We start from the raw sequence: 72089 nt of genomic DNA, 5'->3' as shown, positions 1-72089 counted from the left end.
ACAGGCAGTATATGCCTTACTACCAGCAGTTAAGTTACAGATCAAATGGGCGCTAGAGTGAACAGAGGGCAATATAGACTTGGATTCTGGGAAAGACTTTGTGGAGGAAAAGGAATGTGAACTATGTCCTAAACAATGGGCGGGATTGGGATAGGCTAAGAAAGGCATTCCTAGAGGTATGACAGGAACTGAAACAAAATCTTAGAGGTAGATATGAGCTTAGGACAGGAGTTTCTTTTAGCAAATCATGGAGAAAAGTGTTCTAAAGAAAAAAAAGAAGAAGAAGAAGGCTCGTTGCACCCCCTCGGACCTGGGATAGAATGGAGATAATAACTATAAGCCACCGGGATTCCCTGAAAACCCGATGAATTCTATAGGAGGTATGTTGGTGATGCCAGGAAGGAAGTCAGCAATAAGTTGAAGCTTCAGAGGATGAGTATCAGTATGGCCTAAACACTGACTTTCCTCTCGGTGCTAGAACAGGTGATGTTGGTAGGATATTAAAAAATATAAATCTTGGGGCGCCTGGGTGGCGCAGTCGGTTAAGCGTCCGACTTCAGCCAGGTCACGATCTCGCGGTCCGTGAGTTCGAGCCCCGTGTCAGGCTCTGGGCTGATGGCTCAGAGCCTGGAGCCTGTTTCCGATTCTGTGTCTCCCTCTCTCTCTGCCCCTCCCCCGTTCATGCTCTGTCTCTCTCTGTCCCAAAAATAAATAAAAAACGTTGAAAAAAAAATTTAAAAAAAAAAATAAAAAAAAAATATAAATCTTGACTTAAGCTTTAAGGAAAATGTAAGCCAATCATCAGGATAAAATTTGTGTTCAAACATATTTGGAAACACATACAAATAACTTATGAGTAATATAGAACGTGATGAATGGCTAAGATAAATCAGAGGGTAAAAAATAAGAAACCAAAATTTGCAGAACTTAAGCTTTCTGTAAATTCATCCCTTTTTTAAAGGAAGTACATTATTATGATGGTTGATTTTATGTGTCACCTTGTGCAGGCCACGGTTCTCAGATACTTGATCAAACGCGCTTAGATGTTGCTATGAAACTATTTTTTAGATGAGATTAATATTGGAGTCAATAGACTTTGGGTAAGGCAGATTACTCTCTGTAATATGGTGAGCCTCATCCAATCAGTTGAAGGCCCCCCAAAAAAGACTGATCTCCGTCAAGGAAGAGGGTAGTTGGCCTACAGACCGTCTTTGGACTTTAACTACAAGATGAGCTTTTCCTTAGGTCTCCAGCCCGCTGGCCTACCCTGCAGATTTTGGACTTGCCAGCCTCCACAATCACATGAACCACTTCCTTAAAATAAGTTGTTGTCTCTGTCTCTCTTTACACACACACACACACACACACATAGATGGAAGCAGCAAAGAAATCTCTGCACATAAAGAACTTTATCAGATGTTCAAATGTGTTTTATAGGGCCGTTACCTGTATTGTCTTTTCCTCGGAATGGGAAATTCATTTCAAAGCATGATCGGAAATGAAGTTAATTAAGAGTAGAAAGCGGTGAGAAAATGCTCTTCTATTATAACACGGGTAGTGGTGAACTGGTCTAGAGTCATATGATTCATGTTAAGTATTAACATAACATGAATGAAATGTGGCCATTAGGAAAAATTATAATTATATATAATATATATGTAAATATATAATTAAAATAATATATAATATATGTAATATATATGTAAATATATAATATATGCAAATATATAATATATGTAAATATTTATTATATATACTCATATAATTTCTTATATCACCAAATAATATATTTACTGGGAGGATACTCCCCCTTCAAAGTACCCCTTTTCCAGTATGGCAGTTCCTCATAAAGAGCTAAACACAGAACTGTTATGTGATCCACCAATTCTACTTCTGAGCATACACCCAAAAGAAGTGAAAGCAGGGACTCACGCAGATCTTTGTACACAAATATTCACAACGTTGCTTGCGGTAGCCAAAAAGTAGAAATAACCCAAATGTCCATCAGTGAATGAGTGAATGAACAAATGGCGTATATACATATGAGAGAATATTACTCAGCCACAAAAAGGAATGAAATTCTGATATATGCTACAATACGAGTGAACTTTGAAAACATGCTAAGAGAAATAAACCAGAGACTAATGGTCAAATATGAAGGATTCCACTTACAGGTACTTAGGATACTCAAATGCATACAGATAGAAAGTTGAATGCTAGTTACTAAGGGCTGAGGGAAGGAGGGATTGGAAGCTCGTGCTTAGCGAGGACAGAGTTTGTGTTTGAGATGATGAAATGTTCTGGAGCTGGATGGTGGTGATGGTTGTACAACAATGTCAATGCCCCTGCCCTGTGTACAGTAAAACCTTGCTTTGGGAGCATAATTCATTCCAGAAACATGCTTGTAATCCAAAACACTTGTATATCAAAGAGAATTTCAAGAGCCTTCGGCTCAGTTGTGATCATGTGACATTCGGAATCACGTACTACTCACATTGCAAGACCTCTCTTGTTTATCAAATTAAAATTAATTAGAAATGTTTGCTCATCTTGCGGGACATTCACAGAATAAATTATTCGCAATCCAAGGTTTTACCGTACTAAAAAATGGCTACAACGGTCAATTCTGTGCTGTATATTTTACTACAATAAATAAGTGTCTCTTTTCTAGGCAGGCGAGTAAGCCTGCCAAGGGGGCTGAAAAAAATTAGTAGCTATCAGAGTTTGGCAGAGACACCCTGAGTTTAGGAAGAGAAAGATAATTAGGTTGGGGCCGACGCTGGAAAGAGACAAAGAAATCTGCTGAATGTGAACTTGAGGGTCTCAAGACAATGATGGTGTCTGTATCTTGAGCCAGTACAAATTGAATGAGCCAAAGTACACATAGTAGTGAGTAGCACGAGCCCCTCAGAGGATACACTCCCACACAAAAACACACGCAAGAACTTTCCATCTAAATATTTATTCATGAATAATAGGGGTGATGCAAACAATCCTGAATTTGTTCTTGAAACATTCATATAATTAAAGTTCAAAAAAACCAAAAAACATTTATTGAGCTTCAACTGAACCCAGTAAGAACATGTGCTATATGGGTTTCCCATTTGTCACCATTTCTCATTTCATGTGGATAAATTTAATATATTATAATCATGTCCTACTTCTTTACTAGAGGAGTCTTAATTTCATTAAAAATACTCAAAATGTCATCCATGACCCGGAAGTTGATGCTCACTGACAGCAAGGAGTTCATCTGAGCCTGTGGGTTGATTCCTTCCATGTGCCTCTTCATATGGCTCCAATCCCAAATTGCTTGGGCTTCCTCACAAGGTGGTAGTCAGATTCCGAGAGCAGTGGTCCCAAGAGAATGGCTTTTTAGAATGTAGCCTTGGAAGTCACACAGCATCACCTGTAATATAAATTGGCTCTAGTCTTAGGTTTACCTACATCAGATTCAAAGAGGGAGGAAGGGACATAACTTTCCCCTCCCCTCTCAATGGGATAAGTGTCAATACCATAGTGTAAGCACAGCGTATGAAATAGATATTATTGCAGTCATTTTGGGAAAATACAGTCTACCACATTGGAAATGACAAAGGAGAACCACAGCCAAATACTAATTTAAAAATTTTAGTTTAGTTAAATCTAAGATGAATACCATACTTACATACCTGGGATCTCCTAAAAGCGGTATTAGGAAGTTGTTTACTTTTGGCACCTTATCAGTTTACCAGTCCCTCCTTCTACTCCCCTACTCTCCTTGAGGCCTTGATTCTTCTAAATGTCAATTCTAGAAGCTTCGTTATCTCTGCCACTGAAGGTGGCCTTTCTGATAATCATGACTGATAGTATTTTGTTATTCTTCCCTTATCATTATTTCCCTGATACTTATTTTGAACCTCATCTTAAACCTATCAAATAATTGTCATAGTAAATGAGTCATCCAATATAGAAAACTCACAGAGAGCTTGAGATATATATATGTATCTAAATGCTATGTATATATATATATATATATATATACATATATATGTGTGTGTGTGTATGTATATATATATATATATATATATATACATATATATGTGTGTGTGTGTATATATATATATGTATATATATCTGTTGATGGACAAATTTTAAAAGAAGATAAAATTATGCTTCCTATACAAATATATAATGGATATTTTATTAAATGTTTCCTTTAACTTAACTAACGAGTGAACAAATGAGATGTTATAACAGGTTTGAAGAACTCAAAGGACTGCATATTTATGGTAGAAATGCTGAAATGAATTTATAAATGCATGCAAAACCGGCCAAACTGCTCAATATCCACAGGGTGATGATCATCTGTTATGATCTCCAAGGGACACAATTCACAATTTCACAGACAGGAACTATTTCCATTTCTATCCATTTCTACAAGTTAGCTTCTGTCCCTAGAGAGTTGTAAAAGAACCTCATCCAAGATAAAGGCACACCTCCTCCCCACCCCCCCACCCCAGAGGATAACTTGATCTCCAAAGCCTCTTGCATTTCACTGAAAGGATATTCAATAATCTCTTCTACCCATGTCAAAATCTAACATGGATCTTCCCTAAGTCTTAAAGAATCATCATTATTGACCTAACCAGTCAGGCCCCTGTTCGTTTTCTAAAATTTTAGTGGTAGAAATCATAAGAGCATAAAATCAGGCAGAGGGAACAGAAGGAGCAGGCAACAAGGTGTTCATTTCTAGATTGTTCATTTCCAGATCCTTTCATCTCGACCTCCTCATTCATATGCACACTGGCTTTCCTGACATACACATTCTTTTCCGTCAAGACAGCAGTCTGGAAAATGAATGCCTACTATAGTGCAGTTCAATGTATGCAGTGAGAAGAAGAGAATTCCAACCGATGAACTTCCAGATGGCTGTTGGGCCTTATAGAGGACCATATTTCCACCCGTGCCCAGAGACGAACAGGAGACCATTGTGGAACTCCCAACTCGGCTGTTTGGGACTTAAGATGAACTCCTCTGCAGAAGCCAAGTCCTACATAAACAGGATTTCTGGGTGGTCATCCTGGCAGTGTGTTGTATGATTCACTGAAGAAGGGAGTATTAAAGATGACAGAGGCACAGATGACCCCTACGAGGTTCAAATTAGAGAGAATCCAGGAGCAATAACGAATCCAAAGAGAAATTGAAGCTGAATATTATTTTGTCCAAATTCAAACTACTCTCTCAGCGGGGAACACAGCCCATCAACAAACATCTCTTCATTTTATTGGGCTTAACACCAAACCAGATTTCCTCATTCAGCTCTCTGTTATGCTCAGGCTTCATGCCGGAATTAACATGCAGTGTTTGTCTTATTTATTCCTGACTCTCTCACTGGGAATTCAATATTTGGATTACATTACCCATGACAATGAGAGTTCTGGTGGTAAAAACGTGGTCACAATCAGCGGCCAAGCTCATCAGTTACAACGTTGCATGCCAGGCACACACATTTGCTTCATGCGTTGGTGTTCGTGTTTTAAGTTTTCTCCACAGGTTTCCTTTAAATTTTTTTTTTTATTTTACCCTCATAATAAGTTCTAAGATAAGTAAAGCAGATACTATCATCATATATAATAGCACAAGTGGGGGAGGGGCAGAGAGAGAGAGAGAGACAGAGAGAGAGAAAGAGAGAGAGGGAATCCCAAGCAAGCTCCGGGTTGTCAGCACTGAGCCCAGGTTCCATTTCCCAAACCCTGAGATCATGACCCGAGCTGAAATCAAGACTTGGACGCTTAACCAACTGAGCCACCCAGGCGCCCCTAAATTTGTTTTTTATATCATACAAGATAGCAGTGATGAATCCTTGGGCAAAAATCACATGTGCACATGACAGGGGCTAGAAGTAAACATTGAGACATGACACTTTGCCCACAATTTATATGAATAACAAATGACAAGTTCAGAGCACAGCTGGGGAGAAGGGACAGTGTCAGCCAGATGCTTTCAACACAAATTTCAAGCTCTCGAAATGGTTTATTTAGGTTGGTTTAGGTTTTTTGGCCATTGGTTTTGGAGTTTCAAAGTGGATTTGCCCTTGGACATACAGGTAAGTGGAGCTGAAAGGCAATTTCTGCAGCATACAATAACACTGATTCATCTGCTGTCTTCCCACCATATTTTGCCTTTTAAAGAACTTATAAATGGAAGAGTAGTCTGAGACTATCTGAAGAATACATATGAAGAGTGAAGGAAATACTTTGATGTTGAATGTCTGTCACAGAAAATTCCTTACGACCTTCTAAGCAAAGCACTATTATTAGAGGTTATCAACTTAGATATAAAAACAACTGCTACATCTAATAAATATTTCTTGCTGACCTATCTCATATTGTGCCAGCATAAGATGCATGTACAGAAATTAAATCATGTGTCTTTATTACTCACCCACTTTATTTCATGGTATGAGCAAGTGACTTTCAGTACCGTGGATGATTAAGCGGGTCAAAGAAATATTGCTACTTCGACGTGCATTTAATTCAATTTAATTTAATTTTTAATATGAAATTAATTGTCAAATTGGCTTCCATACAACACCCAGTGTCCATCCCAACAGGTGCCTTACTCAATGCCCATCACCCACTTTCCCCTCTCCCCCACCCCCATCCACAGTTTGTTCTCTGTATTTAAGAGTCTCTTGTGGTTTACCTCCCTCCCTCTCTGTTTGTAACTATTTTTTCCCCTTCCCCTCCCCCATGGTCTTCTGTTAAGTTTCTCAGGATCCACATAAGAATGAAAACATACAGTATCTTTCTCTGTATGACTTATTTCACTTAGCATAACACTCTCCAGTTCCATCCACGTTGCTACAAAAGGCCATATTTCATTTTTTCTCATTGCCACGTAGTATTCCATTGTGTATATAAACCACAATTTCTTTATCCATTCATCAGTTGATGGACATTTAGGCTCTTTCCACAATTTGGCTATTGTTGAAAGTGCTGCTATAAACATTGGGGAACAAGTGCCCCTATGCATCAGCCCTCCTGTATCCCTTGGGTAAATTCCTAGCAGTGCTATTGCTGAGTCATAGGGTAGACCTATTCTTAATTTTCTGAGGAACCTCCACACTGCTTTCCAGAGCGGCTGCACCAATTTGCATTCCCACCAACAGTGCAAGAGGGTTCCCGTTTCTCCACATCCTCGCCAGCATCTATAGTCTCCTGATTCGTTCATTCTAGCCACTCTGACCAGCGTGAGGTGGTATCTCAGTGTGGTTTTGATTTGTAGTTCCCTGATGAGGAGTGACGTTGAGCATCTTTTCATGTGCCTGTTGGCCATCTGGATGTCTTCTTTAGAGAAGCGTCTGTTCATGTTTTCTACTCATTTCTTCACTGGATTATTTGTTTTTCGGGTGTGGAGTTTGGTGAGTTCTTTATAGATTTTGGATACTAGCTCTACGTGCATTTTAAACTTCAGTTTAGAAAGTGGGAGGTTTACAAGTAAGTTTGTTTACCCAATTAAAATCCAATTTAACATCTGGGGCGCCTGGGTGGCTCAGTCGGTTGGGCATCTGACATTGGCTCAGGTCATGATCTCACGATTTGTGAGTTCGAGCCCCAGGTCGGGGCTCAGAGCCGGGAGCCTGCCGTGGATTCTGTGTCTCCCTCCCTCTCTGCTCCTCCCCTGCTCACACTCTGTGTTTTCCTCTCTCTCTCAAAAATAAATAAATACTAAAAAAATTTTAAATTCAATGTAACATCTAATAGGTATAGGCCAAAAAAATCTGAACACAAAGTTGGTTTTTTTGCTTCTTTGTTTGTTCGGCTTTTGAACTAAGTGGGACTTTCTAACAGGGCCATAGGTATGTAGGCTCAGATCCTAACTGGTTATGGCCCGAACAGCACTATCTCAGTAGCAAGGCTAATGGCAAATGAATTTCAAGCACTTTTTTCATCACTTAAAAAAAAAAAAAAAAAAAAAAAAAAACTATTGTAATTTTCCTCTTAGTTTTAAAATCTGGAGATTAATGAATCTTTCATAAATAGATTTGGACAGGAAAAGCCTGTCAGGACAGCATCATCTAGGTAAGTTCAAGAAAGTTTTGTTTCTGATGTAGATGATGTATTTTTCCATCCTATTTTGATGGTCTCAAAATTGAATATTGAAAAAAAAAAAGTGAAAGAAGCTTCTGGTCAAAAGCAGGAATTATCACCAAGCCGTGTAGAATTTTGTGGTAGTTTTGCAAAGTAAGAATATTCTCTACTACCAAATCAGGAACTGATGATCGCTCCAAAGGCATAAAAACCCTTTGATGATGAAAGCGAACTCCCAGGACAATTTGATTCCTTTTTTCCAAAGTGAGCCTCCACCCTGAATTTCCAACCGTAATACTTAATTTGGCAAGGGGGACAGTAGCATAAAAATGCATTTTGTGCATGAATTATATTTTTTCCTGTTCTCCATGACATTTATGCACGCCAGATATAAGTGACCACACATGTATTAAGTAACAAAGGTGTCTTTCCTTTCCAGTAGCACACATTTTATTAATAAGGACTTGACCCAATAGTCAGAGTAAAGAGAAAATTTAAACTGATTTCTGGAAATAAATGGCAGAGCCCATCTGAGGTGAATTATCTCTTCCAAAGTTCCAGTTCCTTTTAGCATCTCCGAAAGTCACTTGCCAAAAAAAGAAAAGCCATTTCTTGGAAGAAATAATTTACTTCAGGCGGAAATGGAGCAAAGGTATAGCTCTTGACTCAGCAAGGTCTCCAACCCAGGCTTGGGATCTCGATTACTGAATGGACCTCAACAGTCCAATACTGAAATCACATTGTAAGGTCTAAAGCCATTGCTTTCTATTTATAGTGTTCTATTTGAAGACTCCTCTGTTTCTAAAAAGGGCTAGTTTAAAAAGCGTTAGCCTAAAACGCACACCCTCACAAAACTCAACGTTGGCACCCTTTCCAGATCACACACATTATCTGATCTTTCTGGAGGTAATCGTTTATGGAGAGGAAACGCTCAGCTTACTCAAGGGTATTTATTGGTATGGTCAGTTTAAAACTATTCTCTCAGGGCGCCTGCGTGGCTCAGTCGGCTGACCGTCTAACTTTGGCTCAGGTCACGATCTCAAGGTTGGCGAGTTCAAGCCTCATGGCAGGCTGGCTGCTGTCAGCGTGGAGCCTGCTTGGGAGCCTCTGACCGCCCCCCCCCCCCTTGTCCCTCCCCCACTTGCATGCACTCTCTCTCTCTCTCTTGAAAAATAATAAATAAGCTTCAAAAAAAGGAAATAAAAGTATTATCTCATTTGTTCTCATTCTAGGTATAAATTCTTCTCAAGTAGCTTCCTTTGTGCCAGAAAACCTGAAAATCTAATTTCAGCACGGATGTGGGTGTTTTCTGAATGTTGTGCTGATCACTGACATTGTTCTCCTTGTATCCAGTTTGCTTCTTATGTGTATTTTAACTTCATTTTAGATTCCCATGTCTGGATTTAATGTGCTGTAAGGAGTTCGCTTTCAGCGTTAATCTTCACCAGCCCTTTTACAGTCATGCCCCACGTTGCCTTAGGTACAGCTGCACTCTAGTTTCTATTTGCCTTTCTTTCTCATCGCTGAAGGACAAGCTTTGACTCCACGACACTTTGTCCCCACCCCAAGCAGAATCTCATCCGGGACTTCAAATTCCAGATTTGGGGATAGGAGGAGGAACAAGGATGTAGTTAGTTTCTCTTTGTCACTGATATTCCCTAGTGGGAGCTCCTGGCGCTGGCTTGAAGGAGGTTTTCCAAAACGAACATGATCTGCGTAGCTCATCAAATTTCTTCTGCACGCAGCGGGGCGTAAACATATCAAAAACAGTGAACTGTGATTTTCTGCATAAACTGAACATTTGGTGACATGTTGGGCTCCTAATTTCAAGAGGATAAGTATATTGACTGGACATAAGGAGCACAAATACAAATACACGTGGCATCTGGAGTTTGAAGAATGAAGTTAAGATAAGAAGGGGATACACGGCGGGGCGCCTGGGTGGCTCAGTCCGGTAAGTGCCTGACTTCGGCTCAGGTGATAGTCTCATGGCTTGTGAGTTTGAGCCCTGCATCAGGCTCTGTGCAGACAGCTCAGAGCCTGGAGCCTGCTTCAAATTCTGTGTCTCCACTCTCTCTCCCACTCCCATGTGCTCTCTCTCTCTCTCTCTCTCAAAAATAATAAACATTTAAAAAGAGAAGAAAGGTATATTGTGCTCAGCATTTATTAAATAATAATTTTTTACATAAATAGAAATTATTTATTAAAGGTAATAAATCCCAGTTTGGCAACGTAAATTGAATTTACCCCTTGATTTGGATAAATCAGAGGGACTCAATGTCTGGGAGGTTTGCATGAAGTTTATGAGAGCTCCCTGGGATGAAAAAGCACACACAGAGGAAAGTTGAGGCATATGAAGTTGGACCTGGAAAATGATCCCAAGAATCAAAGGGAGAATGAATCTGAATATGGCGGGCTGTCTGCTCCTTGTATAGTCCCACGGCCAACTTTATGCAATTTCACTTGAGCTCTATGGAATGATCCAAACGAGAAACAGAAAGAATGCTTCCAACTGAAACTCTGCAAGGAACTAAGAGTGCAAAGGAGGAAGACATGACGTGTGGAACTCACAGGTGATGAGAGGATACTCACCACTTCCGAGTTATGTCTTCCCCACATGGACTCCCAAGGAAAACAGTAACTGTTAGCTGGATTACAGGTTTGAACGCTGGGGGATGGCTTCTGCAGAGGCTGCACAGGACACTCTTGTCAATGACAGCAGTGACAAGAAACAGTAGGACACAGTGGCATGGGCCCTGGCTTGTGGCACCTTTAGAAACATCAGACAACATCTGACTGCTCTGTGAAGCCAGTGTAAGACACAAGGAAAATGGACATGCTTGGTATATTTCAGAGCTGAGTTTGTGTGTCCTCACAAGACATCCTCTGGAGACATCCAGAAATATCTAGGAGGGACGATGTAGGTTTCCTGTAGGTCTGGAAGGGGGAGAAGTCAGAGGACACTCAAGGAGACTTACCATGACCCATATTTTTGCCCTGAAACCTGTACAGTCTGAGAAAACACATGCTGTACCCTTAAAGAGCTGCCTATGTTGGTCGGAAGAATATGCAGTGGATACTGTGAGCCAGCTTATTCAACTTCTGTTCATTCCTGCCTACCAGAATTGAAAATAAAACTTTCCTTCTTGCTTGCTATTAAGGAGTCCCAGCAATGGCCAATGAGACTGGCAGAATTCCTCTCAAATGATAATGGCAAAACCTTGTGAGAAGAAAGCTTTGGCCATTTACACTTGCCCTCTTCTTCCTGTCTGGAATGAGGATTGTGATGGCTGGAGTTGCAAGAATCATTTTGTGATCATGAGGTCAAAGGCAGTACGAGACAACCGAGGGAGCCTGGTTCCTCAGTGGCGTAGTTGACATTGGCAAAAACACTAGGCTATCCCTTTCTGGACTTTTTGGCATATGAGAAAACAAGTCACTTACTTAAGCTACTATTTGGTTGCCTGTTCACATGTAGTCTATCGGCTTCTAAATTGTTTTGTTTGGTACATATTCTACTATTCTAAATAAGCTGTTCCTCAGCTGATACAAACTAAACTTGCTGCTTTATGGTTAGTCAGAATGATATAAAAAAGAGCTCCCAACATTTGTTGGATCATCCTGTTGGTACAGAACAGAGATCAGATACTCATTAATTACTTGGGATCCTTTGAAGGCAAAGTGTTCATTCAAAACGCCAAACACCATATCTGCTTTTATTGTCTTTTATTTCTTTTCATTTTTATAGCAGGGCAATAGAAATGGAGGTAAAAATATCCCAACCCATGAATTGATTGGCAAGGGATAAATGTTAGCTTTCATCTTTTATCTAAGCTGTGAATAAAAGAGTCAAAATTCCATGGCTTTAGTGATATTAAACTAAAAACACCAAGAAACTATTTTGATACTCCACTCTTCTGTTCCTGTTTGCCTGTACTTTCACATTTATTATCGTTAATCAAAGTTGTTTATTCTATATGAACACAAAAATCTGTGGTTCGCCAGCTTGAGCTGAAGGCTTTTCCAGATTATGGAATTATCTCCCAAAGTGAAGGCTTTTGTGGTGAGCTGTAGTCCCATCTCCTCTGCAGGCCTAACACACATAAATGAGGACAGCAGTTTTCAGACATATGTGCCATTTGGAGAAAAATAAAATTTATTGCAGTTTTATTTTTTAATTTCAGTAAAACCATCAAATACCCATTCAGCAGAGATAAAAGAAAGAGAGCGGTAAAATAAAAGGAAAATCTCATCCAAGAATCAGTGAGCCCGACTCTCCAGTGGAAATAGTGTCTGCACCTTGAATGCTCCACACACTGATTAGGATAATATGATCCAGATGGCCACACCAAGACAAATCCTTTCATGAGGAAAGTTCTGGGTGGGGTGGGTTATTGTGATCAATGGAATAAACTGCAGCTGGATGAACTCTGGGTTACCTTTGAGAATTGCTAAATTAATGATGATTACATAGATTCTGACAAATTTCCCTGGAATTTTTCTAAGATGGCTGGTTAAAAAGAGGAGAGGAGAGGAGAGGAGAGGAGAGGGGAGGAGAAGGGAAGGGAAGGGAAGAGAAGGGAAGGGAAGGGAAGGGAAGGGAAGGGAAGGGAAGGAAAGGAAAGGAAAGGAAAGGAAAGGAAAGGAAAGGAAAGGAAAGGAAAGGAAAGGAAAGGAAAGGAAAGGAAAGGAAATGTGTTTAGGGGCTAGATCTTCTCATGGCAAGAAAGGGCAGCCTCTTAGAGACTGTGAGGGACCCAGAAGTATTTGAGATCGCGGAACTTGGACATGGCCAAGTGCAGCAGGCAAGCCCCACTACAGCTCTCACGTGGTTCATAGCCATCACCAATGCTGACTGGTTGGGGCGCTCCCTGTATCAACTGATAAATATTTTGAATAACACCCCTGATTTTTATCCGGAATTTTTGGCATGGATTCAATTTCCAGGGTAAACCAAAGGTGGGTCAAATCTATAAACCGAAAACATCTCAAATGGGATGGGAATAGAGATGAACTTCGTCCATTAAATGCTCATGGAATGCTCACCACACAGAGCTTTGTAGGAGCTCTCTATGTAGGAGGTACTACATATTCAGTTAATAATACTTCATTTTGTAACACCCAAGAACTTGGGCTCTCTCGTGCCAGAACCACTTAGATGTGCCCCTAAATTATTCCCATGACTAGTTCTGAATCAGTTCATTCGTTTGGTATTCATGTAATGAGCCCTTCCTACCAGGTTGATATTCAACCAGGGACTAAAGTTGAATGAGTTAAGTAGGTGACGACTGGGTACCTTAATTCTTTTAAACCATTCTATTTTAGAATACTTAGCAGTAATTTGCTTAAGTAAATAGATTTCTTTTTTAAATTTTTTTAGTGTTTATTTATTTTTGAGAGAGAGAGAGAGAGACAGGCAGACAGACCGTGAGCAGGGGAGGAGCAGAGAGAGGAGACACCGAATCTGAAATAGGCTCCAGGCTCCAAGCTGTCAGTACAGAGCTTGAGGCGGGGCTCAAACCCATGAACCATGAGATCATGACCTGAGCTGAAGTTGGGTGTTCAACCGACTGAGCCACCCAGGGGCCCCATTAACTAAATAGACTTCTTAACTGTGTGACTTAGGACCTTAGCTTCCCACTATAAGGAAGGAAGCCAAAAAGGTGGAGGCACAATTTCCCACCTTAGGGTCTGTGAAAAGACTTTTGAGTGGCATCAAAAGTCCACAGGGTAACTCTTGATTTGGTCATTTTGGAGAAAAAGTGCCATAGATGTCATATTTGAAATAAATGGAAAGAATGGATCCTAAAAATCGGAAGAAAAAAAATCTCAGAAGTTATACTTACAGAGAAAAGAAATATTTGACTGGAATATACACCTCTAAAACTCATTATTCTCCTTTTCCTTTGTGGTTTTTCTCCTATGAGATATTCTTTGCTAAGTTGGGGGAGACTTCTTGTGGAAAAGTGTGAAATGGTAAGGTAAGGCAGTGTGGGAAAAGAAAAGAAAGAGAGTCCCTGTACTATTACCAAAGCAACTTCTAGAATACATTCACAGAGGAGTAAGGGCAGAGAACTGCCTAAAATATTATCCAATTGAACACATATTTGTTCGCTTCACCATGAATAACAATGTTAATACTAAATACAAAAACCAAGTGACTACACTCATGGTGAGCGCTGAGTAGAGAATAGTTGAGTTAGTACATTGTACATCTGAAACTAATATAACGTTTATAACATTGCATGTCAATTCAATAAATAAATAATTAAAATACTAACATAAGTTGAAGGACAAAAATAGCACACAAATTCATAACATCAAAACTCAGATTCCATTGCCAATTTTATGTTAAATGATACTTCATTTCTACAAAGAAATGAGGGGCGCCTGGGTGGCTCACTTGCTTGAGTGTCTGACTTCAGCTCAGGTCATGATCTCATGGTTTGTGAGTTCGAGCCCCACATGAGGCTGGCTGATGTTAGTGGGAGCCTGCTTTGGATCCTCTGGCCTCCTTTTCCTCTCCTCCTCCCTCACTTATGCTCTCTCAAAAAAGAAATAAACATTAAAAAAATTAAAAAAAAAAAGAAATGATAACCCCTCGAGAAGAATCTTCCCACTTATAAACAACATTACCCACTAATCTTTAATCTAGTTTCTAACAAAAACATGCCTTCAGTCCAGAAGGATCTGTGATTGGGCCTTCCTGGTACCCAAGACCTGGCTGATTGGTAATTGATCCAATCTTTCAATTTTCATTCCTAGTGGTTAGTGTGTTAAATAGTCTAATTTGGAAAAGAAATCAAATGCACCTGCGAGATTGAAATCTATGGAATATTCACCAAAGATAAATCAATATGTGTCCATCACATGGTTCTGCTTCTGAATCTGGCATGCATCCATGTTAAGAGATGAATTCTTTTTTTTTTTTTTAATTTTTTAATGTTTATTTTTATTTTTATTTTTTTTTTTTTTTTTGAGACAGAGACGGAGCGTGAGCAGTGGTGAAACAGAGAGAGAGGGAGACACAGAATCCGAAGCAGGCTCCAGGCTCTGAGCTGTCAGCACAGAGCCTGATGCGGGGCTCGAACTCACGAACTGTGAGATCGTGACCTGAGCTGATGTTGGATGCCTAACCGACTGAGCCACGCAGGCGCCCCAACGGATAAATTCTTATTGGAAATATTGGTACTTTAGAAAATTTAGTTGGTGAGTAAAAGTCAATAAACAAATAAAATGAAATAACAATGCTTGTGATGATGATAATGTGCAAGAACTGATTATTAAAAACACATTTGAGACCCTGGTGAAATCGTCATAGAATCAAAGTTGCCATGATTCCATAATACTAACTGCCTGAGTATGGAAAGGACCAAAAACCAGAAACGAAAACAAAAGCAAACAAAAAACAAAAACACACACTCTTTCCAGTATTCATCCAGTTGCTTAGAAACATAAATGTGGTGAAGATGTCTAACAACATCCCTTGAAATATAATCCTTTCTCTCACCCACTTAAATAAACCCAGATCCCCACTTAATGGCTGTGAATTTGCATATGTCGATCTTTCTGCTCATTTGCTACTGGGAACACTGGACACAAATAATAAAAACCATAGAGTACAGCGCAACTCTCTTCTCATGTCACATTTTTTTGGTATTTCGAGCCTAAGGTACATTATTCATGTGCTTGATTTAAGCAAGTCTTTGACTTCTTAGATTTAGCTGACCAGCATGAAATCCACAGCATACACACAGCAAATGAAGACAGATGAGGGTGAAAGGAAAGCCCTTTCCTGGTTCTCATAAAACCTCTCAAGTTGCAGGCTGATGGTATTTTCTCCTTAAAAGGTATCAAAAGTTACAATTCTGAAAGCTTGCATGGTGGGAAATTGCTTAATTCTCCCCACCAGCGTCTGTAAAAAGACTCATAATTTTCTCTCTCTTTTGCTAATCTCTAGTTTGCCAAGGCGTTCACTTTCACTTGAGATCCTGGTTGTTGTTGTTTTTTATTTTACTTCTATTTCAGATCAAGAAGTGAACATGTAGGAAAAAGTGTTTTAAAATTTAACACCGTAGCATTTTCTTCTGAAAAGCTTTGTCTCTCAAATGGAACATGTGAAGGGTAATGAATCACCGGAGCGTTCCATGATGTCCTGAGGCTGTGGTGTGCAGGACGCTAAATTAATCATTGTAACTGCTTTTAATTTTAGAGAATTGCAACCTTGCTTCGCAGTAGTTTTCTCCCGAATTCTCTCTCTGGCTCTTAGCAGATGTTGTGATGTTTGAAACTTGTTCAAATGCATTTCTTCTCCAGGGCCCTGTCCTGAGAAGGCCACTAATGAGGAAACAGAATTTGAACAGAGCGTGGGACCTTGACCTGGCTGTGTACCATTTGCGCAGATCCATATTCTGTGGATTATAAAACTAGATGACGTTGAGTAAACTCCCGAATTAGCATTTTCTCTTTCCCAGTCTTCTGGAAACTCTCCAGATGGATTAAAATGAAAGTAACGTCATGCCTGACCACGTGACCCCAGAGACAGAAGAAAGATAGTAAAAAGAGATCACATATAGTGGTCCCAACTCCTTTATAAAAATGAATTCATCCAATATGGACTCTCAGTTCCTAATTTAAAAATTCAGGATATAACCCATCTTTTGATTTTCATAACACTGTAGAGTCATGGCTTCTACAAACTGTTTTCGTCGTCTTCAACTAGGTCATTAGAAACCAAGCTCTCGCTTGACAATAATCATCTAACTTTCCTTGTCACCCTCATTCTGTCTGTTCCTGATACCAGTCCAGTGAATTTTAAGTCATAAAATGAATGGACAAAGAACATGGCTTCTGCTCATGGCATGTTCAGGAAATGCAAGCAGGTGGGGCTGGCTTTAAGGGGAGGGAGTGATGAGCAAAGGGGTAAAGCCTGAGACTGGGAAGGAGAGACAAGGAAACTCTTCAGTAAAGCAGCAAAAAACTACACACCAAAGCCATAAATGGGCCCAGCTCACAACACCTGTCCTATGAGTATGAGCTCATGAGCCTCCACACCTCTATACAATACATCCCACACTGTCGCCTCCTTCTAGATTTCAACAGGGTTAGCTCTCCAAGAGCCGGAGAGGCTCTTCAAAAGCAGTCAGTTCTGCTGCTGCTTCTGCTCCCAGGCCTGGTGGGGGAAGGGCTGCCCCAAATGAGTGACAGCACCTGGCATGTAGGACAAGAAAAGGGATTCCATGTTCTATCTTCACGCTCTTCTCAGAAATAGAGGGAACTAGGGAGGCATAAGCAATTCAGCCAGTGGGTCTGGAGAGTCTGGACTGGAGGCATTCTTAAAGGTGAGCCCAGAACAAACCACCCACAGCTGGCCTTGACCTACAGGAATCAAGTGCATTCTCTGAAAGAGGTAATGCTTGTCTCTATTTGTCGCTTTGGGAAAGGGGCAGTGGAAGGGAGTGAGTTTTACTCGGTCTACATAGAAGGATGTGATTTCATTTTCTTCTTGCCTCAGTTTTTTTTTTATTTATTTTGTTTTTGTTTGTTTGTTTGTTTTTTTAAATGCAGGATACATAGGTGCTTTACAATGAGTGAAGGTAGATAATGATGGAGGACTACCACAAGGGCAATTTTCCAGGGTCAGAAAAGCAAAGGGGCTTCCAGAGATCATCCTCAGGTTCTGCGTTGTCTACCTCTGACCCTTCCACGCACTCAGTCCCATGGAGAAGCTGCCTGTGGCAAGCGTGGAAACAGAGCAGGAAGATCTTCGACAACCCAAACTGACGCCCAGGAGCTGTCGTGCTTAAACTTTGGTGGAGTGTCGACTCCTTTATGAACTGGATAAAGACCACGCACCCTCTCCCCTGCCCTGCTTTCAGATACACCAACGTGCACACCTTGGCATGCACTTGCCAGGAAGTCCCAGGCTCCTGAAGCCACTGCACTGGCCCTAGGTTAAGAACCCTTGTCTAGAGAAGCCTTTGTGGAGCCTCTTGTGGGATGTTTATAATGGCCGGTTTGTTTGAGAGAGGCTGATGTCATAGCTCGTAGCTTTGAATGCTGGTCAGAAATCACGATTTCCTTTTGTGGAGTGGCCTTTCCATGCTAAGCACTTGATAAATATTTGTGGAGTGATTGAAAAAACAAGAAGTAAGTGGGCATATTTGGATCTTATAATTGCGGGTCCTTATCTACTCTCTAGCAAAGGCTAGTTTAAAATAGTTGGCTGTCCCTTTTTGACTGTGATGGTGGCACAGCCCCATGGGGGTGCCTACTCCGTGAAGCATAGACATGCTCACCACAGGGCCTGGCCTACTATCGCATAGTGTTTAAAGGAGGGGTGAATGGATAGAAACATATGAGACAGTCAATGTGCTGAGAATGCATTTTTTTCATTCAGATTTATACTCAGTAACATCTCCCACTGTGGTGAGCAGAAGAATACCCTCCCTCCCCAAGATGTCCATGTCCTAAACCTGCAAGCTCTGAATATGTTACCTTATAAAGCAAAAGAAACTTTGCAGATGTGATTGAGGTTATGGACCTTGAGACTGTTTGGGATTATTCAAGTGGATCCAATGAAATCACGCGAGATTTTAAAAACTCAAGAACCTCTACCAGCTGTGGTCAGATAAAGATGGAGAAGGGGCCAGAGGGACACATTGTTGCTGGCTTGGACGATGAAGAAAGGGCGCCATGAACCATGAACCACAGAATGTGGGTGGTCTCTAGAGCTGAAAAAGGCAAGGAATTGGACTTTCCCCAGAGCCTTTAGAAGGCAAGGCAGCCCTCCTGATACCTTGACTTTAGCCCATGGAGATCCATGTCAGAGTTTTGACCTCTGAAAATGTAACATTTGTGTTGTCTTAAGCAGCTGAGTTTGTCGTGATTTGTGACTGCAACAATACAAAACTAATACACTCCCCAGTGATGGTAGGTAAATTTCTTGAGCGCTGGCTCTGTTCTAAACATTCTCCATGAATTAAACCAACCCCTACGAGTTCTTTTGGGCATGTACTCATATTAACAATACATAGCAGAAAATCACAAGGTAGGAACTTTGAACGACCCAGTCTGACTTTGGGGATTACGCACATCCCAGGGAAGACTTTAGGGAAGATGATGACGACTCCGGCCAGAGAGTTAGACAGGAGTTTTTGAAACCTTACTGTGGAGGGTGTGTACGTGAACGCATGTGGCGAATTTATGTATTTGTGCTTCTGTGAACCGTGTGTTTACCTGTCTAGGCATCTGTGGGTAGGTCTGCGTCAGCTTAGGTTGGTGCTAACTAAGCACAAAAAGAAAAAAAAAATGACAACTTGTAAAGCTTAAGGACATGACTTATGGATTCCAAGGTCACTATTTGTTGGAATAGTACATCCCTTTTGGGCAACAGAGCACATCGTGGTAGCAACTGACCGACAAAAAATTAAAAAAAAAAAAGAATTAAAAAAATTCATCAGGCTTTTCAGGGTTTAAAACACACCCTCCCCCTGCTCTTTATTTTTTAACACGATCTCTAAGGTGGAATTTCAAGCATCAGTTTATAGTTGGGGTGGAAAGAGGCCATAGGAGTCACACTATATTTATAGACTCATATTGCAACTCTGGACAAAGTCAGAGTGGAATTCACTGCCAGTATTTCCTGTGCTTCTTTCCTGGAAAGGACCTTTGCCTCCAACCATTGGAGTCCTTTCTTGAACTTCTGTGTAATTTCAGATTTCCAGTCCTGGCCAAAGAAAGGAAAGGAGTACACCATCAGCCCTAAATCAGTGAGTGTATCAGTGAGTGCACAGCAGGGTACATCTGTGACTTTTTTTTTCTTAAAATCCGGTATAGTTCTAAGCAAGGATTTTGGGAAAACAAAGGACACCTTTTGCTTAGCTTGGTAGAAAGAAAGCTGTCATTTCAAAATGTCATCCCGTGAAAGCACAGAATAAATGTCAGTAGACAAAAGCATTTGCGATCATGATTCGATTTCTTATTTGCGCAAATTCCAAGATCTGTTTCTGGCGTAGCTTCACAGAGATTGTCTTAAACAAATGGAAATATATGCCGTATATATTTATAAAGAAAAATTTCAAAATATTCTATAATCTTTGACAAATCCTCTCAGAGAGAGAGAGGGAAAGAGAGAGAGAGGGAGATGGAATACATTGTAGATGATTTTATTAAAAACACAATGTCCATTAGGATATAGTTTGTATATGATTTATTTGAGTGAATAAAAGACATATGTCTTCGTTCAGAAATCTTCAATTAGAAACACCATGTGTTTCACAGATTTAGGAATTAGTTTGATAAGCATTTCCTTGAAAAGTTAAATGCCGGTTTCTGGATATTGCCCATCATTTCATATTAGTTTCTGTTTGTCCTAAGCGTCTGTTGTTTACTTTTTTAAGTTTCCCAAAGAGAATAAAACTTACGATCTTAGGGACTGGCAACCTGGGCCAAATTAGGACTCAGTCCACTGGTTCTTCTACGCTTTCCAAACAACCGAAGTCATCACAGGCCCCTCTCCTACGTAAATAAGGCCTGCCGAGCAAGGTTTACTGCATCACAAAAATGAATCACTGTTTTATTTATTTATGTTCTCTTTCTAGCTATCTCTAGAGAAAGAATTCCTTTGGCAGCCTTCCCACTACTTTCTCATAACCTTCTCCGTCAGCCTCCTCCAACCACGCACGCTCGCCCACACGCAAGGACCTTATGCTAAGTGCGATGTCAAACAAAGGCAAGGGCTGTCTGATATCACTTACGTGTGGAATCTAAGAAAATGGAACTTGTAAAAAGAGAGAACAGAGTGGTGATCACCAGGGGCAGGAGATGGGAGAACAGGAGAGATGTTGTGTAAGGGCCCAAACTTGCAACTCGTAATAAATTGGTCCTGGAGATCTAGCACACTGCCTAGAGATTACAGACAACAATACTGTGTTATAAGCATCAGGCGTGCTTTGCTTTCTGGCCACTTTTTAAATGCTTAAAACATTTTCACAACAGCTTTAACAATAACCCTTTTTCTGAGGAGAAATTTCTCATCTCTCCAAAGTCCCGAGGTCCACTTTGATGGTTGAGAGGTTGGATAGAAGTCTTTTTTTTTTTTTTTTTTTTTTGGGTCAACCTCATCAAAACATCGCGGTCTTTATTTGACACAGTTTTTCTTACAACCAATTAATCAGTAAACCGATGTTGTATAAAGTTTTAGAAATACACTCCATGTTATTTTTACACCAGTTTGACAGTGTGTATATCATTTACAAACATGTCTAGTTTTCATCGATCCATCTTTCTATCACCTACGTAGGGAGAAAGAGGGAGAAGGAAGGGTAGGAGAGAGGGAGACAGAGAGACACATGGAGATAGAGGCAGACGTTCAGCAATATATCCCCAGTCATGCTAGGATACTGTACCCATTCCCCATACTCCTCTGGTACATACATTTCTTTAGAAAGTTTTGTTTTCCTGATCTGCATTTCTCCTTCATAGTCAGTGCCAAGAATGCTAATAGTCACATAAAGGACTCACAGGTGTTTGTATGCTTGACCTATTGTAAATTTTATGGCAATATCAAAAGAAATACCAAACAATTGGGAAACAATAATGTCCAAGCGAGTTTTCCATCACATACTGTGACATTTTCTCTTCCTCCTTCCACATTTATGGCCCATCATGATTACATCTGGCGAATCCTGACAATTAGGCAAAATGTCTCCACCTTAAAGTGAGATAATTATTAACCTTCCTTCTGTGTACAACCTTAATTTTTATTGTCATCTGACCTAACATATTTACATTATGGATGTAAATATTTGGATGTAAGCATCCTAGGTTTTGAGAGTAATTATTTTTATTATAAATCCTATTAACAAAATTTATTCAACATGAACATGGCTCGCTAGCCTTTCTTTTTTTTTTAAATTTCATCTCTTATTTTTTTAAAATTTACATCCAAATTAGTTAGCACCTAGTGCAACAATGATTTCAGGAGTAGATTCCTTAGTGCCCCTTACGCATTTAGCCCATCCCCCCTCCACAACCCCTCCAGGAACCCTCAGTTTGTTCTCCATATTTGTGAGTCTTTTCTGTTTTGTCCCCCTCCCTGGTTTTATATTATTTTTGTTTCCCTTCCCTTATGTTCATCTGTTTTGTCTCTTAAAGTCCTCATATGAGTGAAGTCATATGATTTTTGTCTTTCTCTGACTAATTTCACTTAGCATAATTCTCTCCAATTCCATCCACGTGGTTGCAAATGGCAAGATTTCATTCTTTTTGATTGCCGAGTAAGACTCCATTGTATATATATACCACACCTTCTTTATCCATTCATCCATCGATGGACGTTTGGGCTCTTTCCATACTTTGGCTATTGTTGATAGTGCTGCTATAAACATGGGGGTGCACGTACCCCTTCGAAACGGCACACATGTATCCCGTGGATAAATGCCTAGTAGTGCAATTGCTGGGTCGTAGGGTAGTTCTATTTTTAGTTTTTGAGGAACCTCCATACTGTTTTCCAGAGTGGCTGCACCAGCTTGCATTCCCAAGATAGAAGTCTTGGGGGAAAAAAAAACCCATCCCTCAAAATCATGAGACACTAATGGAGAATCATTAACCCCAGAGGACAGTTCTTTTCAGGAGAAAGCCATCCTCCTGAGCCAAAATTTGGAAGGTCCCTCATGGAATTGTGAGGGAGAAAGGAGGTCTCACTGTAGTTTCATGCAGCCTTATGAGGCAAATCTACAATAGAAGAGAAGAGAGAGATGCACAGTCAAATTACCTTCATCTTGCAAATCTCTATTCCTCTACCTGACCCTTAATTAAGCACTCTTAGAGACGTGACCCAAAAGACAAGGCAATGATCACTTCATTGTTCCTGTTTTTCTTACTCATCAGGAACAATTTGACACATTCGATCACTCCCCTCTTCTTGAAAGTATGTCTTCACTCGGCTTCCGGAAAACCACACTCCTGATTTTTCTCCTACCTAATGGCTGCCCTTTCTCATTCTCCCATCCCTAGTCTATAAAAATTGTGTCTTTCCTCTTTTGTGTCTTCACTACCTCTCTCCCTGGTTTTATTCTGTCTTCAAATACCATCGTTATGTTGAGGACTCTCAAATTTACATCTGCAGGGTAGAGTTGACCTCTGAACTCCAGACTCCTATATTCAATTACCATTTAGATACTTCCATTTGAATGTCTAAAAGCATTTCCAGCTTAGTATGTCCAAAACTGAGTTCTTATCTCCTTACCCTCCTCACCACCATCCTTACTTAAAGAAAAAAAAAAGACAAAGACTCCTTGCTCTACAGTCTCCCCCATCTCAGAAAATGGCAGTTCCATTTTCCACATCCTCAGTCTAAAATCAACGGAGTCAACTTTCACTTCTCTCTTTTTTCACACACTCCACATGTGATTGATCATCAGCAAATTCTACGTTCGCTGCCTTCAAATGTTTCCATTCCCAACCACAGTTACGATGTATACTGACCCCATTCTGTTCTAAGCCCGCATTCTCTCTCACCCGGATTACGGCAATAGTCTCCAAATGGGGCCCCCTGTCTCTCCCTCTGTTCTTCCTGACCCCCACTCAATTCTCAGTTTTGAAATCAGCATGATCCTGTTAAAGCCCAAATCGAATCCTGTCACTTCTTTGTTCAAAATCCTCCCTTCTGAGTCATTCAGAGGAAAAGCCAAAGTTCTTATAATACCTAACAAGGCTTCTCCTGATTTGATCAGAATTCTCATCACTCTTCTAACCTCACCTTCTGTACTTTGTCTCCTTATTCACTCTGCTACCATTTTAGTTTCTCTTCCTTTAAGGAGCCAAGCATGTTCCTCCCTCAGGTCTTTTGCCCCTGCTTCTTCCTCTATCACCCCCAGATATCTGCATGACTAATTCCTTCACCTCTTTAGTTCTTTGTTTATATGCCATGTTCTCAGTTATCTTAACTAGCATTATGAAATCCCTCCTCCGTGCCCTGCTTTGTGCTTTTGTATCTTCTTTAGCAATCGTTGCCATTAAGAATTATATGCTCAAACTACCTTAAAATGTATTCATTAGAGAATACACTTTTAATGTTTATTTGTTTATTGGAGCGAGGTGGGCAGAGAGAGAAGGAGACAGAGAATCCCACACAAGGCTCTGCACTGTCAGCACAGAGCCCAATGCCAGGATCTAATTCGTGAAATGTGAGATGTGACCCAAGTAGAAATCAAGAGTCAGACGCCTAACTGCTTGAGCCACCCAGGTGCCCCAAGAATACACTTTTGACTCTCATGGACTGTTGTACTCTAAATTTCGCGCTGGTCCCATTACCTGGTTCATTTACAAACCATTTTGGTAGGAACTCAAAAATATTTATTGAGTGTTGAGAAAAACAAACAAATCAGGAAACAAGATTAGCACACACGTACTACTTCTGGATAGAATGTATGATTTATCCCCCCCCCCTTATATTTTTGCTTCTCAACCCGATGAACAGGCTACAGAGGACAATGGTTAATTCTAAAAATATCCTTGTTTAAAGGCTAGATGGTATTCAGGCATGGAGAACCAGTTCTTGTACCCTTTGCCCCACATCCCGCCATGCCCTAAAGAATTCTGTTAAGACAAGAGTCCTCTTGTGCCCAAAGCAAACATAACTCCACCTTACCACAACAGAGACAGAACAGAGCTGAGCAGGAACACACCTTTATCTTGCCTCTTCTTCCAACATGGCACCCGAAGCTCTGCACCTAACTGTGTTAAGCTCCATTTAATCTTTGATTCTTGTAAGAGACCATCATCCTCATTACATATGGGAACACGTGTAAGCTTACGTCAACAGGAAACTCATCACCGGAGCTCTTGGGTAGAGCAAGGAAAGAAGTGGATGACAAAACCTGGAAGGCAAGAGAAGGAAAAGGAAATGGGCACACCGGGATAAGTGGCTTGGAAATGTAGCGATTAAAATTTCATTGTTTTGAAACTCAAGGCATCAATTTCAAAGTTAAGAGATAATTTGACAGCATTGTGGCTTTCATTTTTCTGAAGTCCCAGAAATTTGTATTAGACAAAATCATCCCAGATGATCAAGTAATTCTTTCCACTCTCAGACAAAATTCCTAACAGAGAGGACTGTAACTCTGATGTCCTTGATCTCACCATCCCATGTCTAGAAAGTGAAATTACATTTTAATTTTGTGCAATGAGCAGGATAGTGACTGAGAGAGGTGTATCCCAGATTTGAGAAAGAACACGATCAAGAGCTAAATAAAATGGCTGTGATCGAAGCCTCCTAAGTTCTGGGATGGCTTGTTACAAAGAAGACCTAGTTGATACAAGGATTGTGCCTAAGTGGGTCTATTATTAGATGTAACATCAGTACAGATGGAAGAAACAGTGACTGAAATTGGAAGTTTGAAGCCAAGAAGCTAATAAAATAAGCAATAATTGCATCACATTAAGGGGGCCAGGGCAAAGTGAACACAGAAAACAAGGGAGGTACAAACAGATCAGAATACTAGTTTGGGGTGCAAGGGAAGTAGGAAGGAATAGAATTGCCACAAGCTTAGTTAAGTGTCCATAGTTGTTAAAGTCACTAACAGGTGCATTGAATTCATTACATTAATTTTTCATACGTTGCACGGTTTGAACTCTCCAAAATAAAGAGTTTAAAAACAAGCAAAAGAGTGAGGTTTGCAAAGCAAACCCCCTCAAATGACCATTCATTTCTTCAAGGCAATAAGCTTGTAATTCATATTCCTCCACCAGATAGTGGGTCTTTGGAAAGCGAAGGTTCCTATTATAATCTTTATTTCAGGACTTTTAGCAAACAGTGCATTTAACATACTGCTTCCCTCTAAGAAATATCCAAATGAAATTTTATTATAATTAGCTTCTCTAAAGAAAATAAAATATTGACATCTTTCAACAAAACAAAAAGAAAAGAGCTGTTTGGGAACTAACCACACAATCATTCTTTATGTCCTAAATACCAGGCCAGGTATGGCTGTACATGGACAGGTGATACTGGAGTAGAGATAAAAGAAAAAATATAAGAGCTGTTAGAGAAGTTTAGGATTAGAGATGTATTTTCTGGAGGAATCACCCTCTCCAGATGGGTTTCTGGAGGGATAGAAACAGAAGTGTGAGGGTGAATGAATTGTCATCGTGATGGAAAAGACAAACAGGAATTCTAAAGACTGTGCTTTGTATTACACCTTCCTTGAGGAAGTGGGAGAAAGCAGCAATGGCAATAAGAAATAAAGGGCCGTGGCTGAGAGGTAGGAGGCAACCTTGGGAGCTTGGTGTCCTAAAAGTGATTTCAACCAGAAGGGGTCAGTCAACATGGTGGATGCTACAAAGAGGTCAAGGGTGGGAAGGGAGGGGAAGGGACAATAACAGGAGAAAAATGTGTTTTCTTAGCTGCGCTGAACTTGATTCTGATGCCCTAACACCTGTTTAATATCATTATTCCAAAATTGGTATGCTTTTCTTATGGAATGAATCATCCCCCTTTTATATGCACTCCCTGGTTCGGCAAGTGGCAAGAACCATCAGTTTATCCAGTGAGAACTTTTCAAGTTAATTGTGAACCAAATTTGCTCTGAATCAGGAAGTCACTGGCAACCATACAGAATTAAATTTCCAAATATTGCCACTCTAAAAGACTCAAGAAATAGACTTCAAGGAAATAGACAACTTATAAGAAAGACAAGAGAAATTGAACTGGAACTAAAGAGGGCAAAATTTTATTTTCTTTCAGTTGAAATAGTTGTGATCAGGGCCATGCTGAGCCATATTGGAGCCCGAGGCAAAAGGTAAAACCAGTACAAGAGTCTGATATTTTGTGCACCAGAGATGATTTTGGATTAATTTTGATATTTTTAAAAAATGCATTAGAAAATTATTTACCTTGGTTCCTGAATTTTTTGATCCTCCCTTAAATTTTGATCTCAAGCTGAATGTGACACTAGTTAGAAATGTGCACATTTCATGGCAGAGGAGAAAACCACAAATATATGCTCAAAAACCAGCCTGTAAATATTCATAGACCCAAATAAATGAAGCTATTCAATCCTCTTCATGCCCTTAGGTCTCGATATTTATCATTTTTTTATTAACTTGTTTTATTTTTTATATTTTTAAATTGACATCCAAATTACTTAGCATCTAGTGCAACAATGATTTCAGAAGAAGGTTCCTTAGTGCCCCTTACCCATTTGGCCCATCCCCCCTCCTACATCCCCTCCCAGAACCCTCAGTTTGTTCTCCATATTTATGAGTCTCTCCTGTTTTGTCCCCCTCCCTGTTTTTATATGATTTTTGCTTCCCTTCCCTTATGTTCATCTGTTTTGTCTCTTAAGGTATCGATATTTATTATTATATAAGCTTCTCCATCTAGCTTATAAGTGGTCGGACTAAAACTGGGTATCAGAGACAAATAATTATCAGGGTAGTTATAGCCTGTGAGGTAATCTGTGACAAAATCTGCTGTCCAATCAGGTATGAATATCATCAGATAGATTCTAATTTTCAAGTATCTGAATTAAGAATGCACAGAGAATCATTTAGTAGCAGTGGGATCCATAAAGGTGAGTCATTGTTGTAAAGAAAAGACCATGAGTAAGCCCAAGCATTAAGTACAAGTAAGCAGACAGTAGACAGTGAAAGAACCATTTGGTAGAAAGACCTAGAGAAACCAGATGAAGGAGAAGCACAGAGAGACTGGGTGAAGCAAGCTGTGATGGTGGCACAAGAAAGCAAAGATTCATGGAGTCCTGCCAGGAAGTCATTGTTGCAACCTGCTAACACCTTCCACTTTTCTCTACTCTCATATTATAATGGGCTGCCTTTCCTTTTCTAGAGCTATCCTCATGAATCCTTGTTCGAGCAGCCTTGTTCGAGCAGTCAAATTCCTAATTAAAACTCCAAAGACAAAGCAAAAGGATTTTTTTAAAGGGGACAGTGACAAAGGGGGAGAGCGATAGCCTAGAAGATTCAGGCTAGAACACAACCAGAAAGCCAGTGAGTGTTGAGTCATGTTGAAGAAGAAAGACACTTTCACATCTGCAACAGAAAGGAAAATAAATTGAGGATAAAGCCAAGGACAGTTTGTGAGCAAGAGACAAGGGTATGAGAGAATTTCCATTGGATGAAATCAGTCATTTGTTGATGGTAGGGTTGGAAAGGGAACCTAGGAAGACCTTGAATAGGCTTAAAAACACGCTGGAAATACGTAAGAAATGTATAAAATTATCAATTTGTTGCTCTACGTATCTCTTAGAGGTATTTTGTTATAAGGAATTTAACTCATCGTGTAGACTTTCTGTGTTTTAATATCGTATCATAATATCTCCTTTAATACATTCATTTGTTTTCTTTGTGAGGCTCCGAGCTTTTTGTTCTGCCAGACAACCCAAAAATAGGCAGACGTTTCCTTTCTTTATTTTCTCTCTCCTCCTTTCCTGTGGTCCAACGTGAGGTACTCCATTTAAACAAACCCTGAGCCAAGTTCTGTTTTCAGTGATTTCCATGCCAAACCCTCCCCCAGACACTCATGCTCAGTTCCATTTGCATCAATGCTGATTTCCACAGCAATTGTGCGTAAGAAAACGAAGGCAGGAACTGACCCCAAAGTTGTGTGTAGCAGTAACTGACGGCCAGAATTTGGCCCAAACTGAGTACATCTACTTTTAGCGGAGTAATTTGTTGATAATATCCTTTGCCAACTTGACTGCTAATGCCAAGGCAACTCAGGTTAGGAACTATTATGTAAATCATGGACTAATTGCAAACGTGAAACCAAATATAAACAAACAAACTGTTCAGACTATGACCATTGTCAAACGACATTAGGGGACAGGTAAAAAACAAGTGAAGGAAATACAAAAATGAGTATGTGTTAGATAGAAAAGGATTTTCAAGGAAAATAAAAAGAAAGCACAGTAGAAGCTTACAGATGATGGTTCAACCCTGTAGATAAATTCAGACAACCTGTTTATTATCAAGTTTGTTAACAATGTGAATAATACATTGCTCAAATTAGTGGTGATGAATTAATGTTAGCAGCTTAAATTAGTGTTAATATGAGACCAGTAAACTTCAAGGCCAGGGAAGGATATTTCTTTTTTTCATGATATTGTTTCATCCCAAGGAAAGGATCTAAGGGGCCCACCACTGAAAAATTTTAAAAATTCAAAAATTACATTTCTAAAATATTGCCTGTAAGGGATACCTTTATGTAAAGTTACCTGTGAAGTAGAATAATTCATAAGAAAGAAATGACAAAATCAAAACAACAATGTGAGAGTCTGCCACACAGAAGACTAAAATCTGAATTTATTAACATCACGGGAACCGTCCTTATCTGTTAAGGGCACATCTCATTAACTTTACGTTTTGTTCAGCAATAACAACGTACATCCTAAGTAATTTATTATTCCATTTGTTGTAGCGAAGCCAATAGAATAAGCTATTATATTCTTTAAGATTAGCTTTGTTATATTTAGACTAAACTAAACAAGTACTCACATCTCAAAAAGAAATCATTTTCATAAAACAATGGATGAGCCATTCATGTCTCATGTTACATCAGTAAAGATAAAAATAATATGGTAGATGTTTTACATTGAACAAAGTCTATGCTGGATGTTTTTAAAAGGAGAAATACAAAAACCATGTAGAGTATTTTAATATTATGCAAGCTCTTAAATTATAAAATATTAGATTTAGGCATGTGATGTACTTCAAATACTTAATTAGGAAATTTACCCTTAAAAACAAATATGTATTTTGTTCCCCACGAATGTTTTCCTATTGTTGACCTTTAGCTTAATTTTTCTTCTCAATATGTGAAATAGAATTTAGACACACAATGTGTCTGAAGAAATTATAAGTCTTTATATTTCTAGTTTTTATTTATTGAAACTTCTACAAGCATACAGTAAAGGGGAATTTTATAGAGAATAGAATATATGTGAGGAATCATCCTGAATAAAATTTACTAGGATTATTCTGGATTGGCCAAGTTAGCAAACTTTAAACTAAATAGAGAAATTTAGTGCTCAGTCCAATGAAAAGCCTTACCAACCAGAACTGTTTCCTGAAGTAGTGAGTTTCTGGAAATGTTCCAGAAAAGGCCATGTGATCACGGTCAAAATGTACAAGAGCAATTTCTATGTTCATTTCACTTTTTTTTTAAATTTTTTTTAACGTTTATTTATTTTTGAGATAGAGAGACAGAGCATGAACGGGGAGGAGCAGAGAGAGAGGGAGACACAGAATCGGAAGCAGGCTCCAGGCTCTGAGCCATCAGCCCAGAGCCGGATGCGGGGCTCGAGCTCATGGACTGGGAGATCGCGAGATCGTGACCTGAGCTGAAGTCGGACGCTCAACCGACTGAGCCACCCAGGTGCCCCTGTTCATTTCACTTTTAAATGCCTCTTCAAACATTTAGAATTCTTTTGTTTTATAGCCTCTGCATTCACAACATTAAAAGATTCTATAATACTGAGAATATTTATGTACATTTTAGCAACTGATTGCTCAGTGTGTTCAGAGAGGTAATTTACTACTCAAACCTTGATTGTAATTACTTGATTTTGAATCTAATGCCTATAAAATCAGCATTCAATGGATTATGCTTCTAAGGGGAATACTGGACGAAATTAGATTTGAAAAATTTTTAAAAAGTCTGCAGCGATTTTTCAAAAAGAACTAGTGAGGGGAAACACTTTTAAACTATAAGTCAAGATCACATAACATGTAAGCAAATAAAAGAAATTGAGGTGTGAAATGGGTGGTATCTAATTTCTTTAGAAATTTCATTTTATGTTCCTGTAAAATACGTAGAGAAACTGAATTCCATCCACTTTTAAGCTTCCTATTGATTGAAAAAGACATTCTAGTGTAAGTAGTTATTGTTTTCAGCATAAAGTGGAATTTTGTAGCTCTGTTTCCCTAAGAAAATGTTTAGAGAGTCGCAAAAATTTGGCAATTACTCAGGTGTCTGAGTTGCCTGAGTGGCTATAATTGCACACATAAATCATCTAAGTGGATACATTTTTCTCTTTTCATGTGTATTTTTTTCTTCAAATGTAAGCTCAATGTTATCATTCTGACATCTAATAAGTCTTGGGTATGGAGTATGCTGCTAAAGGGGAATGGTCTGATTCCAGTTGGAATGGCTGCTCATTTTGCAGCTGGGAGATGGACATCACAAAGGTTGAGGAAACTTTCCAAACAGTTTTAAAACATGTGGATTTTTAGGATTACATATTCAATGTTATAGAAGTTGAAGAAGCAAAAAAAATTTTTTGTGTGTGTGCAGACAAAGGACAAAATTCCTAGAGAAGAAATCTGAATAGATACATTGAGGCTTAGAGCAGTATGCTAACAAAGAGCACAATCTATAGTTCTCCAAGAGAGCTTTCCAAACACCCATCCCACAACAGTTGTTGTCTGACAGACTTATTCTTTGAAAGTACACCCTAAATGTGTGCAAATCGCTGTGATTGATCAGAAGTTATCAAGCACATCATGCAGCTAAGATATGCGATCTGCATTCCTAATATAAAGTTGTCTAGAAAGTTTAATCTATTTATGTTTGCCCTTTGGTTACTGAATTTGTTACCCGAACGTTGGTAGATAAACCATTCTTCAGAATCCCTCTCAGCAAAACTCCAAGTTCTAAGTTCTGAAGGTGGAAGATGGTCAGAAGTGGGGGGCCAGCACAGGAAGCAGCCATGGAAAGAATAAGGTTAAAAAGATCATCATAAATGCAAAGAAAAACACTATAAGGAAAAGAGACAGGCTCAGGACTCTTTCTTCTGATTGGTTTCCCTGACAGTTCCGGTCTGGAAAAGCACGTTTAATAATATTTTCTTAGCAATAGATTCAAGGACAGAAGATTTTGTAAAGAGAGAGAATTGGGAAGACACAAACCATCTGGGGAAGAGAAAGGATATAAAAGATAAAAAGAATATTTAAAAAAATGACAAAATTGTAGTAGAAAGATGGATGGGTTCAGAAAGTTTTAATTTTAATCTGGAGTTCCCTTTTTGGATTCTTTTTGGTGACCGAGGGAAGGTTGGGCAAGATTTGGAAAAGGTTTCGTATGTGGCAAGTCATGTCCCAAGGGGCTACTCATTCTACGCTAAGTTCAAATCACATGGATTGTCTGGATTGTCCCTGCAGTGACACCCAATCTTGGCTTTGTGAGAATGTCCAGTTCTTCCTAGTTTCTTCCTTTCTTCTTAATTGCAGGGATCTGTCCAGAATTGTAAGTGGCTCTGTGCCGTGATGGAGAGTCCATTGGGCCTGTTAGTGAAAGGTAATTCCAAAGATGTGTTCTCAATCCCGTCCGTTCTGATTTCATCTGAGAGGCAGGATAGTGTAATGAATGAGAAAAAAATATTTGGAGAAATAATGCCAAGTGAAATGGCTGCATTACATTGATTGTGTTAACATGGACGCACTACCCAATCTCTGTTCTTAGTTTCCTAATCTGTAAAAGGGAGAGCATAAAAGTACTCCAAGAATTTATTAAATTTATACATACAACGTGCTTAATACAGTACTTGGATTATAACATGTTTCATATAAGTGTTGGTTAATAATCTTACTATCTTAAGGTAGAACAAAGATTACTTTCTTTCTGGAACTATGCACATTCTTGGCTCCATGAGCCCTGCTAAAGTTCCAGCATGTGCCCTGTAAACTAGTTTTTCTTTTTTTCTTTTTTTATGTTTATTTTGTAAAGGGTGGTGTTGGGGCAGAGAGAGAAGGATACACAGAATCTGAAGCAGGTTCCAGGCTCTGAGCTGTCAGCACAAAGCCCAACATGGGGCTTGAGCCCAGGAACCATGAGATCATGACCTGAGGCAAAGTCGGATGCTTAACTGACTGAGCCACCCGGGCGCCCCTAAAATAGAGTCTTTCTTAAACAATGGCTCTGAGTCTCGCATGTTCTGTAGGGTAGGAAATTGATGGACTCCAAAATCAAAGTGCTTTCTTGAGGGTTACTACTTCTGTTTTTTCCAGGGCTCTGAACTAGGAGGAAGATTTGCCAAACAACAAACAAACAAACAAAACAAACGCAGGTTCCAGATGTTCTTTATTTTGCTCTCATCTCCAAAAGGACAGTTTAACTTTTGAAAATGTCTTGGTAAAACTTGATAGGTAGTGGTTAAGATTATGCTCAATGCACTCACAGTTTTTTTTTTCTGGCTAAATCAAAATATATTTCCCCCTATTCAGGCCTCCCACTAGCCAACTCCTAGGATAAGACATAGTTTAAGAAACAAAGAAAGAAACCAAATCAGCATATCTCTATAATGCTTTAAATAAAATTCCACTGATAAAGTTAAATTAATCTCCAAGCTAGAGTGTATGTTCTTAATACTTATTAAAATCTTTTTGAGAACGTCTCCGTGATTCATTTTGGAATCTTTTCTTAGGTATTTTTCTGACAGGGCCAGGCTTCTTACAGATTGCCTTGAAAAGGAAGTTTTCTGAGTGGTGTTTTCTATAAATTCCCTTCAAAATTTTCCTACCAAGAAAATTCCCTAAGACAATGTTCCTGTGAATAAAATCATACTCTGACTGCCAAGAATCATCATTTTGGAAAAAAAATAAAATCTTAGCAACAATCTTCTTCTAAGTCTTAGAATCTGAGGGAACATTCCAGAATACAGTCAGTATAACATATTTAAGTGGCTTCATTCTTTCTAGTTATGGCAAATGATTAAAGTATACAGTAATACTGTTTTGGAGATTATAAAGTCATTTAAGGGGTATCGTTTTTCTAAGTTTAAAAATGTCCAAATATAATCTGTGTTGTATGCATGTATCTGTGTGTGTGCTCATGTGTCAGTATCTGGTCTATATCTAAGTATACTGACTATTTTAAATCATGCCTGGTCTCTTGAGTCAGACAGAACTGAATTCCAATCTGATCTTGCTACTCAGTATGTTCTTGATTAAGCCACTAAACCCCTGTAACTCTTAGCTTTTTCATCTGTAAAATGGTACCCCTGAGCAAAGTTATTTGATTTATGGTTATGATTATGATAAAATATATGAAGTCTCCCTATGTAGTGCCTTTCCTATAGTAAGTACAAATGTGAGCTAGCTGTTTATTTATTGCTAAATAATTCACTTCAAACAGAATCAGAAAAATACTCTTTTGAATGACTTTAGTAAAGAACGTTGTGTAAAAAAACTGTCACTTAGAGGAGAAGAAGTTTTATTTCAGCCTTTAAATTTATTGAGGTCTTAACTGAAAACAGACCAGTTTTGATTAAACACAAATATCTTTTCAATTGCGTGTCCTTACTTTGGATATTAAATTATACATTCATGGTGTTTATGTACAGTACGAAAGCCATTCTATCAAAAATTCACCCCCAAATTTCAATCTTTAAAAATATTATAAGCACTTTCCCATTTAAAGGAACAATGCCCTATTCAAAATCATTCTATCAGGCATGAAATTGTTGAATTAGCTGTACAAGTCAGGCCAGATAAATGCGGGAAGAAGGTGATCAGATTGAGCAGTTCATTAGCTCATGAGAAAGAGCAGTTAATGTTGTCATGTCTGGGCTGAGACAAAGTTGGTCAGATTGTCCTGCCAAAGAAATGTCGTGGGGAGGAATTATATTGTCCGGGAAAGAGTCCTAAGAGGAATGTTCCTTTAAAGTCCATGCTAAAATCTGCTATTTTGGGTATTAAGACTGTACTCTACTAAAAAGAAACTGTTACAGCTGTGACATTTTACCAATAAAAGCCATTGCGCTCTCCCACTAGTGACATGCTCTGGTTTGGTCATAGCTAGCCTGAAAATGTCAAGGGCAATGAATGTTGGCATCAATTATTTCTAATTTCCATGTAATTAGTCTCCCCCAAACTTAGAATTTGGGATCTCTACTGGTCTGTCCTGGAATTTTCCCTGAAGTATTCTCCACCAGCTGCCCAAGAAACTCTGGATGAGCTCTTGGAAAGTTATGGAATTGGACTCCCAGAGATGGGATCGGTCTGGGATTTGGCTGCTCTTTAGTGGACTGAGTCCAAAGAGTTTCAGCCTCTTGGGTGTGACAGTGACTGCAGTTCGTCAGTGGATATAGGCACTTTGAGTTTCTGGAGCTGGAGTTGATGGAGGTCCATTCTTGGATTGCCTAAGGAGTAATCTCCCAAATCCTTGAGAAGTAGCAGCTGCTTCATGGCAAACTCACACACTGAGGGTGAAGAAAGAAATTAGGGAACCCCGACAGTTGGTCCAGTGTATTCATCCTCCTGAGAGACGCCATTGTGAACTGAAGTTGAGAATTAGCTTTTGGAAAGTGACAAGAATCTTATTCGGGGGTGACTGGAGAGGAATTGTGATAGAAGCTCGTTATGAAATAGATCTGCTTGTGTGAGAGGGGGCAAGTCATAAGCTTCACACGACTCTGTAAGACAAAGGATAGTAGTTTGGGAAGTGTGGCAGATTGAGAGCTTTCATGGTCATGATTAATGACTATGCCCTTGTTGATGAGATCTTGCAGCCACTCCACAAAGAGATGGAGTCTATATTCTTTTCTCTTGACTCTTGGGACTCACTTTGGTCAGTACGCTATGCCAGAATTGAGCATATGCCGATTCCAAGTTTAGTCTTCAAGAGGTCTTTTGAATTTCCACTTGCCTTCTTGGAACTTTAGCCTTATCTGGGGAGCAAGCCTCGGGTAGTATCCAGAAAAAAGTTAACCGAGCGGGTCTAGTTACTCTCCTTGGAAAAACCTGCTTAGAAGATGGGCCCTAAGCTGGCCTCTGAAAATTTGGATTTCTCAAATGTTCCTACCACTGAAACTGATAAGAGTGGTTCACTGTGCTTACAATATTTGTTTAAACAATATGGCTTATGTTGAACTCCTGTTTTTTGTTCTAAGACTGTGAAATTTTGGCATGTGCCAGATAAAGGGTGCTTCCATCACCAGCCCCTAAAACAAATCCTGGGCATTGAGTCCCTCATGAAATTCCCTGGTAGACAATATTTCAGATGGGTTGTCACAATTCATTGCCGGAGGAATTAAGCACGGCCTATGTGACTCTACTAAGAGAAGTCTCTTGGAAACCTGCGCCTTATCTCCTTTGACTTTCCCCCACATGCCTTTGTTTTTGCTGATTTTGCTTTGTATCTTTTCAAAAATAAATCATAGCCATGAGTTTGACTGTATGCTGAGTCCTATGACCTCTCCTTGTGGATCCTTCAGTCTCAGGATTGGTCTTGGGAACTCCTGGCACAGAGAGCCTACTGAAGAATGAAAGACCACACGAAGCAGAGAAAATTTTCCCCCTTGAGATAATTTTAAATCAGCTAACAGTCAGCTGACTGCCAGGTATGTGAGTGAGTCCCAGATGAACACCCAGAGATGGGCTCAATTTAGGATTATCTTCCAATGTAAGGTAAGAGTTTCATGTTGACCAGCCAACCCTGGGCAAGATCAATAGACCCTACCAGCCAACGTGTAAATGTGTGAGAAGTAAGAAGTGATTATTGTTTTTAGAACACTAGGTTATGTAGTAATTTGTTCTTCAGCAAAAAAACTGATACAGAAACCTGTGAATTAAATAAAAGATCATGCCAAGTCTTCAGAATAGAGATTAAAATTTGACCGGCAAGGAGTGCCTGGGTGGCTCAGTGGGTTAAGCGTCTGACTCCTAATTTGGGCCCAGGTCATGATCTCACAGTTCATGGGTTCAAGCCCAGTGTCAGGTCCACAGCTGGCAGCTCTGAGCCTGCTTAAGATTCTCTCTCTCTGTCTGTCTCTGTCTCAAAATAAGTAAATAAACTTAAAAGAAAAATTCGACTGCAAGGGAGTGTAGACACGTTCTCAGACTGACAAAAATCTTTTGCACACCAGTCAGTAGGTTGAGTGACTGAGATATTTAAAGCCAAAGAACTAGAACTGTTTTTCAATATCACAAAAATGTGCTCCACAACTTGGCATGGCCTGTGTGGATTCCCTTTCAATCAAGGCACTGATTGGACCAGCTTCTGAATTTCAAATTTTCTTTGACTTTGACCATGAAACCTGGCTTTAAGGATGGACTGGGTGGTGTTTCTTGGGTGACTTTAATAGGCACTAATATTTTAAAACTATCTTTGGCTTTGTTTTATTGAGGCATTATCAGATTAAAATAAGTCAAAACTATGGTTTCTTCACTTTGTGCCAATGGATCAGTATAGTGGGAATTAACTGATGCAGACTCTTCGGCAATTTCTTACGTTACTTTGAAGATGGAGTGTTTGCATTCTTATGAAATTATTCTGCCAAAATTTGGACTAAATAAAAAGAAATAATAACATGTCCTCATTTGTTACTTTGAACTAGACCAAAAGTGTGTATTATATAAATATATCATTTTTAAATTACTCTGAAATGGGAATAAAATGGCTTAGTCACTATCAATAAAGAACACTCATGAAATAAAATACACTATGAACTGTGAAACAGAACCTGATAAATATCACTGCCACAAATCAAAATGAGAAAAACAATTTCAATTTTTCACCAAAGATGCATTTGCTGTACATTAAAATCTGGGAAAAGCTATTAAGTTCATGGTGTCTCATAAATTTTATAAGAAGTACCTTTGACACTAAACTAATTAAGAAAAATAAATAGTAGACTTCCTGGATTCACTGAAATGTAGTTTCTCATAATTTAATTATTTCGTGTCGATTACTTATATTTAACTTCATTAATTTCAACAGTTCATTTTGACCCAGAACATTAAACCCATTTTTCCCCAACAAATATACAAGAAATGAACCAGCAACATTGAAAAACACACTGATGAGTCTGTTAGGGAGAACTTTTCAAATTAATGGAGCAGAAATAAATTATGACGGTCATCAAGCATGTACAATTTTCTATATTTTAATCGATGATTTTTTTTCCTGGATCTATATCACACGAACTGGATAAAACTCAACTGAGTTTTGTTGTGGTTGTTGTTCATTTTAGTATGTTTGTTTTTTTTTAAACACATTATCTTATTGTCCCTTCCCCTGGCATACAATGGATGCTTAGTTGAGCATCAAATATGTGGCTGGTTGGCTTAGCTACTTAGTAATGTCTGTTAACATCAGTGCTGATGTCCAGAATTTCTTCCTTCAAAACCAAATAACCAGGAAGAGTCTCTTCACAGAAGGAGCTTGAGAAACCATCACAGCAAAACTGGAGATAAGTATATAGTCTTCCTTGTGCCAGGACAGAATCAGTCCAGTGCCAAAATATGGGTGAGAACAGGTAGCACTTAATTAAGATAAAGTTCAGAGTGAGCCTCAAGCTACTATTATCCCAAGACCTCTCTTCTGTCACCGCATGCAGCTTAGACCCCCCACACATGCGGGAAATGAATGGAAATTACAGGAAACAAATGGAAATGATCCAGATAAGGAGCGTTAAAATGAAACAAATGTCTAAGTACACTGGTACACAATGCTGCTTGTTATTTGAATCAATATCTCCTTCTTGATCTCGGTGTTCCCATCCTCCATTATAGGAAAATAATGTGTAAGAATTAGGGAAGAAAAACATGTAATTTTATGTGTTTTTTTGGAAGATCTTAAAAAGAAGGTATTTAAAATTTTCACAAAAATCAATACACATATACAAAATTTTTTAAGTGATGCCAATTTAGGCAAAGACTATGTAGCTCTTTTATAAAATAAGAAAAATTTAGAGTATGTTTCAGATATAATAACATTATTACATGTTAATTTGAGCTTATTCTTCAAGAAAAAATTCATAATTACTATCATGTGAATTTGTAGCCATAAAATGTTGTGTCACAAGTTTTTGTGCTTTAACTCGGGATAAACACCACATAATTTAAACAGATTTAAAGGAGAATCACAAGGAGGGGGGGTGGGGTTTGAGAACACCCCTTGGCTCACTGCCTCTTGATTCTCTATGGAATTGACTTAATTGTAAACAAAAGACAAATCACTCTTGAACAGAGTATCATGAAGTTTTTGTTTTGTTAGGTACGGAGGAGAATGCCCAGTCTAAAAATTTAATCTAGCCCGAGATAAATGCGATGGTTAATTTTATGTGTCAATCTAGATGGTGTTTTGGGATGAAATCAACATTTTATTTTATTATTATTTTTTTTAATGTTTATTTATTTTTGAGACAGAGAGAGAGCATGAACAGGGGAGGGGCAGAGAGAGAGGGAGACACAGAATCTGAAACAGGCTCCAGGCTCTGAGCTGTCAGCACAGAGCCCGACGCGGGGCTCGAACTCACGGACCGCGAGATCGTGACCTGAGCCGAAGTCGGCCGCTTAACCGACTGAGCCACCCAGGCGCCCCTGAAATCAACATTTTAATTGAGAAAGCAGATTGGTCTCCATAATGTGAGTGGGCCTCATCCGATTAATGGAAGGCCTGAGCAGAACAAAAAGACCAGCCGCCATGAGCAAGAGGGAAATTGTCTGGCCAACTACCTTCACAGTCCTTATCTCTACCATTACATCTCCTGGATCTTCAACCTGCTGGCCCATGCTGCAGATTTGAATTTACCAGCCTTCATAATTGTGGAAAGCCATTTCTTATAATAAATCTCCTTTTACATCCATACATCTGATTGGCTCTGTTTCTCTGAAGAACCCTAACTAATACAGACTTTGGTACTGAGGGGTTTTAGAAGAACAGAACATTAAGAATGGAGAAACCTAAGACAGTATTAAATATAAATGGAATTTTTTTAAATAAAAAAAATTTTAGTGTTTATTTTTGAGAAAGATTTGGGGGTGGAGAGAGAGACGGGGGAGGGAGAGGGAGACACAGAATCAAAAATAGGCTCCAGGCTCTGAGCTGTCAGCACAGAGCCAGACGCAGGGCTCGAACACACAAACAGTGAGATCATGACCTGAACCGAGGTCAGACACTTAACCAATTGAACCAACCAGGTGCCCTTATAAATGGAAAAGCCTGAGCCAAACCTACGTGCAAGTAACGAGAAACTGGCCTTCAAAACACGGAAGGTCCGTAATGAACTCCGTGGATGTCTCAAAGTAAGTCCAGGGCTTAAGTTGAAGACATAAATAAGAACAATGAAGAGGCTACTGCTCCCTATAATGGGAAGTCTAATGTGAGAAGACCTGGAGTCTTGAGTCTATTATTATGAGCCTTTGTCAGCAAGGGCCACTGGCTGTCCCCTTAGGGAAGCATGAGGTCACTCTACGACCTTGGCTGCTCCTATGTATCTTTCGAAAACTAGAGAAATGAGCCGGGCACTGCATGAACGTTCAGCCACTTTTACCAAAACCTTTTTTTTTTTTTAAGTTTATTTATTTATTTGAGAGAGAAAATGTACACACAAGTGGGGGAGGAGCAGAGAGAAAATCCCAAGCACTTCCACACTGTCAGCACGGAGCCCAACGCAGGGCTCAATCTCATGAACCAAGAGATCATGACCCGGGTTGAAATCAAGAGTTGGATGCTTAACCAGCTGAGCCACCCAGATGCCCCTTCACCAAAACCTTTTTAAATGAGCTTAGAAACCTATATAAGACCCCTATTTTATCTTGCATCGTAAATTACCCCAGTCCTTCGGTCCATTCTTGCTTACCAAGAAAGCCCACATAATCTAAATAATAAAAGTCTAGCAGAATTAAAATGTTGGCAGTGTAAATTTGCACCACTTTCTATGATTACACTCATATGCAAAAAATTAAAGGCCCATTAATAAATTGTCCTTTTCCCTTGAAAAGATTAAAGACCCGTGATGCTAGGCAACTGGCAACATTGGTAGAGGCATAGTCTGTGTCTCTCCGTGAATCCCCATGTAAAACTAAACAGAGTGACTAGATTGCAAATATAAAACCCATGTGCAACACTTTCACCAAAAGTATCAAGGTAACCCCCAAATTTAAGCAAGTGAAAACAAACCTTTCACAGGAACAAGACTTCAGGGTTTTAGGGATTTGTGTAGGAAGAAGAAGAGGGAAGAAATCGTGCCTCCCTTACCTGAGAAGACAGAAATTGGAAAATGGCCAGCAGGTATATACAGAAAGGCGGGGAGGGCTAGTTTGCTGCAGTGGGTTTTCTGGTTTTCTTCAAATTGAAAGAGAATGCTTTCAATGTTTCGTAATTAATGTCTGCAATGTTTTAGATGCTCTTTAGAAAGTTAAATAAATTCTCTTCAACCCAAGTTTATTATTATTGTACTTTTATCATAAATGAATGTCAAATTGATTAAATACTGTTTTTGCATCTATAGAGGTATCACATACTTTTCTTTCTTCAACCTGTTAATAGGGTTACAAACACATTGAATTTTCTGATGGTAAACCAGTCAGGCATTGCTTGGTTTAACCCAACATTGTCACGTTTTCTCTTGTTTATTTTGTCAGTTTGGCTTACCAATATTCTGTTGAGGATTTTTGCTTTGATCATCATGAGTGAACTGAGTAAAGTAAACATGTCATTTAATTTTCTTACATGATCCTTTTCTGGTTTTGCTACTGAGGTTATGGTAGCTCCATAAAATGAGTTGAAGAGATTTCCTGATTGTTCTATCCTCCTCGAGATACTGCCTCCGGTTGAGAACCATTCAGTTAGATAAAGAACCGAAGATTCAACTGAAAGAGAGTAGAACTATGAAATAACAGCAAAAGCAGGAACAAAATGAGAGTCAAACTTAATGCATAAAAATGATAAAATGATAAAATAAAATTAGTATGGCAAGTTTGGTCAAGAAAATAGTAGAGAATAAGCAAAATAAAACCAGTATGTGAAATCAAAATAGTATACGTAACTACATACTCAACAGAGGCTAAAATAATTATCAAACAATATTGTGAATAACATTCACGGATCCCTCTTGTCTTCCTTGAACGTTTTGTCACTTGATATCTGGAATTTTTCTTTCTTTCGGTTACCCACCTCAGTGATCTCTCATTCTTAGTCTCCTTTACAGGATTCTCTTAATTTCCCAAGCACTAGGATCCTTATTTTCTGTCACGAAATCCCAGAGGAATTTATCTAGTCCAAATGCCTTTCAGTTTAATCTTTCCACAATTGACTCACTTAAATCTCATTTTCCACAACTGACTCATCTTCAAGCTCCCGTAATGTATTCATTTGTCTGCTTAATATATCCACTTGGATACCTGATAAGCAGTTCAGAAAACCCAAATTCCTTATCTTCTGCTGGAAAGCTGTTTCTCTCTGCCTTCCCCATTTCTGTAGACGGAAGCTCCATCTGTCCAACTTCTTAGGCCTAATGCATTACAGTCATTTTTGTCACTCTTCCATTTCTGTCACTTTCTACATCGGATCCCTCAACAAATCCTTGGATACTACCCAGAATCTAACCATTTCTCATTATCTCCACTGCTACTAACTTGGTCTAACCCACCACCAGTTCTCACCTTCGACATTGTGACAGTCTCCTAACACGTCTTTTTCATCTGCCTGGCATCACTTTACTGCACATGATCTAAAGTAGTATTTAAAATGAAAATGTCTGTGGGCGCCTGGGTGGCGCAGTCTGTTGGGCATCCGACTTCAGCTCAGGTTATGATCTCGTGGTCCATGAGTTCGAGCCCCACGTGGGGCTCTGTGCTGACAGCTCAGAGCCTGGAGCCTGCTTCCGATTCTGTGTCGCCTTCTCTCTGGCCCTCCCCCGCTCACTCCCTCTCAAAAATAAATAAACATTAAAAAAAAACATAAAACATAAAAAGAAAATGTCTGATCAACTCATCATCTCCTCAAAATCTTCCATTGGTTTCTTTAAAAAAAAAAAATGTTTACTTATTTTGAGAGAGAGAAAGAGAGAGGATCTTAAGGAGACTCCGCACTGTCAGTGCCGAGCCCAGTGTGGAGCTCGAACTCACGAACCGTGAGATCATGACCTGAGCTGAAATCAAGAGTCACTTAACGGACTGAACCACACAGGTGCCCTCCTTTTTTAATACAGGAGAAAGGCCAACGCCTTACAAGGAACCACAAGGGCCTCCCTGATATTTCTCTGATTTCAAATCCTACCGGGATACTGCTCATCCATTCTGCTTTAGCTACATTGGCATCTTTATGTTCTTCAAAGATATCAAAAGTGCTGTAACTTCAGTATTTCTGCACTTTCTATTTCTGCTATCTTAAATGCCATCACAGAGTTTTTTGCAATACGCTTTATCAGAAAGGTCTTCAACAGTCTGCCCAACATAGCACCTCCTTATCATGCTGTCTCATATCTTAGCACCTACCACCACTGACATTACAGACACGCAGACACACACACACACACACACACACATGCAGACACAGTGTCAGCATTTCCCTATTAAAATACACAGGCATAACTTGAAGATATTGTGAGTTTGGTTTCAGACCATGGCAATAAAGCAAGTCAAAAAACTTTTTTGATGCCCAGTGCATATAAAAGTTATTTTTACATTTTAGTGTGGTTTATTGAGTACGTAACAACATTACGCCAAAAAAATGTACGTTGCTTGATTTAAAAGTACTTCATTTCTGGGGTGCCTGGGTGGGTCTGTTGGTTAAGCGTCCCACTTCAGCTCAAGTCGTGATCTTGTGGTTCGTGAGTCTGAGCCCGGCGTCGGGCTCTGTGCTGACAGCTCAGAGCCTGGAGCCTGCTTTGAATTCTGTGTCTCCCTCTCTCTCTGCTCCTCCTCTGCTCATGCTCTGTTTCTCTCTCTCTCTCAAAAATAAACATTAAAAATTTTTAGATAAAATTAAATTAAACAATACTTTATTGCTAAAAAGTGCTAACTATCCTCTGAGCTTCCAGTGAGTCATAATCTTTTTGCTGGTGAAAGGTCTTGCCTCAGCGTTGATGGCTGCTGACTGATTAGGGTTGTGGTTGCTAAAGATTGGGATGGCTGTGGCAACTTCTTAAAATAAGTCAACATCGACTGACCCTTTCCTGAACAATTTCTCTGTAGCGCGCAATGCTGTTTGGTAGCATTTTACCCACAAAACGTCTTTCAAAGTTGGAATAAATTCTCTCCAAAGTTGCTGCTGTGTTGTCAATTAAGTTTGTGGAGCATTCTAAATCCTTTGTTGTCATTTCAACAATCCTAGCATCTCCAGGATGTCAGAGGAGATCCATCTCAAGAGAACACTTTTCTTTGCTCATCCGTAAGAAGTAACTCCTCATCTGTTCAAGTTTTATCATGAGATTGCAGCAGTCTAGTCCCCTCTTCAGCCTCCACTTTTACTTCTTGTTCTCTTGCCATTTCCACCACATCTACAGTTACTCCCTCCACTCGTCTTGAACCCCTTAGAATCACCCATGAGGGTTGCAGTCAACTTCTCCCAAATTCTGGTTACAGCTGCATTAGCTCCTAGCAAGAGTCATCCTGTTCTCTGAAGCTTTGGAGTCAGGCATTGATTTCTCTTTTCTAGCTATGGAAGTCCGAGATGGCATCATCTTCCAAAAAAAAGGTTGTTGCATCTACATTGAAAATCTGTTATTGTTTAGTGTGGCCATGTTCATTAATCACCTTAGCTAGATCTTCTGGATAACTTGCTATGGCTTCTACATCAGCACCTGCTGCTTAACCTTGAACTTTTATGTTATTGAGATGGCTTGTTTCCTTAAACCTCAGGAACCAGCCTCTGCTAGCTTCAAACGTTTCTTCTGCAACATCCTCACCTCTTTGAGCTTTCTTAGAATTGAAGAGAGTTAGGGCCTTCCCCTGTTTGGATTAGGCTTTGATTTAAGGGAATGTTGTGGCTAGTTGGATCTTCTTTCCAAACCACGAAAACTTTCTCCATACCAGCAAGAAGGTTGTTTTGCTTTCTAGTCATTCTTATGTCCACCGGAGTAATACTTTTTTTGAGAGAGAGAGAAAGACAGACAGACAGAGAGAGAGATAGGGGGAGGGGCAGAGGGATTGGGAAAGAGAGAATCTTAAGCAGGCTTCATGCTTAGCGCAGAGCCCAGTGCGGAGCTTGATCTCACGACCATGAGGTCATGACCTGAGCCAAAATCAAGAGTCAGAAGCTGAACCAACTGAGTCACCCAGGGGCCCCTCGAGTAACACTTTTAATTTCCAAGCCTTTTCCTTTGCATTCACAACCAGGCTGACCACATGGCACAAAAGGCCTAGGTTTGGGTTTTGGCTTTTGCCAATGCCTTCTTCACTAAGCTTAATCATTTCTAGTTTGGGATTTAAAGTGAGCCATGTGTGACTTCCTTTCTCTTGAACACTTAGAGACCATTGTAGGGTTAGCAATTGGCTCCATTTCAACATTATTTTGTCTCAGGGACTAGGGAGGCCCAAGGAAAGGGAACAAGATGGGGAATGGCTGGTTGGTGAAGAATACACACAACATGTATCGATTAAGTCGACTGTTTTCTAGGGGTGTGGGGGCGGCTCTCCAAAACAATTACAAACAGTCACACCAAAGATCATGGATCACGGATCACCGCCACAAACACAGTAATAATAAAATTGTTTGAAATGAGGTGAGAATTACCACACTGACCAAAAGACATGAAGTAAGCAAATGCTGTTGGGAAAATGGTGCCAACTCACTTGCTCAACACAGGGCTGCCCCAAACCTTGGCTTTGTGAGACACACAGTATCTGTGAAGCACAATAAAGTGAAGTGCAATAAAACAAGGTCTGACTGTGTTCTCCTGCGTATTCCAAAGTTCTGTTCCAGAAGGGGGGGGGCAGAGGTTAAGCCTTCTTTCTGCGTTGCGTATTCTGGCTCAACTTGTGTGTGATTTCTATGAACTTGCTCCTCACATACCTCAGACCTGAGAAGATTTTGACTGCAGAGCCCCTCCTCAGGGACCTTCAATCAAATTGGGCTGCCTCTGGACTCGCTGACAGAACTGGGGTTTGCGTCATAGCTGGACAAAATGAGAGGGAGGGATAGGCAAGAGACAGATTTGAGAGCTTTCGGTAGGTTTATCGTTGAGGCTTTAAAATTCTGAGTATTCGTGTCCCTGTCAATACACATTAGCCTTTGTTAGATTTTTCTAACTTTAAGTCACTGAGTAGGTTGAAAATATTTGTTAAGCCAAAAAAGGAGTTATAGCCTCACGAGGGAGAGTATTTTATGGATAGGATGTGAAGATCATAACGTGAAAATACTGTGATATTTGGGACTAATAAATTTTAGGAAGCGTGCTCTGTTTCAGGCATGTAAGGAGCTATTAGATCAAATGGAAAACACATACTGAGTATCTGAAATCTATTTTGGGGAATAGTTTTAAACAAATGTAGGGATGCCCTCTTGTGTTTGATTTTCCATGGTAAAATACATTTAAGAAAACTGCCTTCATTTCTTAACCTAATTTTAGACATGCAATCATTCCATGAAAATTGAAAAAATTGCTTATCATTTATCAGGTGTCTAGAAGACATTATTGTATGTTTAAAATACATCTGTCTTCTAAGAAATCATTTTTCTGTGATTTAGTGACTCTTACTTTCTTTTCTCTTTGATTTCACATTAACATTGTGAAAGATAACCCACTGAACAATTTATGCTGGAACTCAAGCACTTTTTTTTTTCTCAAAATAATGGATAAAGCTGTGGACCCCAAAACAGGTGTGTTTGTAAAATGTTCTATAGATTCAAAAGTGTTTTCACATTTTCCTTGTTTCTCAAAAATAACCCTGTGAAGTATGTAAGTTAAGAAGTATGCATACATGCCTCTGAGACAAGAAAATCGAAGCCCTGATCTTTAGCAAATTCCAGGAAACTTACAGCAAGTCTGTTACAGAGTTGTACTTGAACCTGGGCTCACACCTTTACACACGAAAGGCTAAGCTTGACATATGAGGCTTGACAATGAACGTATTTCTGAATGTATTTTCTGAATCAGAACATGTCCTGACACATGACCATCGTCTAGAGAGCAGAATATTCAAAATAGTAACCAACCTGGAAAACTCTACACATTATATGTAACAGGCCTATCACATATATATTTCACGTGTATTAAAATATGCATATGCATATGTGTGTGAGCACGAGCATGAATGTATATTACCTTATCTTTTAAGTTGCCATTTATTTAAATTTAAATTGACAAGTTTTGACAAAGGCAAGTTCTGATAAGGGGGAAATTTCAAAATGTTTAAATGCAACTAAGTGCTAGAAATACTTAGCCGTTGCAGCCTTCCTGAATTAGGAAACATCTGAAGTCCAAATATCAACAACTTTGGTATCTCAATGTCCTAGTTAATGCTAGCAAGATTTACAAAAAAGGAAGATCGCCATGAGGACATTATGAAATCTTGCTCATTTGCTACCTTATGAAAATCTTCATCTGATTTGGTCCTACATCAAAGAATGTCTGTAATTCAACAGAATGTTTCCAAGCGCTATCTTAAGTGCTGAAATGGAAGGAATGCCCTTTTTGTTTCATGAAATGGCATTTTTCATTCTATGAAAAGGATGTTCTTTCCACTTTATTAATATGATGCCTTTTGTGATTTTGGAATAATAGATCTGGTCAGCTTGTCTGTCCGTGAGTCTAAGACCAAACTGGTTAGGGGTAAGAGGAGAAAATGTAAAAGAACTCACAGAGAGGGAAGAAAAAAAATGTTGACAGTCACAGAAGATGCCATTTGAGCCTTCATGAAAAGCTACTTAATGGCCATTTGGAGGGAAGTATCCATGTTCTTTTAGGTGATGACTGAGCATAGATTTCACTTCATAGGCAACATTTTTTTTTTTCAACTTCGAAAAGTTTATTCTGCATGTTTGGGGTTTGTTTGAGTTGTGTTATTTTGGTGTTTGTTTGTTTGTTTGTTTGTTTTGATTCTCAAGTTAGTTAACAAACGGTGTAGTCTTGGCTCCAGGGGTAGAACCCAGTGATTCACCACTTACATATATCACTCAGTGCTCATCCCAACAAGTGCCCTCCTTCATGCCTATCACCCATTTACCCTTTCCTCCACTCCCATCAACCCTCAGTTTGTTCTCTGTATTTGAGAGTCTTATGCTTTGCTTCCCTGTCTGTTTTTATCTTATTTTTCCTCTCCTTCCCCTATGATCATCTGTTAAGTTTCTCAAATTCCACATGAGTGAAATCATATGCTACCTGTCTTTCTCTGGCTTATTTCACTTCACATAATACCCTCCAGTTCCATCCACATTGTTGCAAATGGCAAGACTTCATTCTTTTTCATTGCCAAGTAGTTTTCCATTGTGTGTGTGTGTGTGTGTGTGTGTGTGTGTGTTATATCACATCTTAATCCACTCAGCAGTCAATGGACATTTGGGCTTGTTCCATCATTTGGCTATTGTCAATAGTGCTGCTATAAACATTGGGGTGCACGTGTCCCATCGAAACAGCACTCCTATATCCTTTGGATAAATGCCTCGTACTGCAATTGCTGGGTTATAGGGTAATTCCATTTTTAATTTTTTAGGAAATTTTTTTTTTTTAATTTTTTTTCAACGTTTTTTATTTATTTTTGGGACAGAGAGAGACAGAGCATGAACGGGGGAGGGGCAGAGAGAGAGGGAGACACAGAATCGGAAACAGGCTCCAGGCTCCGAGCCATCAGCCCAGAGCCTGACGCGGGGCTCGAACTCACGGACCGCGAGATCGTGACCTGGCTGAAGTCGGACGCTTAACCGACTGCGCCACCCAGGCGCCTCATTAGGAAATATTTTTAATAGACTCTTTAAGGCAAGAAACAGATTAAAAATCTCATTTTGCACCAACTATAGCTTTGTGGGTTGTCTGCCTGATTCTCCGATGACTCAGAAACACCTGCACTCTGAGGGCTGCTGCTCCTTCCTGGCTGCGGAAAGCTCATCCCCCATAGGGTGGGGGATCATGGACAGCATCCACATATTCTCCGGAGAATTCAGGGTGCTACCTTTGTATCTTTCTGGCTGGAATAGCTGCTGTGTTTTTTGTTGTTGTTGTTGTATATCTGGTTGGGACATGTTGCCTTCGTTTGTGTTGGTGGTTGTGGTAGACTTTTAATCTAGTCTGAATGAACCCTTTGTCTCTCTTCTGCGAGACAGTGTAATAGGTAAAATATTTATTTGTTGATTTAAAAAAAATAATTAGATGAGGTAATGCAACTCATTAAGTTCATGCTTATCAAGGCATGAAATATGACCACATACATAATCTACCCTTGTTCTGTCCCACGAGGCTAATTCAGGTCACCTCACTGGGTGGGATCATTAGAGGTAAGAATGGGCATCGTGACATATTACATTCCAAGCAACCCACCTCCATCCACTGGGATCGCAAGAGAGCATCGCCTGGGGGATGGGCTACAATATATAGCGAGTTTCATGCTACCTCCTGACCTCAAATGAAAAACGTAAATTTGTCTTTATGGATTCTTTCTGCATGGCCACTTTTTCCTATTATTTTTTCCATTGCTGGCTCAGTCTAGTAAATAGGGATGATGGGGGAAGAAAGATGAACTATGATTGTATGTGTGTGAAGCGATGGGACTGTGTGTGCACCTCTGTGTGTGTGAGGTGTGTGTGGCAGAGAGAGAGAGAGAGAGAGAACAGCCCAGGAAAAAAACTCTTTTCAGAAAACTAGTGTTGACTTTATTTACAATTTTTCAGAATAAATTTTGTGACTGTGAATTGCCATCCGGAACTGTCTAATAGCAAAAGAATAAATAAATAAGACTGCTTATTTCATTTGTTTTTATTCTTGCTGCCTATATTCTGTTTTAAACTACTTTTTATAGGCCATGCCAATGTCTTTGGAAGCCATCTCTAAAAACAAACCTAAGTCGTCAATTTTGGTTTCACAAAACATTGCACAAATCTATACAAAATGACGTGTTGCATATTATTAAGACTTTACTTGTATATGATATTGAAAATAATTCTCTTTTTGGATATTAACACGGTGTGTGTGTGTGTGTGTGTGCGTGTGCGTGTGTCACTGATTTCCCCTTAAAATTCTCACAGCTCTTCCCTTTAATATTTAATCAGTCTGGCAAGGTGATAGGGAGACTAATAAACAGAGTCACAAGCAACTTCAGGGAGGGAGAAGGGGGATCATTAAAAATCTTTTAAAGAACTATCTAAACAGTAACAGCAATTAAAAAAAAACACAAAATACAAATACAAATCTTTGACTTCAAAAATTTTCCAGTCGGTAAACTCTGGACCCTGAATATTTAATAGCAGTTCGCTCAAGATGAATTGTCACATTTACCTATTATCGATGCCCACGTGGCTGTGTCCTTTACTCCAAACCGTCCTTGAGGCCATCCTGCTACGATACTATATCTTTTACCCCTCATCTTTATCAAAGGCCTGGGCCCTGGATGCAGAATTGGCTACAACATTTGGAGGGTTCAGTGCAAAGTGAAAACGAGAGACCCCTTATTGAAAAATTATTAAGAAGTTCATGATGACAGTGGCAGAACATTAAGCCAAGCACAGAAACCTCTATTAGTGTAAGGCCACCTATGACTCTATGGGTCCCACGCCCATGAAGATGGCCTTGCCTGGATGGTTTTACTGTTTTTCCATTAGATTATGTTCTAGTTAGCTCCTGACTCCTTTATTGGCCATCCTCTATACCTCATACTTATTAGTATCCCTTGATACTATTCTGCTTCATCTTTTATAATAAGAATCAATTCTGAATTATACTTGTTCATTGGTAGCTTCAGGTCAATGTCCACAGCCTATTTGGTCTTCCAAGATCCTATCCTAATTCAAGTTCTAATGGGCCAGCCCACCAGCGCTCTCTCTCTTACCCACTCCAATAGGAACAAGGGTAAACACATGCCTTTGTTTATATATGTTTTGCCATATCTGTCAGTCAATTCCTAGCTACATGCAAATTACGAAGGTAGTAAAAAGAGCTTAGATTAGAGTAAAAAAAAAAAACTGTACAGATTGCTTTAGCTATCTGAATTTTCCCAAATCCTACGGTAATTAAAAATATTTTAGTCAAATCAATGATCTCTACCTCAAAAAAGGTTTTCAAGTAGATACCAGTTTGGATGTTTCTTCTCATTAATTGGAAATAAAAATAATATTTACTGCGTACTTAATACATGCTGGAAACCTTGACACTCTATCTTGAATCCCCATAACATATGAATGTGATTATATTCATATTATAAAATTTTCATATTTTGCATCAATCTGAAGATGTATAATAAGGAGCTTACCGATCGTTCCTCTGTTGGCAACGATATCAAATTTCTGGGGAAGGCCCTGTGCTGGATGAATGGTTAGGCTCTCCTTCTAAGTCCCATTCTTTCCTCGGTGATGGGAATTTTGCCACCACCCTCACTGACACCAGGTTTGCTGCCCCTTATGCCAGGTCAACACCTTCCGTTCTTGCTGTCTTGACCTTGATGCCCCAGATGAGGTGCCTTGAGATGGGCCACATCATAGCAGAGCCTGGGTCTGTCCTGGAACCGCATTCCCAGGGGTAGACTCTTTTGCGCCCGAGGCTGTGTAGGAGTCAAATTCCATGATCCGTAAAGCCTGGGAAAATCTGTAGGATTCACTCTCCTCCCTAACCTGCAGCTGAAACTCCTTTGGCCTCTTAGAATCTCTGTTTTCTGAGGCAGGAGGGTACTGATGGCTCTATCCTTTCCAGCAGAAAAGGTAGGTCCCTCTTCCTGCTTCTTTCCTCCCCACTTTTCCAGTGAGGAGAGTCATTCCATCTCCCCATTACGTTGTCCACATCCCCAACTATCCATTCTTGCATTCTCATAAATAATAGCCACGTTACCCCAGCTGGGGGTGGCAGATTTGGTTCCTCTCTTTTGGAGGTTCCTTTGCCATGCTGACAGATGCTCAAGGTGCATTGAGCTTAAGCTGAGGGCCCAGAGTATGTCTGCCGCTGTGTCCAATGTTTAATTGTTCTATACTGTTTTTTGGTTAAAAGTATAAAGGATGTGGCAGACAGACCTGAAGGTGGCCTCAGAGATCCCCCGTGGTCTCAGGTTCACACCCTTGTATAATCCCCTCTTCCAGAGTGTAGATGGGACCTAGAACTTGCTTCTCGGTCAATGAAATATGGTAAAGGCACTGGGAGGTCACTCTCTTATTTACCATACATTTTACATTTGGTAAGATTCCATCTTGGTAGCTGACTAGCTCTAAACTTTTTATTAATCAGGACTCCTCAGAGAAAAACATTGATATATATAAAAACATATAAACATACTTATATTTTTATTAAATTATTAAATTATCTTTATTTCTATTTGAATACTTAATATCCTTACTAAATTATAAGGAACTGCCTTGTGCAATTATGGAGGCTGGCGAGTGCCAAATCTGCAGTGTGGGCCAGCGGGCTGGAAACCCAGGAAAGCTTCTGATGCAAATAAAGTTAGAAGGCAGTTTGCTGGAAAATTTCGCCTTGCCTGGGGAGGCCAGGCTTCTTGTTCTATTCAGGCCTTTGTCTGATTGGACAAAGCCCACTCACATTATGGAAGCCCATCTGCTCTATCCAAAGATCACTGCTTTAAGTGTTAATGTCAGCCAAAAACACTATCCAAGTTGAAACATGAAATTAACCATCACCCTCTTCTGTGCTCACTTTGAAGAAGCAAACCGCTATGCGTGTAACAGCCACGAGAAAATTGGTTTTGCCAACAACTTTAGTGACTTTCTTACTTGAGCCTCCAGAGGAGAACCCAGTTCTAGTCGACACCTTGACTGCAGCCCGGGAGAGGACCTGGTGAAGCCACACCTGCACTCCGGGCCCACAGAGACTGAGATGATAGATGTGTGTTGTTTTAAGCAGCTGAATCTGCGGTAAATTGTCACACAGCACAGAAAATATGCAGGATATGATTTAGCATTTGAAGAATCCACATCTCCACTAGAAACGGTTTTCATATTCTGTTTAGCAACGTGGTATGACTATTCGTCTCATATGACCCATAGCACATTACTATTGGTACAACCAGTACATTTCTCTTATGAGTTTTGCTGACCTGAAAATATAACCAGAATATTATTGCTCTCAATATAACATTCATAAAACCCATACAGCAGTGTTTGGTTGTATATTTACTAGTTTTCCCAACAACGTGGAGCAAAAAAGTGGGGAAAATTCACCTACGGCGGTACAGGATTCAACCTGATGACTGGGAAAACTTTCTCATCTCTGTGCCTGGAATCAGCCTCTGATTACAGGGCTGAATCAGATAAGCCCTGTGTACCTATAGCTATTCTCTGGAAGTCTATGACTCCTTGAGCAAGCATTTTATTTATGCATCCTCTTGTACCTGAGAAAGTGACTCCATCCTGAAAGTCAATACCAGGCGAGTACAAGATACAATAGTGTGTATCCTCTCTATGTCAAAAGGGTGGGGTTAGACCAAGTGGTGCTGTAGAGACTTGTGACATTATTGGGCAGAAGTATACCACCACCCTTGAGAAATACTGTTCTATGAGCCATGGCTCAACAGAATTCCTTGAGGTATTTTGAAGCCTTAGGTCATCGCACTCTACTCCGAACTTGCCAACTAATAACATCAGATTACCTCGCTGATAAGACACGTAGATCTTATTCGGTTGCTGTGATCCGAAAACTCCGGGTACATATCTGCACAGTAACTCGCTGACTTTCATTAACTTGGATAAGTCCAACACTGCAGCTTGTTTATACATTCACCCGTGGACTGGTTCTATTCCTTCGGAAACAGAACTTGCCTGTGAGTCTGCCTTTCTTCCTTCAGTTTTGCCAAAATTCAGGTGACCGGAGTGTCTGATCTCACCTAGTCTGTGCCTTTAACTGTGCTGACTCATTCATGCACCATGAAGCAAATAAACTTGGGCTATGGTCACTCTAGCCCTCTCAAAGCCATCATGGAGGGACTACTCATTTTATCCTAACCTGGCACACTTTGTCCTTCAAGCTCGGAGGTCAGCAAGTATATGGCCAGAGCCCATAAATGCCTACCTCAGTGGCGGATGTTGTCATTGAAATGGGGTCTAGGTGTTCAGTGGAAATTGGTCTAGAAGCGAGAGAGGTCATGTGACCATATGCAACCATCAGAGACAGGGTGACCGCTGTTCCCTGGTTTTAAGCAAGACCAAAGTGGTAGCCACAATGTTTTAACCATAGGGATCTGCACCAGTGGTAATATAAATATGGATTCTTAAGACCAAACTGGATGGGAAGTATCCTAAGGTCCCACTTTATCTAAGTCACTGAAAATATAAAACCTCTATATCTACTGAACGGGGATAAGATTTGAACTGTAATGATGGAACGGCCCAGCTCATTACCCACTGTCCAAACCTAGAAACAAACCTAGAAACCCTTGAATGAAAAAGGAATCCGGATATCTTCAAGGCTCCTGTGACACTGCCAGAAGTATGTAGTGTTGATATTCCTTCTGGCCTTTCCCAAAGAGACCAGCCATTATGTATCAGGGTGAACATATAGCAGTGAAGGGAAATACCCATACCTTTTGGTGATTGTTTGACCTGAGCTAATGCCAATCTCTACAGACCCAGACACCATCATGAGCCCACCAATTAGAGCTGGAGTTTATAGGTATACCCAAATCTATATTACGGTGGGGCCAGAAACTCCATTAATTTGTCCATCGCATCCACAGGATGAAGAACACAGATTCTAAATGCATCATTGAAAGCAAAATCCCTGGATCCCGTTGTCTCCCCAAAACATGGAGCAAAAGCCATTATAGTGGGAGAGCTCACAGAATTCTGTTCCTCCCCACAAGATGAATAAAGGAAAACAATACTGCATGAGATTAAGCTGTGGCAGTTCCTATACATCCTCATTTAACTTGCCTGGATAGCACGCACAGTTGGGAGATGCAGCGTGGACGATGAACATGCATTTACCTGAAAGGCAATTAGGTGACTTCAATGGCAATAGACGCCCAGATTTTGTCCCTTGACTGTAGTGAGTCAACACAACTGCAAATTTCCACTATGCAATCGTTGTTACCCATATCATCTGTGAAGATCGCCAGAGCGATTTCTTTTTCATTTGTCAGTGGCAGCAGTGCATCCTCCCTACGTTGGCTTGGACTACGCCCATTCTCTGAGTCTCTGCGACTGTTTACTTCTCAAGGACCTATGGTTTCGTCACCCCACAGGGTATATAGGCCGGTTCACTCCGCTGATGAAGGTGAGCCAGAAATCGCAGGTGCCCTTGATTCTTCGGTGGGACAAACGTGAGGCAGCGTAGAATTTCACACACACAAATCAGAAGTCGGTCGCTTCAGTGAATTTTTAGAATGTCCAAGGGGGCCAGAGAAGATAAAAATGATCACAATACGATGTGAAATAGAATTTACTCTACCGGGTAGCTCTTTCCTCTAAGAAAGAGACATGAGGCTTTTTATGCTTCTTTAGGTGTTGGAGGCAAATAGTTTCATGTGAGCTATGGTGACCCATTTGCCAAACATCCTGTGAGAATGGCAGCTTTGAACTGGGAGGGAAGAATGACTGTATTTGTCGCAAAGACCTCTGCCACGTAGGTAGATGTGGACTTTTAAGAAGAGGCTCGAGGAAGAATAATTGTGTCTCACGTGAACACTCCCTACGGGGCTGACTGCATAGGATCTTCTCAGCGAAGTGTCGTACAAGGTGATCTGCTCTAATGTACGTCAGTCCCTTTCTAAGCCAGCCAGTAACTGCTCGGTGGGCTTGAGAACAAAATGGAAAGATGCCAGAGCCAGAGGTTATGGGTCCAACACCATGAATTTCTCCTTCTCGAGGCAGATCTAACTACCACCAGTCCGACTGCGCAAATGTCCAATGGCAAAGACCAATGTTGATTTTTAAAAGGGGCACTGTAACAGGGGCGCCCGGGTGGCTCAGTCGGGTAAGCGTCTGACTTCGGCTCAGGTCGTGATCTCGCGGCCCATGAGTTCGAGCCCCGCGTCGGGCTCTGTGCTGACCGCTCAGAGCCTGGAGCCTGTTTCAGATTCTGTGTCTCCCTCTCTCTCTGACCCTCCCCGTTCATGCTCTGTCTCTCTCTGTCTCAAAAATAAATAAACGTTAAAAGAAAACATTAAAGTGGGCACCGTAACAAATTGGGGGCAGCCAGCTAACCAGTAAAGCCTGATTACATTGGATCTTTTCCATTGTGGAAGGAGCTTCAGTTGGTTCTCACATTAACAGAGACTCACTCTGGATGGGAATTTGCCTCCCCCACTCACTATACTTCTTTCATTGCCACCATCCGTTGACTAAGTCAATGCCTCATTTATCAAGATGTTGGCTCAGCTCACCTAGCAATGCACCTGATGAAGATTCTTTTTACAGCAAAGGATCAAGTCAGTGAACTTATACCTGTTGGGATTTATGTTCCCGTCACCCAGAAGCAACTGTCTGGAATAAATGTGAATGACCTTGCAAAACTCAATACCAAAACACCTATAAAGTGACTCTAATGATAAAAAGTCTCGCCCTACCGTATGCCAAGAGAAGGGTCTCCTCCATTATCAAACTCTGAAACAGACATTTAAAAATTTAAATCTCACGCTTCCCAAACAAAGTACAAGAATGTTAAAATCCAAAATCAAATATTTGTAGTCTCACAAGTGAAAAATCGGAGTTCAAAATTTTCAGTTTAAAGACTGATCGTCATCCTCTCATGTGCCTCAATGTCAGGGAGAACAGTTCTTTTAGCCTGACTGGTGGCGAAATGCTCTCGGCAGCTTGGCTCCTTCTTAACAGAATACGTGCAATCACTTTTAGAGTCTCACAGCTTGGATTAATTTGATGTCACATACCCCATGAGCCTTGTTTATAAAGCATTTAATGATCTAATAAGAGACACAACATCATCTCGGCGCTAACTCCACACCAACAACGTTTAGAGAACAAGCCATCCCTAACCCCTCAGTTATCATCCTAGCCCAAATTATTTGTAGGATTCCATGCTGAGTGTTGTCAAAAACCATAGCAGCCACAAAAAATGTCAAGGGGAAGGAGAAAAACATCCTGGCTTCAGCCATAGTGGGATGCCAGTTGGTCAAGAATACAAAATCTGAGAACTAATATCCCAGAAGGAAAAAAAAAAAATTCTCCTAGCCTGAAATTAATTCATGGGACATTTACCAATTTCGTGTGATTTTGTGCACATTTTGTGCACCCTGCAGCACCTCCTTCAGAGTCACGTTTGATCTGTTGTTCTCTTTTGGCCAGGAGTAGAAATATGCCATGCCGGCCACCTTTGTCACCAGCTCCACATTTTCTCTCCAGGACACATTTTCAGTCCTGGACCCTACGCCTGATTCTACTGCCCCTTTACATGAAATTGTGTAGGTCTGACCAACCTGACTCCTCAGGTGCATTAGTCCATCCCAAGTCCATCCTAGAGCTGTAACTAGACGTGTGTGTGTGTGTGTGTGTGTGTGTGCATGTAAAGAAAATAATGAAGCGACTGTTTCCAAAGAGGCTAAAACTCATAGAAAGATTCGGACTCAGCAAAGAAGCAAATGCTCTGATGAGCAAACATCGGCCTGGTGTAACTAGGGCTGTAAACAGGACACATGAATCAAAGGTGAGTCGTTTTGGTCGCTGATGCAAATCCAGAATTTGGGCAGCAAAGGTACAGGTGTCCACCCAGGCTTGGCCTAACAATATCCTAGCATATTGCCAGACCACTCCACAGCACGCTGAAATCATGTGGCTTGCAATTTTAAAGATCCGAGTATTAATGCCACTCAGTATAAAAAGCTTAGAGAGACTTTTCTACCTACAATTAAATTCATGCTGCAGCTGTCCTGTGACATGAATTAAGCAGCCAGCCGCTGTGTTTCGAAGCAAATCGTACCTGCTACAGGCTCGCCTCACTTTCTCCAGACCTTGAGGTTCGAGTGCCCTGAAGTCTCTCACCAGGCCGATGTTTGCTCATCTCTCTCTTCTAAATTGCTAAATAAAATAACAATAAACAAGAGAGTTTCTATAGTAAAAGCAAATGGGCCGAAACAAGAACAAATAAAACAAAATAAAGTATAAAGCAAAATAAATAAAACAAGGAAGTATAAGACAAAATGGCAGATATAAAACCAACCATACAGTTTTGATAGTAAATTTCGACTGTGAAATATATTGCCCCTTAAGAGGAGTAAAATTTGATAATTAAACTAAGTGCTTTTATTTTTTTTTTAAATTTTTTTTTCAACGTTTTTTATTTATTTTTGGGACAGAGAGAGACAGAGCATGAACGGGGGAGGGGCAGAGACAGAGGGAGACACAGAATCGGAAACAGGCTCCAGGCTCCGAGCCATCAGCCCAGAGCCTGACGCGGGGCTCGAACTCACGGACCGCGAGATCGTGACCTGGCTGAAGTCGGACGCTTAACCGACTGCGCCACCCAGGCGCCCCTAAACTAAATGCTTTTAAAAGCAACATTTATTAAAAATTACACACATCATTCAGAAATAAAATAAAAAACAAAATATCAGGAAAATACTAACAAAGGAAAACACAAGTGGAGATTATAATATCAGACAAAATACTTTAAGTTAAAAATCACTAAAGGAATAAAGGAAATAAATCATTCGTGTTGTAAAAAGATTAAATCTGTAATAAAAACATTGTGGTAAAAATCTTTTATGTACCAACTAATAATTTGTGATATAACATGCCAACAGCATTAATTGATAATATTTTCTTTGCCCAGAATATTTGGGAGGAATCATCCTTCACCCATTCTAATTTGTGTAATTCACAAAGAATTGTGGAAAAAAATAGCAAACCTATGAAAAAGCTATAATGGTTCATTTTATGTATCAACTTTCCTGAGCCACGAGATGCCCAGATATTTGGTTAGACATTGTTCTGAGTGGGTCTGTGGGGGCGTTTCTTTTTTTTTTTTTAATGTTTATTTATTTTTGGGAGAGAGAGAGAGAGAGAGCACGAATGGGGAAGGAGCAGAGAGAACGAGGGAGACACAGAATCTGAAGCAGGCTCCAGGCTCTGAGCTGTCAGCATAGAGCCCAATGTGGGGCTCCAACCCACGAACTGAGAAATCATGACCTGAGCCGAAGTCAGATGCTTAACCGACTGAGCCACCCAGGTGCCCCTGTGCGGGTGTTTCCTGATGAGATTAACATTTGAATTGTAAGACTAGGTAAAACAGATGGTACCCCCCCCCCCCAATATGGGAGGAACATATTCAATCCTTTGGAGGTCTAAGTAGAAAAAAAAAAAAAAGGACTGTGTAAGGAAGAATTCACCCTCTGCTTGATTTTCGTCGAGCTGGGACATTGGTCTTCTGCCCTTGGACTCGACTCACACTGAAACTGGAATTTACACCATTGGCTATCTTGGTTCTCAGGTCTTTGTACTCAGACTGGAACTAAACCATTGGCTGTCCTGGATCTCCAGCTTGCCAACTGCAGATCTGGGGACTTCTCTGCCTTCACAGTTACATGAGTCAATTCCGTACAATAAATCTCCTCATATAGGAAGAGTTAGAGACAGAGGTAGGGATCCACCTAGGAATCACCTATTGGTTCTGTTTCTCTGGAGAATCCTAACACGGATAGAGGTACTGAGTATAGTTCTGGAGGAATAGAATATCAATAATGATATTCTGAGTTCATCTGGAGGTTCCTGGAGTAGAATCTCTATCTAATTAGATTCAAAGATTGTAATGACTTTATTTCCAGTGGTAAAGAGTGTGAGCATGTGGGCATATCCCTTCTGAGGCAAAGGATAAGTTGTTGAAGCTGACCCCTCCCACAACCAAAAAGGTGCTCGTTCTCCCATAGCCAAGATTCATAGGTCCAGGAATCTAGGGGTGGAAACAAGAGTGGCACCCCTCAGCATTGCCCCTAGTGATCCAATAGCAACACTTCTGCTTCTTGTTCTCCTGACTCTACGCCCTGCTGACCTGGAACTTAGTAAGGGGTGCCTTAGTAAGTACTAAGTAAGGGATGCCTCCACCAGGAGACACAGCAATGATCCCATCGAACGGGAAGTGAGGACCAACATCTGGCCCCTTTGGGTTCCTCATGCGTCTGAATCAACAGACAAAGAAGAGAGTTACAGTCCCGGCTGGGGTGACTGATTCTGACTATTCAGGGGAAATTGAAGTGCTGCCTCACAATGAAGGTAAGGTCAGGAACACAGGAGATCCTTTAGGGTTTAGTGTTACCACGTCAACGGGAAACCACAACAACCACTACAGGCAGAACCACTAATGGCAGAGACCTTTCAGAAATGATGGTTTCAATCACCAGGTGAAGAACTCTGACCAGCTGAGCTGCTTGCTGAAGGCAAAGGGAATACAGACTGGATAGAAGATAGTTACAAATGGCAGCTATTACCACACAGAATGAGTACTGCAACTGTCATGAGTATTTCCTCATTATTTTCTTGTATGTTTGTACGTGCATGCTTGTGTGCGTGTGTGTGTGTGTGTGTGTGTGTGTGTGCTGTGTGTCCCCTCTTCCAAAAATTCATACGCTGGAACTTGAATCCCCACTGTATTTGAAGATGCAGCCTGTGGGAGGTAATTAGGTCATGCGGGTGAGACACTCATGAATGGGATTTACGTCCTTAGAAGAAGCCAGAGATCCAGCTATCTCTCTTCCTATCACTTGAGAATACAAGAAATCAGCAGTCTGCCGTCCAGAAGAGAGCTCTCACCAAACCTGACCATGCGGGCACCCTGATCTCAGAATTCCAGGCTCCAAAAACGGTGACAAATAAATATCTGTGGTTTGTAAGTCACTCAGTCTGTGGTACTTTGTTATAGCAGCCTGAACTAACACATAAATTAACCAATATTTTTGTTTTCTTCCCCCTTTTATCCCCTCATCATATAATATAAAATGTAGTGATATGTGTCTTGTTAATTTTACATCCTAGCATTTAAGTTACAGGATATCAAGGAGTAAACCTTACTCAAGGATGTTACCTTCTCTTCTGGGAAAGACCCTGAATTTGGGTTTGCACAGAAGCTATTTGTATCATCTCAGCAGAATTATGATTTTGTTACTGTGTTCATTTGGAGACCGAGTATGGTTTAAGGAGATGTGTATGAAGCTTGTGTATGAAAGCCTATGACTTGTGGTGGAGAATTTTATGTGTCAACTTATCTAGGCCACAGGGTGCCCAGATATTTGGTCAAGCATTATTCTGAGTGTCTGTGAGGGCATTTCTGGATGAGATTAACATTTGACTAAGAAGACTGAGTAAAACCAATCTCCCTCTCCGATGTGAATGGGTCTCATTCAACCCTCTGAAGGCCTGAATAGGACAAAACAGACTGAGGGAGAATTCACTTTCTCTGCCTGACTTTTGAGCAGGGACATGGGTCTTGGCCTGCCTTCTGAGTCAGACACAATTAGAACTTATGCCATCACCTCTCCTGGGTCTCCAGCTTGCTGACTACAGATTTTGGATTTTTCAAACGCCATACTCCTGTAAGCCAATTCCTTATATTAAATGTATATTATGAGGCTATATATATATATATATATATACACACATATATACACATATATACACATATAGACACATATATCTCCTATTGGTCTGTTTCTGGAGAACTCTAACTAATACAAAAGCATATATGAAATAGTACATGTACATTATAGGGAAAAATGATCAAACAAAATCTTTATACCTTCTACCTAGAACAAGAAGCTGAATGTTGCCATACCTTAGTGGCCTCTCATCTGTCTTTTTTGATAACTGCCTGGACATGAAAGTGACACACATCACTTTTATTTATGGCCTATTGATTAGAACTAGTCACATGGCTTCAGCCTAAGTGACAGAGTATGAGAAATGTGGGGAAGCACATAGAAACATGGTGAACCTGAACATTTCCTACTGTACCACCATCATCAAACGTCAAATCTCTCTCTGAATTCCTTGTTTGTTCTATTGGTCAATATGTCTATCTCTGTTCTATGACTTCACTGTATTTATAACTATAGCTTTAAAATAAGCCTTCGTAGTTGGTAAAGTGTGTCTTCCCAGTTTGCTAATTGTTCAAATTTAGGAAGTGTTTTCCCCGGCTTGTTCACTTCCACCTTGTATCGATAGCTACTTTTATTATTTTCTTGTGTGTTCTTTCAATGTTTCTTTATGCAGTTATAAAGGAACACAACATATTTGTTCTTAGGTTTTCCTTTTCTTGTACAAAAAAATGGCTTGAGATATCTATCTATCTATCTATCTACTGTTCTGCATCTTGGTTTATACACTTAGCAGTATACCTTACATATAATGTTATCAGGGAGTATTCTCATTGTTTTTAATAATAATAATTATAATTCCATTTTGATGCACATTTCCAAGATGTCACTATTACAAACAATGACATAATGTCATTTGGAGAGTAGAGCCATATCCACAGAATAGACTCCCAGAGGCAAAAATTCTGGGTCAGTTTTAATTAATTAATGTGTGTGTGTGTGTGTGTGTGTGTGTGCGCGTGCACCATACAGAAGATTTTCATTTTAATGTGGTTGAAGTTATTAATGTATTTTTTTTAACGTTTATTTATTTTTGAGACAGAGAGAGACAGAACATGAACGGGGGAGGGTCAGAGAGAGGGAGACACAGAATCTGAAACAGGCTCCAGGCTCTGAGCTGTCAGCACAGAGCCCGACACGGGGCTCGAACTCACGGACCGCGAGATCATGACCTGAGCCGAAGCCGGCCGCTTAACCGACTGAGCCACCCAGGCGCCCCTGAAGTTATTAATGTATTTGTTGTCATTGGATTTAAAGGCTTAGTTTAAAAAAAAAAAAAAACTCTTTCACTCTTGAGATCATAAAGAAATGATCTCATAAGTTTTTCAGAAATTTACATTTTCATTCAAGTATTTAAATAGTTGATTCATGTGCAATTTATTTAGATATCAGGAATGGAGTATGAATAACTTCATATCTTTTTATCCTGTTATCATTGGCATTTGTTGTTTTTGTTGTTGTGCTGTGTTGTCTAGAACGATGTTGAATAGAAATGCCAGTTGTCACTCTTGTTGTTCTGCTGTTGATGTGAAGGGAATACTTTCAAGATTTCACCATTAACTATAATGTTCCCAAAATGACGTATCATAGGTTTTTGAAGTTAAGGACATTTATGATGTCATTTTGTTTTATTTTTGATACAGGTATTGATACTGAATTTTATCGAACATTTCCTCTGCATTTATTTATTGAAGTGATCATATTTAAAGTCAGTTTGAGGTTTCTTTGTTATTGCATTTCACCAGGAGCATAACTTTTCATCGAGTGGCTGAAAATTAATAAGCTAAGCATCCCTCTTCAATGTTAGAAAAAGAACAGGAAACACAAACCAAAAGAAAGATAAATGGAGGGAGCAGAAATTAGTACATCCCAAATATAGCAATAGTAAAAAGATCAGCAATGGTAACCACAGCAAAAGTTGTTCTTTCATTTTCTTTTTTACTGCAGTATAATTGACGTACAACATCATATCAGCTTCGGGTGTTGTTCTTTTTTATTATCCCATATATACTAAGAAACTTTATAGCCGTAAAAGACAAATAAAAGTAGGAAAGACATTTAGAGATAAGGAGAATAGAAGTACCTTAATATGGAATACATGGAATAGTATAAAAGCACGATTTAAAGAAAGAAAGAGTTCATGGAAATTCAAAGAATGTGATGGCAAAAATAAAACAAAAATAGTAATTGACTAATAAAGGAAATCTCTCATAAGATAAAACATACATAGAAAGAAATGTAGGGGTGCCTGGGTGGCTCAGTTGGTTAAGCACCCGACTTCAGCCTAGGTCACGATGTCTCATTTCATGAGTGGGAGCTCCTCGTCGGGCTCTGTGGTGACAGCTCAGAGCCTGAAGCCTGTTTCAGATTCTGTGTCTCCTCCTCTCTCTCTGCCCCTCCTTCTCTCTCTCTCTCTCTCTCTCTCTCTCAAAAATAAATAAACCTTGAAAAAGAAAGAAAGAAAGAAAGAAAGAAAGAAAGAAAGAAAGAGAAAAAAAGAGATGCAAACTTATAAAGAAAAATTAAGACAATTAGATGATCAGTCCAGGAAGTCAAATGTCTCTTTCGAGACAGGGAGAAAGTGGGGGAAAGATATTGGAAAACAATATGACAAAACTCTTCAAAACCAAAGGACGTTGAACTCTAGATTTTAAAAGGGTCATCAAAAAAACCAAATGCAATAAATTAAAGAGTAATCCCATGATGCCATATGACTGAAATTTCAGAACATTGACATAAGTTATGCAAAGGATGAGAAATTATAATGGCATAGGACTTTTCAAAGGCAACGTTGGCAGCTAGAAGTCAACAGAAAATGTCTTTCAAACTGAATCAATATCCAGCGACAGTACTAAGTGAAAGTATAGATTAAAGTCATTTTCAGAAGCACAAAATATTTTTTGGAGATAACTTTCTTTGCATCCTTTCTCTGCATCCTTTTACAAGAAGCTATTAGAAGATCGGATCCAGCAAAACAAGAGTGAAGCAAAGAAAGAGAACATGGGATTCAGGTAATAGGTAATCTTACTGGTAAAGTGGGGAACGAAGTTCCCCCAGATGATGCATGTACTTATTCTTTATCATTGCACAGTGACATTGTTTGCAATGTCACTGTTCTACAATTCTGTCTCTCATATATCATTTTTAAATAATTTCTAGAAACGGGACCGTTCTGTGTAAAATCTCTTGCTACGTATTGCCTAATTGTCTGATGTCTTCTCATTATGGTTTCCAATATCTGAGTGTGACTGGCTAGGAGACTGTCCGCTTATTCTTTTAACATTCTACATGCTCCTGAAATTGCTCGGTGGAAGAAGATAAACTTTCCGGATAAGGTAGAATCATTATGTCAGGGAGGTCACAAAAAGGTCCACTTCTAAGCAAGAACTTTCTGCAGGCTCTCAGGCTTATTCAATGGCGACAAGCCCCAGGGCCAGGGAAAAACACAATTCCTAACTTTTATTTCCACCCACTTTCTCTTTTCATGTTGAGGGTATTATTGGGAATGCATCCGAATTGGCACCAAAAGAAAAAAAAAAGTTAATTAAATTAAATTCAGACGTGGCTCAAAATTTAGTGCCTTGTATCTCAATTTAATGCACAATAATTGGGAGCTAGAAATGGCACATTAATTTTTCTAACTAAAATTAAAAATAGCCTTGAGCCCTACTGATTACATTTTAAAAGAAATCCAAACGGCTAGCATCAAGGCCTGCGATGATTATAAAGAAAATTTTATAAAGAAAATCTCTGTCTTTCTATTTAAAAAAATCTCACCCCCTGGCAACTAGCTCCTGTGGTGAGAGGGCTCAACATTCATCTGTAGGATTCATCAGAGAGTAAGCGTTCAGAGATAACATAAGAAAAGGGCAGAATAGAGATGTCAAGCTGAGAAAAAGTGCAGGGTATGACTCGGTTACATCAGCCTGTGGTCTTCTGGGTAGTCTCATGTCTTTTGCCTTATATTGGGTACTCTACAAATCTCATTCCTAATGAAAAAAAATGTCAATATGGGGGAAACCCCATGTTGCGAGGCCCTGAATTCGGGAAAAACTATTCTGACCTGTCCTAGGAAAAAATTTAAAAAATTAAAAAAAGGAACTAGTCTATATTTACAAATTAGTCCTAGCCCAATTCCCCCTTTTCTCTTTGTATGAAGCCAAAGTTGCCATTCTTTTTTTCTTTTCTCGGGAAGTAAATATGTAAAATGCATTGAAATTTAATAATACTGAAAACAATATGTGAGCCTAGCAATTTTTGATCTATCCCAGTATGGAAAGTTTAGATAAAAGAACAAGCCAGAATTTTCCATGTCCTACCCACAAGTCCACAGAAATAGTTTCAAGGTGTATGATAAAGCGTTGTGTACAATTGAGTGCAACCTCATAAGCCCTTGTGTTTCCAGTGACTGGACAGTTATAACTGCCTTTAGATTTCATGAAGTGTTACATGCTTTTGAGAGGGAGAAGGAGGTTGTAATCATTTTTTGTCTCTTTTCAGAAAGATTCTCAGTGTTTGGTAATGCCCGTTTCACTGTCCGTGTAGAGGCTTGGGATGGCCCACATTTTACTGCCAGCTTAGACAGGTGATGATTTCTCTCTTTCCTGAGAGGTATGTGTGGGATTGAACCTTTAGGAGATATCAAATCAATTTCACTTTATACAGTTCCGATTTTCAACATGAATTTTAAAACCCAAATTATTCATCACGTATTTCTACTTTCCCATTATAAAGGCAAAAAAACAAAAAGGATTTGAAAAGAGTCATTGAGGAAGGGTAACACAATAAAAATAATGACGCAGAAAAGGAGCAAAACAGAATTGAAAGGAGAAAAGCAAATATACCATGCCTTAGCTTAGCATCAAGACAAGTCCTAACTACACACCTTGGAATCCAAAGTGAACAGGAAATTGTGACCTATCATAAAATTCTGTCAGCTTTTACAGTGAGCTAAGAGTTCCTGGCTTTTCTAAGAAGCCCACGGCTGCACACCAGAATGCAGTCCAGTGAAGGGAGATCTGTTAGACGCTCAGACACCGTGACTGAAATATGCAGCCGTAATACGATATTCGGATCCAAAAGATTCACTTAAAGTGCTTAGAAAAGTGGGCATACAGCTTGTCTCCTAAATTATCTTCTAGAAATGTCTTTTCCTGCCACCAGGACTCTGCTAGAAGCTTTATGCCAGATCGAGCAGCAGGATCATTTCAGGACTTGGACAAGAGGGATGCTCTGCTGTTAATTAGAGACAGCAGTTTATGTTTCTTGGGTTTGGAAAACAAGCACTGTGTGAAATGCCAGGACAGGTGGACTGCCAGCGTTCTGACGGGTATAGCCAGCTTCTTAGGAAGTAAATTATATCTCCTCCAGCTCCTGCAGGCATGCTTGGGTCAGGACTTGAAGTTCCTCACCACGGAGCACGACAAACGTGGCTTCCCAAGGAAAAGGTTCGCAGCATCCGTTGCCAGAAGCACATTAGTACAGCTGAAAAACGTCAGTAATACAACAGAATAAGAATCAGTTTCTAAGAACGTGATCTCCCCATGTGCCCGCCGAGCTAATTTACTATAAAAGGCAGTTTTATGAAGCCTGAGCCAATAAATCATATGGAAAGAGTGATTTATACTGACTACTTAAATGAGTACAGTTCAATATGCGAAGAAATGTCTTTCCAAGACAGATTTTTCAAAAGTGATGTTAATTAACGTTTCGAAAATGAAAAACTAGCAAAGCCATTGTTTCTTTGGGTCATTCCTATTTTATCGTAATGAAAACAAGCAGACAGCATACAGGAAACTACTTTTCCTTATCTCTATTTTGAGAGAATCAAAAGATCAATTAATTTAAAACTGGTGTCACGCAATTAGAATAGAAAATTTATATAGGAGGGGCACCTGGGTGGCTCAGTCAGTTAAGTGTCCGACTTTGGCTCAGGTCATGATCTCATAGTTTCATGAGTCCGAGCCCCGCGTCGGGCTCTGCGCTGACAGCTCGGAGCTGGGAGCCTGCTTCAGATTCTGTGTCTCCCTCTGTCTCTGTCCCTCCCCCACTCACCTTCTGTCTCTCTCACTCTCAAAAATAAATATTTAAAAAAATTTTTTTTGAATAAAATAATAAAATAAAATGTCTTACAATGTAAGTTCTTTAAGGGATAATGGGGAAAGTCAGTTTGAGCTGCCATAACAAAATAACATACACTAGGTGTCTTAAACCGCAGAAGGTTATTTCTCACAGTTCTGGAAGCTGGAAGTCACAGTACCAGCATGGCTGGGTTCTGGTGAAGGCTCTCATCCTGGCTTGCAGACTGCCGCCTTCTGGCTGTGTCCTCACGTGGCAGCGAGAGAGGGATCAAGCAAGCTCTCCAGGGTCTCTTAAAAGGGTGCTAATCCCGGGGCGCCTGGGTGGCTCAGTCGGTTAAGTGGCCGACTTCGGCTCAGGTCATGATCTCGCGGTCCGTGAGTTCGAGCCCCGCGTCGGGCTCTGTGCTGACAGCTCAGAGCCTGGAGCCTGTTTCCGATTCTGTGTCTCCCTCTCTCTGACCCTCCCCCGTTCATGCTCTGTCTCTCTCTGTCTCAAAAATAAATAAATAAATAAAAAACGTTAAAAAAAAAAAAAGGGCAATAATCCCATCATGAAGCCCCCACTCTCCTGACCCATTCTAACCCCAACCACCTCCCTAAAGCCCCATGTCCAAATGTCATCACACTAGTGGTTAGGGTTCTAACATACGAATTTTAGGGGAGCACCAACATTCAGCTCATAGCATCGACGAAACTGAGATTCTAGGCAGAATTAAAAATCAGGATAAAACTAAGTTTTTGGGAAACAGAAGCAGAGCTGAATAGACAGGGAGAGGTACTTAAGAGTGCTTCTGAGGGGCACCTGGGTGGCTCAGTCAGTTAAGTGTCAGACTTCGGCTCATGTCATGATCTCGCGGTTCATGAGTTCGAGCCCCACACTGGGCTCTCTGCTGACGGCTCAGAGCCTGGAGCCTGCTTCGGATTCCGTGTCTTCCTCTCTCTCTCTCTCTCTGCCCCTTCACTGCTCCCTCTCTCCCTCTCTCAAAAGTAAATAAACATAAAAAAACTACTTCTGAAAAAAGAAGCAAGGAATTCAGGCAGCTGGGTCATTTCCAATTATTCTCAGAAGAGAATAAAATCTATTTCTGGGTTCTGAGGGGACTTTATGTGCTTTATGTACAGGATACACTCGTATTCTGACTACCTGATTTGCAGGAGCCGAATGGCAAGGCTACTTCCTTCTCTCTTCTGTGCATTCTTGATGTCTGTTCAGAGTCCTAATGTGAATTTGCTATTGACACATACTGTTCCAGAAACATCTGTATGTATTTTTGAATCTTTCTTCGGTATCCCCAACTAGTATGAAGCTTCTTGAGGACAGAGACTGTGATGCTTGTGTCTTATGTGCATTTCTTATCTTTTTTAAAGGTTTATTTCTTTTTGAGAGAAAGAGAGAGAGACAGAGTGTGAGCGGGGGAGGGGCAGGGAGAGAGAGAGACACAGAATCCAAAGCAGGCTCCAGGCTCTGAGCTGTCAGCACAGCTTGAACTGTGGCTTGAACCCACGAACCACGAGATCATGACCTGAGACGAAGTTGGAGCTTAACCCACTGAGCCACCCAGACACCCCCCATGGGTATTTCTGAACGAGTACATAAGTAGCATTGCTTCCTGTAATATAATGCTACGTCACAAATTATCTACCAAATTTCTTTCTCCTCTTTCATATTCCTTCTCACAATAGACCTCCCATTTTCTCCAGCTTCACCTCTTTAATAAATTTATCTTCCCTTCCTTCTGTACATTTCATTGTGATTTGCAAACTTTTCTCTATAAAAGTTCTATGTATTTTACATTTAGCATTTTTCTATACTGCTTGAGACTTTCTTAACCTCTGTTTTAAAGAAGAATTTGGCTTTTTAAGATCAGGGTTTTTCATTTCTGGAAAGTCATCAGTGAACATCAAGCATTTAATACTGCCTTCTTTAGGGCATACTATTTTTACGACAAGTTGTGAAAAATCAGAATTTTGCCCTTGACTCTCTGGGCAATTTTGACCCAATTGCCATCACCAAATGCTATCAGAAAGTATTAATTCCTGGAAGCCCATTTTCTTGAGAAAGCGATCATGATGTGTCAAAAAAAAAAAAAAAAGACACCATTTTCATGTATATATATTTCTTATGTCCTCTGTGAGGAATGGCTACCTTGAAAGAAGCCAAACCTTTTTTTTCTATTTTGCAATAGAGTTGCGTCAAGACAAAAATCACAGGATTCCAGCCAAATATTTCTGTAATATTGTTCTGATTATAAGTCATATCTTCTCATTGTGGAATATTTGGAAAATATCAAAACCGTGCAGTGGAAAATGAAAATCTCTTGGAGTGCAGATATAAATAGCATCAATCTTCTGGGGCATTTCCTTTTATTCTCTCTGTGTGTATAAATATATTTTACAAAACAATGTGCATTTCTGCGCCGTGCCATTTTGCACAGGAAAATGTTAATAGTGTGTTTCCATGTCATGAAAAACCTCAAGAGTATCATCTCTAATAGGTATAAAATCTCTATTGATGGTCATTTTTTTTTTTTTTTTGGTAACAGCCTTATTGAGATGAAATTTAGATACTTATACTAATACAATGCCCTCAACTATTTAAATAGGTGAATTATATGAATATAAGTATCTAAATTCAATCCGAAGCTTCATTCATGCTATAGTGCATATCAGCCCTTCATTCCTTTTTATGGCCAAATAATACCCCATTCTAGAGTGGCTGTTTTTAAGGTAGTCTTAAGAAAATAAGGCTATTGATTCTAGGCTTGTCATACTTGGTGAAATTTGCTTATGTAGTTTTACAAAGTAAATAGAATCCTTTTTTTTTTTCAACTTTTTCAAGTCAAATATATTGATTTTTTCTATTCTCAGATTTCCTTTCTTCTCCATTCTTTCAACAAGTATTTATTAAGAGACTACAAAACACCAGGCTTTGTACAGGCTTTGTGAACACAGTGTGAACAAAATCAACACAGCTCCTGCATTTCCATTTCCGTGAGGAGCCCAACTTTTAACAATAGCCATACAAATAAAGATAAAATCAAAATTAAAAGCTGAGCAGAACTATCAGCGCCCTCTAGCTGTAGCCCACCAAAAGCACACCTGTAGTCAAACAAAGCTGGGTTTATCGGCTGGTTGCTATCAAGGAGAATACCAGAACACCATGGTGAACCATGGAGCATGTACGTGAAAGAGTGCTGGGGGGTGTTGTGGCATTGAGGGTTTATGTTTCATAATTTTGGAGAAGGTTCAAGAAAGCATAGTTTGACTCTGAATTAAGTGTTGTCAGAAAGTAGGGGCAATTCTAAGGTATCTCAATAATTTTTCATCTAAAGGCAGGAGAGTGAAGTAGGGTAAAGTTATAATTGCTGAAGAAACACCAATCACTCATGCAGCAAAAGGAGGGGGGTGTCTCACCCTTTTGTGATGTGGACGGTGTTCTTGATTTTGGCTGTTCTCCACCAGACACGATTCCATAAAATTCCATAAAAACAACTGGCCTTGTTTTTGTTTTGCCCCATCACAGTCACAGAGTGGGCTTGTCCGACTTGTTCTGTGACATTCTTTCTGTCCAGCAGAATACCATGGCCCAGCTGTTAGAGCCAGGCCAGCTCAGCCGACAGCCATCAGGGCTACTTTTGTCTTCTCAGTACCCTCTTTTGGCCAAGGGTGGACAAAGTTAGCTTACAGGACATGAATGTACAGCTTCCAGGTTGTTATCACTGCCATGATTTTTCCTGTTAGGAGATTTTCTGGAGAAGATCATGTGCAGTTGGACTTAGGCGGGTCCTTCCTGCTCCTGTTGCTAGAGGAGGAGTTCAACTGTCTGATGTAACAAGGATCGCCCAGTAACTCTTAAGATTCTGGAAATGATCCACTGGCCAACTGTAACTCAGCCAGTCATCAATGGGAAAAGTGTTGATAAGTCTTTGTATGAGAACCTGAAACAAGAAACTAAATTACCAAATGCAGGCAATGAAAATATGTCCTTACATTCATCTGGGTCTTTTCTAGAGATCTAGTTGGCTTTTTTCCCCAGTCATGGATTTTTTTTAATGTAATCTATAATATTTATATAGGTGTGGACAGATGTGTTCATTCTAAGCATAAACTGCCCTTTGGCTTGCTAAAAGGAACTTGAATGCTATGTAATTGACCATGATAATGCTGGTTACTGAATTCAAGCTGTTTTGCTGGACTTCCAGAGAGGAAGTTGTGTTCTCATAAACAGTAGTGATTTTAAGTGGTATAGAATCCAATGGAAATATAAGTATTAAATATCTCAACAGAAGTGAGCTGATGATTGGTCCCTTAAAATGGGAAACTTTTCAGAGTGGAGTTAAACAGCTGCTGAAAAGCTGTCTGGAATATCTCTGAAAAGAACAAACAATATTTTAGCCAAAAAGCCCCAGTATTTTTCATCCAGGATGACTACTATATTTCTCTGGTAGGGTTGACAGATCTGGCTATATAACTTGCAAGATCCAATGAAAAATGGAATAGCAGCCCA

General features: G+C 39.8%; 1 long non-coding RNA gene across 1 annotated transcript; it reads right to left on the bottom strand.

Annotated features, from left to right (window-relative positions):
* Nucleotides 1-66570: 66570 nt before the first annotated feature.
* LOC131512739 (uncharacterized) lies at nucleotides 66571-71393 on the bottom strand. Its single transcript, XR_009262277.1, has 2 exons — nucleotides 70997-71393; nucleotides 66571-66986 (listed from the first exon to the last, which is right to left on the bottom strand). It is a non-coding gene; the product is annotated as an uncharacterized LOC131512739 (long non-coding RNA).
* Nucleotides 71394-72089: the final 696 nt, after the last annotated feature.

This window comes from Neofelis nebulosa, chromosome 5 (genome assembly GCF_028018385.1).
Source record: "Neofelis nebulosa isolate mNeoNeb1 chromosome 5, mNeoNeb1.pri, whole genome shotgun sequence".
Lineage (NCBI taxonomy): Eukaryota > Metazoa > Chordata > Mammalia > Carnivora > Felidae > Neofelis > Neofelis nebulosa.
The sequence above is the reverse complement of the archived record's forward strand: the minus strand, read 5'-3'. Positions and strand labels throughout refer to the sequence as shown.